This window comes from Pantherophis guttatus, chromosome 11 (assembly GCF_059756535.1).
Source record: "Pantherophis guttatus breed Tessera chromosome 11, ASM5975653v1, whole genome shotgun sequence".
NCBI lineage: Eukaryota > Metazoa > Chordata > Lepidosauria > Squamata > Colubridae > Pantherophis > Pantherophis guttatus.
In genome coordinates this window covers 11,000,999-11,071,041 of record NC_142073.1, presented here as the reverse complement: position 1 = coordinate 11,071,041, position 70,043 = coordinate 11,000,999, and the positions used below count along the sequence as shown (strand labels likewise).

The following is a 70,043-nucleotide window of genomic DNA, read 5'->3' as shown; positions in this document are numbered from 1 at the left end:
CCTGCCTGTTTTCCCCCCTCTGGTTGCCTCTGCCTTGGCAGCCCAATTCGTGCCACCTTGCCTTGAGGGAGTGAAGCCCTACCTACGTCCAACCCAATGAACAAAATAGGGTTACTCACATCTCCAGCAGCCTTCTCTGCGGCCAAAAAGTGTCATGCCACCCAAGAGAGAGAGAGAGAGAGAGAGAGAGAAGGGGAGGAAAGGAGGACCCGGTGCCAAGTACCCGACTCTGTCAGTCTCTCTCCAAGCCTTCCAGCAAGGTTGGTGGGTAGCAGTTCCCCCACCCCCTCCTTCATGGAACGAATGGATCTCCAGCCTGAATATTGTACCAGAGGAATGTACCAACTGGCATTGCGAGGGGGGGGAAGAGATGCTAGGCAGGAGTGGGGGAAGGGTCAGGCAAAGCAAACCATCTCCACATCATGGGCAGGGGAAATTTTTTTTTACAGCCTACGGTTTCCATCATGACGAGCAGCTCCTCATTATTGTGGGTGGAGGATGATTTAGGCCAGGGTGGGGGTGGGGTGGGGGGGTCTTACAAGTAGTGGATGGGTATCTGGGGAGGTAGGAGAGCCAGAGTAGAGGAGAAAGAGAGGGTGCTGCTCTCAAGCTCATTATTTTTCACCTTTTGGGGTGAGGTGGAGAGCAGATGCTCAGGAGAAATCTTGAGTTTTCTGCAGTCTGGTGCCTTCCAGGGATATGCTGGCTCTAGCTTCGGAAGTTGTTGCTTCCCAATTTTCTCCCATCTGTGTCCATCCGATGTGCTAAATTGGGAGTTGTCCAACCGTGGCCACTTGAAGATTTGTGGACCCAGCATGGCTGGCTGGAGAATTCTGGGAGTTGAAGTCCACAACTCTTAAAGCGGCCAAGTTTGGGGACCCCTGTACTAGAGGCAGTATCACCAATCCAGAGGAACATAACCCATTAGAGATCCAGGTGAGCAAAATTGGCTTACCGTTCCAGGCAGAAGGAAAGGTTTGTTAGGGTTAAGCCTAGTTAATCTGCAGAATGCCAGACCAGCAGAAGGTGGCAGTAAGTACCGGTAGATATGGAAACATTTAGAATTTAGAATAACAGAGTTGGAAGGGACCTTGGAGGTCTTCTAGTCCAACCCCCTGCTTAGGCAGCCAGGAAACCCTACACCACTTCAGACAAATGGTTATCCAACATCTTAAAAACTTCCAGTGTTGGAGCATTCACAACTTCTGGAGGCAAATTGTTCCACTGATTAATTGTTCTAACTGTCAGGAAATTTCTCCTTAGTTCTAAGTTGCTTCTCTCCTTGATGAGTTTCCATCCATTGCTTCTTGTCCTACTCTCAGGTACTTTGGAGAATAGCTTGACCCCCTCTTCTTTGTGGCAGCCCCTGAGATATTGGAACATTGCTATCATGTCTCCCCTAGTCCTTCTTTAATGAAAAGAAGAACTCGGGGAGACATGATAGCAGTGTCGATAACTAGACATACCCAGTTCCTGCAACCGTTTCTTCATGTTTTAGCCTCCAGTCCCCTAATCATCTTTGTTGCTCTTCTCTGCACTCTTTCTAGAGTCTCCATGTCTTTTTTACATCATGGTGACCAAAATTGAATGCAGTGTCCCTCTCTTCTGCCATCTCATGGCCAGTTGGATTTTGGCAGTCCGGAAATTAACCACACCTAACAAACATTCCTCCACATTGATAATGTTCTTCTCAAGGCTTCCCTACAGAAGGATTCTGCTCAGGTATCTTGGTGTACATGAGTTCCCATAGAGGAACTACTTTCTCATGAGAAACACCAACCCTGAAATCTTTATTTTCAAAGTGGACAAGCTTGAAGCCCTTTTATCTCTTGTGACTCTTAATTCTCCATTTTCTGGCTCTCCCATCTTCACAGAAGGCTGGACAGTCCTTCAGAAATGGCGAAGAAGAGAGGTCCCAATATCCCTCTTTCAGATAGAGGGACCTGTCATTCAGAGAAGGCGAGCGCCATCTTGATTTCTGAGGCAGAAAAATCTCTTGTCTTTTGCAGGAATTGTGGAAAGCAAACTTTCTTAGATTAGAACGGTGCTGAGAATCCTTTTGAGCCTTGGGGGTCTCAAATATACATAGGAGCCATAATACACATAGCCAGTGACAAAAGTCCCATTTACCAGAAAATAAATAGATAACAGATTAACAGAGTTGGAAGGGACCTTGTAGGTCATCTAGTCCAACCCCCTGCCTAAGCAGGAGACCCGACACCATTTCAGACATATGGCAGTCCAGTCTCTTCTTGAAAGCCTCCAGTGATGAAGCTCCCACAACTTCTGAAGGCAACTCCTGTTCCATGGGTTGGTTGTTCTCACTGTCAGGAAATTTCTCCTTATTTCCAGGATGAATTTCTCCTTGTTCAGTTTCCATCCACTATTCCTTGTCTGGCCTTCAGGTGCTTTGGAAAATAGCTTGACCCCTTCCTCTCTGTGGCAGCCCCTCAAATATTGGAAGACTGCTATCGTGTCAAGATAAGATTGATATGCTCTGTCACTCAAGTAGGAGCTTTGGAGGGAATTCCAAGAAATATGGTGCTTAGAAACTGATGTTTTGCTCCACATCACACAAGCTCCCTTTATTTATTTTACTAAAATTTATGTTTTTAAATGCATTAGAGGCGTGTTGGAGCTTACAGGATCCACATTTTGCTAAAGTTTTATGGTGGTTAATTCCTAAACACTCTCCCTCCCTTTCCATTCCTCACCCCTAATATTTTCACATTAGTGCCCGAAAATGACAATCATTTCCCTGTGGGTGTAAAGAGCAGGAAAAGGGGAAAACTGCAGAATTCTGGAATCTTCTATTTGTTTTTTGTTTAAAGACTAAAATAAAGAATTAAACCTATAGCACAATATATAAAAGGGCTAAAGTTTTATGTTTACCTAACTGGTAAATTAATATAATCCTATATTGGTATATGGTAGTCTATTAAGATATTAAAATAATGTAATAATTGTTTAAATGTTAGATTGTTTACAAAGGTATCCTAGATGGACCTAATAATAATCAGATTATTGTACACACAAGATCTAATAAAAATGTTACTGTACACATGACTAAGATACTGCCTAGAACAAACTACAACAGTATTTTAAAACCTGAACAATTTTTAGAAAGGTTTTGTACCATAACATTTCCCTTCTATAACCAGGAGATAGCGCTGTGTGGCCAGGGATTAATTTTCTTTTCTTCTGAGAGTTATGCAAAGGAATCCAATTGCAGATAAAAGTCTTTGAATATGTGTAGGAACTAGTTCAGGCCACCAACTGAAGTATATAGATATATATATAGAAATATATAAACCTTGAGAGGTTTCTTGAATTTAAAAACAAGGAAAAACATTAGGAAATTTACATATGAAAAACGTAGGATCTCATAGTTATTATATTGAAAAAACCCTGACTGTTCATTCACATTTTTTTTTTCCTGCTAGAAATGAAAAAGAAAGGAAAGGTCACCACTCAAAATCTCAAGAAGTTAAGAATAATAGCCAGATAACAATTTCATAAATATGTAAGCTGGCTGAGAACAAATGGGATTTTATTTTTCTATATTGAAAAAAATGCAACCATTGTGGTTTGTCTGATAGGAGAGAGAGAGAGAGATGACAGGTAGATGATAGATAGATTAGATAGGATAGATAGATAGATAGATAGATAGATAGATAGATAGATAGATAGATAGATAGATAGATAGATGATAGATAGATAGATAATAGATAGATAGATGCTAGATGGAGAGATGGAGAGAGAGAATGGAGAGAGGAGAGGAGAGGAGAGGAGAAGAGAGGAGAGGAGAGGAGAGGAGAGGAGAGGAGAGGAGAGGAGAGGAGAGGAGAGGAGAGAATATACTTTATTGGCCAAGTATACACACAAGGAACTACTGCATCTACTCTACTCTACTCTACCCTACCCTACCCTACCCTACCCTACCCTACCCTACTCTACTCTACTCTACTCTACTCTACTCTATTTTATTCCATTCCATTCTATTCCATTCCACTCTACCCTACCCTACTCTATTCTACCCTACCCTACCCTACTCCTGTTCTGTTCTGTTCTGTTCTGTTCTGTTCTGTTCCATTCCATTCCATTCCACTCTACTCTACCCTACCCTACCCTACCCTACCCTACTCCTACTTCTATTCTATTCTATTCTATTCTATTCTATTCTATTCTATTCTATTCTATTCTATTCTATTCTATTCTATTCTAATTCTATTCTATTCTATTCTATTCTATTCTATTCTATTCTATTCTATTCTACTCTACTCTACTCCACTCCACTCCACTCTACTACACACACATACACATATATATTCACATTTCTATTTAAAAAAAACATTTCAAAGGCAGGAAGGAGAAAAACAGGCCAAAGATTGCAAGGAGCCTTTAAAAAAAAAAGCGAGAGAGAGAGAGAGAGCACCTGGCTGGTCCTGCTGGCCCTTTTTTTTTTTTTCCCCTTTCCCCCTGCTCAGTTGCTACGAGGCAGCTGCTCTGCTGCGAAGCACTTCCCTTCCCTTCCTTTTCCCCCGTCTTTGGCTTCCCAACATTCCGTCACTGGTGGGAACACAGCATGTTCAGAGCTGACTGCCCAAAGGAAGTCATTACTTCTGCGAGTTGACTTTGGGGAGACGCTCGCTGGCAGGTGGGTGTCGCTTGAATGCCTCGTGTCCCCTCCCCCCGCTTCCCCCTCCCCCCACCCGAAGCAGATAATTATGTACGGTGGCGGACGAAGGATGCAACTTTGCTAAGGCAAAGCACAAAGGCCTCGCTCATCTTCATGCACACCGCAATGTCGGCAGGCACCAAGTTCTGGGGATTTTTTTTTTTTTTTACTTTGAAAAAAGAAAAAGAAAAGAAAAGAAGGGAGAGAGAAAGAGAGAGAGAGAGAGAGAGAGAGAGAGAGAGAGAATGGCCATTTCTTTGGCATTCAGGATGGCTCATCCTTCCGACCGTTTTGTTGGGTTTTTTTTAACCGCTGCCTTTTTTACAATGGGTTTTTTTTGACAATTAATGGGGGGAGGGGAGGTGAATAGCGAAGGGGGCAGGGAGCACCCACTCTGGGGCTTTGCTGCAAATTTGGGTGCGTGCAAAACCAAAGTCACAAGTTTGTTCTGAGTAAATTTGAACGATGGCAGTGGTAGTAGAGCGATGATCATAATAGCTTGCCAAGGGAGGCCCTCTCTTAGTAAATATATTTCAAGTAGGTTGATTCTCTTCTCTTCTCTTCTCTTCTCTTCTCTTCTCTTCTCTTCTCTTCTCTTCTCTTCTCTTCTCTTCTCTTCTCTTCTCTTCTCAATTCTATTCTACTCTACTCTACTCTCCTCTACTCTAATTCTACCCTACCCTACCCTACCCTACCCTACCCTACCCTACCCTACCCTACCCTACCCTACTCTATTCTATTCTATTCTATTCTATTCTATTCTATTCTATTCTATTCTATTCTATTCTATTCTATTCTATTCCATTCCATTCCACTCCACTCCACTCCACTCTTATTCTCTTCTCTTCTACTCTACTTTACTCTTATTCTATTCTACTTTCTCCTTTTCTGTCTTCTACTCTACTCTATTCTATTCTATTCTGTTCTATTCTATTCTATTCTATTCTATTCTATTCTGTTCTATTCTATTCTATTCTACTCCACTCCACTCCACTCCACTCCACTCCACTCCACTCTTATTCTCTTCTCTTCTCTTCTACTCTACTTTACTCTTATTCTATTCTACTCTCTCCTTTTCTGTCTTCTACTCTATTCTACTCTAATTCTACCCTACCCTACCCTACTCTATTCTACTCTACTCTTATTCTCTTCTACTCTACTCTTATTCTACTCTACTCCTTTCCTTTTCTGTCTTCTATTCTACTCTACTCTACCCTAATTCTACCCTACCCTATTCTATTCTACTCTGCTCTGCTCTTATTCTCTTATACTCTACTCTTATTCTACTCTACTCTTCTTTTTTGTCTTCTTTTTCTTTTACAAAAAGTTTTTCTTCTTTTCTGTCTTCTACTCTACTCTACTTTACTCTAATTCTACCCTACCCTTTCCTACCCTACTCTACTCTATTCTATTCCCACATTATATTTGTAAATTACTAGCTAATTTCTATTTTCCTCATAATAAAACCCTGTGAGGTGAATTGCGGCTCGGAACACCTCAAACTTATAAAAGTATTTATAAGTAAAAATAGTAAGAATATCCCTAACAGTGGATAGTTATAAAATTTGAGGACTTTAAGGGATTTAGATGTTGCCTTGGTTCACTTTCTCTTTAGGCACATCTGCTCTCTTGTCCCAGTGTTTACAGGTAGTCCTTGACTTCCAACCATTTGTTTAACAACTGCTTGAAATTACAACAGTGACTTACGACAGGTCCTGGCATTTACAACTGTCTCAGTATGGTCACCTGATCGTGGCAACTGGCATGATGATGGTTGCAGCGTACCAGGGTCATATGATCACCATTCATGACCTTCCCAGCTGACTTCTGACAAGCAAAGCTAACAGGGGAGGAGTCAGATTCATTTAACGACCATGCGGTACACTTAACAACTGGAATGATTCACTTAACATCCATGGCAAAATTCATAACATTGGGCGGGTTTCACTTAACAATCACCTCACTTACTAACGAAAATCCTGCTTTCAACTGTGGTAATATGTCAAGAACTACCAAGTATGCTGCGAAGAAATTTCAACCATGTCTACAGGGGAGGGCTTCAAAAATTTTAGCCTAGTCGGCCTCCTGCACCACAGCAGGGGGGGGCATTTTTGCCCTCCCCAGGCTCCAGAGGCTTCCCTTGAGCTTCCAAGAGGGCGAAAACCGCCTCCCCAGGCTCTGGAGGCCCTCCAGAGGCTATTTCCGCCCTTCCCAAACTTCCGGTAGGCCCATTTTTCACCCTCCCCGAGCCTCTGCGTGCGCCTTGCACTTACCTGCATCCAAAATAGGCTGCGTGGGGACTCCTGGGAGGGGAGGGGCAGGGTGGGCAGGGCGGGGCCATCCAGAAGTGGGATTGGGGGTTCTCTGAACTGCACAGAATCTTAGCTAGAGGTTCTGCCGAACCCCCAGCAGCCCACCCCTGCATGTCTATTTTCATCCTGTCTCTATCCTTGGATTCCAGCCTGGTTCACTGTTAGCCCAACAGATATACCCACCCTGTCTTTTCTGTGGTAAAAATAATAAAGGCAGGATACAAATAAATAAAATATTCCCTCTGAAGGTTCCCTCATAACCTTTCCCTGGGTCAATCGAACCATTATCTTTTTAACTGTTTCTCCTAGAATTTGGTCTACGACAATCTTATCATCCAGTTCATCTTTCTTTTTTTTAATTATTCTCCATTTTTTTCCATATCCTTCTCAAAAGGGAATGTCCTGGTCAGCATCAAGAAAGTGTATTTTATTTTATTATTTTAAAAGGGACTTTTTATGGCACACTTTGCTCTGCTCTTCAGAAGAAAAAATAAATAGCCGTGTCTATTTTTATACTTTTAACAAGGTTTCCAACTGATTTCAACGGGACATCCTTCAGCACAGGGGTGGGTTCTACATTTTTTTACCACTGGTTCTGTAGGCGTGGCTTATTTTGTGGGCGTGGCTTGGTGGTGGGGGAAATGTGACTGGGTAGGCGTGGCCAACTTTTTTTTTTTTTTTTTTACTTTTAAAAGTATTTTTTTCTACAGCCTTAAGAAGTTGCAGAAAACAATGCTTTGAAAAGCCTCTGCCGATCAAGCAACTCAGCTGGGATCATCAGAGTCTTCGGCTGAAGAGGTGGTAGAAAAAATGCTTTGAAAAGCCTCTGACGTTCCCAGCTGAGCTGCGGGATCGTCAGAGGCTTTCTTTTTTTTTTAACTTTTAAAAGCATTTTTTCGGCCGAAGAGGTTGTAGAAAAAATGCTTTTAAAAGTTTTTTTTAAAAAAAGCCTCTGATGAGATGGGCGGGGTAAGCGAGCGGCGACCGGGCCGGGGACCGGTTTGGGGGCGTGGCCAGCCAATATTATTACCGGTTCTCGGAACTACTATAAATTTTTACTACCGGTTCTTGCGAACCGGGAGCAACCCACCACTGCTTCAGCACCTGAGTGTACAAGACGCAGCAAAACTATTTTAACAGGAAATGAAAAAGAAATTCATTTTTAAAAACTCAACAGTCATAAAAAGCTATCTGAAGACTGCTTAAAAAAAGATTAAAGAAGCAGATTAAAATAAATCCAGCCAAGAGCAAAAACATTTAAATCCTGAACTCTGAAAAGGGGCTGAATAAATTAAATCCCTTTATCACAACCTCTTGCAAGTTCGCAGTGGAGTGCGGTTGCCTACCAACAATGCTTAATAATCAAGCTAAACTCCTTAAGAGCTTAATTTTTCTGCAAATAATGGAAGAATTGATTGCCATCCAGCGCATGTTTCTGTATTGGACAAAACAGAACAAGAGGGCAAAGAGGGGAGACTTAAAATTCCCAATCTCCTGGGCAGCGGGGCCCCCCTGAGGGAAGATGCAAATATTTGCCAAAAACACAAGAGTTGATAACTCATGGTTTAATGCAGGGGTGTCCAGCCTTGGCAACTTGAAGACTTGTGAACTTCAACTCCCAGAATCCCTCAGCCAGCCAGGCTGATTGAGAGTTATAGTCCACAAGTCTTCAAATTGCTAAGGTTGGACATCCCTGGTCGAATAGAATAGAATAGAATAGAATAGAATAGAATAGAATAGAATAGAATAGAATAGAATAGAATAGAATAGCATTAGAATAGAATAGAATAGAATAGAATAGAATAGAAAAGAAAAATAGAAGAGAAGAATAGAAGAATAGAATAGAAAAGAAAAGAAAAATAGAAGAGAAGAGAAGAGAAAAATAGAAGAGAAGAGAAGAAGAGAAGAGATGAATAGAACAATAGAATAGAATAGAATAGAAAAGAAAAGAAAAGAAAAAATAGAATAGAAGAATAGAGTAGAAGTGAAGAGAAGAATAGAATAGAATAGAATAGAATAGAATAGAATAGAATAGCATTAGAATAGAATAGAATAGAAAAGAAAAGAAAAGAAAAAATAGAAGAATAGAGTAGAAAAGAAAAGAAAAATAGAAGAGAAGAGAAGAGAAAAATAGAAGAGAAGAGAAGAAGAGAAGAGAAGAATAGAATAGAATAGAATAGAATAGAAAAGAAAAGAAAAGAAAAGAAAAGAAAAAATAGAATAGAATAGAGTAGAAGTTAAGAGAAGAGAAGAGAAGAGAAGAATAGAATAGAATAGAATAGAATAGAATAGAATAGAATAGAATAGAATAGAATAGAATAGAATAGAATAGAATAGAATAGAATAGGAATTCTTTATTGGCCAAGTGTGATCGGACACACAAGGAATTTGCCTTGGTGCATACGCTCTCAGTGTACATAAAAGAAAAGATACATTATTGTATCATAAAGTACAACACTTAATTATAGTCATAGGGAAACAGTCAATATAAATCTTAAGGATATCAGCAACAAGGTTACAAGTCATACAGTCATAAGCGGGAGGAGATGGGTGATAGGAACGATGAGAAGACTAATAGTAATAGTAACACAGCCTAATGTGAATAGTTTGACAGTGTTGAGGGAATTATTTGTTTAGCAGAGTGATGGCGTTCGGGAAAAAAACTGTCCTTGTGTCTAGTTGTTCTGGTGTGCAGAACAACTAGACAATAACAATCGTTTTGAGGTTAGGAGTTGAAACAATTTATGTCCAGGATGCGAGGGGTCTGTAAATATTCTCACAGCTCTCTTTTTGACTCATACAGTATACAGGTCCTCAATGGAAGGCAGGTTGGTCGTCATTGTTTTTTCTGCACCTGGATTGGGACCAGTGGTGTGGAATTCAAGTAATTTAAAAACCGCTTCTCTGCCCGAATGATTTCTTCCAACAACCAGTTTGCCAAACTGCTCAGAAAGTTAACAACCGGTTCTCCCGAAGTGGTGCGAACCGGCTGAATCCCACCACTGATTGGGACCTGATTTCGTTCCTCCTTTTCAAGAAATCCAAACCTCGAGACAAAAGCTCTGAACCTTCTCCAGAAAAAGAGAAAAGAGAAACAGGCGTCTCGCCTGTTTTGAACCCTGGCCCCACCCAGTGCTTCTTCAAGCCTCACCCAACCCAGAACCTCCTCAGAGCTAAAAAAAATAAATAAAGCTAAAATCTAATTGCCCATCCTGGCCTCCAGTCCTGCTTTGATTGTCTTGATAGCTGGAAAACTGGGACCAAGAATTCAGCCTCATCAGAGTTTCGCCCAGGTTCATATGCCAAGAGGGGCTCATCGCCAAGCCCTGGCATTCGTTCTCCTCTTGGCTGATTCTGCTGCTTCCAGTTCATGTTGGCCTCCTAAGCGCAGAGAGGAACGAGAAAGGGAACCGCAGATCTCTCTTCCCATCTCCCCATGCCTGAGGTTGCCTTCACCAGCCAGGAAGTCTCCATGGACAGGCTGGCCTACAAATCTCATCATCGCTTGTTGGTCCACCATGGAAGCCTTGGGTTTGGAAAGGGGGACATGGGGGGCTGATGGGCCCAGAGGAAGATACAGCAGTGGTGATGAAAGCAAGGAATTCAGCATCTTTAAAGGCCTGGAGACTAAAACACACGAAGACCGGTTGTAGGAACTGGGTATGGCTACTCTAGAGAAAAGAAGGAACGGGGTGCTGGGATAGCAGTGTTCCAGTATTTGAGGGAGCTGTCCCAAAGATGAGGAAACTTATTTTCCAAAGACCCAGAAGGCAAAACAAGAAACATTGGATGGAAGCTAATCAAGGAGAGAAGCAACGTGGAATGAAGGAGAAACTTCCTAACAGTTAGAACAATTAATGCCTCCCGAAGTTGTATATGCTCCAGCCCTGGAAGTTTTTTGTTTTTGGTTTTTTTTGAAAGAATTTTTTTTTTATTTTTAAAACAAAACATAAAACATAAATCCATCATCCATACAATTGCAAACAGTGTGTCGGTCGTTTTTTTTTTTTTTTTTTTATTTGATTTATATGCCGCCCTTCTCCGGAGACTCAGGGCGGTTTACAATGCGTTAAGCAATAGCCTTCATACTTTTGTATATTTATACAAAGTCAGCTTATTGCCCCCACAAACTGGGTCCTCATTTCACCTACCTTAGAAAGGATGGAAGGCTGAGTCAACCTTGAGCCTTGGAGAGATTCGAACCAGCAGAAATTGCAGGCAGCTGTGTTAATAACAGGGTGCACTAAACCACTGTACTATCAAGGTTGCAAGTCTTTTGTGCTTCCTCACCCTATTCGTTACTTACTAATTATCTAATTTCTCAGATTAATTACCAGTCTATTAAGTATCTTTGTAATATAATCCTCATTCGTCATTTATTTAACTCTGGCTTTCGCCTCTTTTCCTTAAAAATTATTTTCAAACCTTTATATTATAAGATTCATTTCTGGAAGTTTTTAAGAAGAGGTTGGCTAACCGTTTGTCTGAAAGGGGTTGTAGGGTCTCCTGCCTAAGCAGGGGGTCGGACTAGATGACCTCCAAGGCCCCTTCCAACTTTTGTGATTCTGTTCTATTCAAAACACCACCCGGTCGAAGTGAGGGGGGCCGGAGCTCGTCTCCTCACCCCCCCCACCCCTCACCCTCACGGCCCTTTTGGACAGGAACATCCCAACGCCAGCGCCACCCCCCTTGGCAAGGCGGGGGCAGGAGGATGCTGAGCCCGGCAGGACGGCTTCCTGAGAGGGCAAGGGGGAAAGGAGGGGTCCTGCTGGCCCTCCTCGCCCCTCTCGTCCCCGAAGCTCCCCAGAGATGGAGCCCCCCCCCTCCATTCCCTCTGCTTCCCCCCCCTGCCCCCCCCCGCACAGAACACCCGAAGTCCAGAAAAGTTTCTGGCCGGGGCGATGGGGCCAGAGCCGCGCATGCGCCTCCGCTCCCCAGCTCTCCAACGGACCCAGCGGCCAAGGCAGCAGATCCGCACCAGCGGCCGGGCAGGAGGCGATGGCTGGGGAGAACCAGCAGCGGACTCTCCGGAAAAGCATCGCGGCTCAGCAGCCGGCACCGCAATCGCCGCCGCCGCCCCCGCCGCCTCCTCCCGGCAACGGCCCCCCAAGCGCCCCCCAAGCGCCCAGCCCGGACACGGAGCGAGTGGCGCTCAAGAAGGAGATCGGCTTGGTCAGCGCCTGTGCCATCATCATAGGTGAGGAGGGGGGGGGCAGCCACCCCCACCCCCCCGCCACATCACCCTCCCCCACCCCCACCCCCCAGGCAGGGGGGTCTTTCCCCCCCTTCCCCCCCCCCCGCGTCTCCCCCGGCTCCCCCTCCTCTTTTCTCTCTTTACAGGTTAACAGAGTTGGAAGGGGGCCTGGTAGGTCATCTAGTCCAACCCCCACCCCCCAAGCAAGGGTGTCTTCCCCCCCCCTTCTCCGGTTTGGAAAAGCATCTCCCCTGACTTGGGAAGTTGCTCTTGGTGGCGCGTGGTCCTTTAAAAGAGGAGGGGGACAAGGGGGAGGGGAGGGGCTCCTCTTTTCTCTTCATACAGATTAACAGAGTTGGAAGGGACCTGGTAGGTCATCTAGTCTACTCCCCACCCCCCAAGCAGGGGTGGCTTCCGCCGCCCCCCCTTTGGAAAACGGTCTCCCCCCGGCTTGGGAAGTTGCTCTTGATGGCGCGTGGTCCTTTAAAAGAGGAGGGGGACAAGGGGGAGGGGAGGGGCTCCTCTTTTCTCTTCATACAGATTAACAGAGTTGGAAGGGACCTGGTAGGTCATCTAGTCTACTCCCCACCCCCCAAGCAGGGGTGGCTTCCGCCGCCCCCCCTTTGGAAAACGGTCTCCCCCCGGCTTGGGAAGTTGCTCTTGATGGCGCGTGGTCCTTTAAAAGAGGAGGGGGACAAGGGGGAGGGGGGAGGCTGCTTGGAGGAGGATTCTCCCCCCCTCCTCTTTTCTCTTCTTACATTTTAACAGAATTGGAAGGGACCTGGTAGGTCATCTAGTCCATCCCCCACCCCCCAAGCAAGGGTGTCTTCCCCCCCCCCTCCGGTTTGGAAAAGCATCTTCCCCCCTGGCTTGGGAAGTTGCTCTTGGTGGCTCGTGGTCCTTTAAAAGAGGAGGGGGACAAGGGGGAGGGGGGAGGCTGCTTGGAGGAGGATTCCCCCCTCCTCTTTTCTCTTTATACAGGTTAACAGAGTTGGAAGGGGTCTTGTAGGTCATCTAGTCCACCCCCCACCCCCCCAGGCAGGAGTGTCTTCCCCGCCCCGCCCCCCCCCCTTTGGAAAAGCATCCATCCCCGGCTCCCCCTCCTCTTTTCTCTCTTTACAGATTAACAGAGTTGGAAGGGGTCTTGTAGGTCATCTAGTCCATCTCCCACCCCCTAAGCAGTGGTGTCTCCCCCCCCCCTTTGGAAAAGCGTCCTCCCCCCCCCTTGGGAAGTTGCTCTTGGTGGCTCGTGGTCCTTTAAAAGAGGAGAGGGACAAGGGGGAGGGGGGAGGCTGCTTGGAGGAGGATTCTCCCCCTCCTCTTTTCTCTTCATACAGATTAACAGAGTTGGAAGGGGCCTGGAAGGTCATCTAGTCCAACCCCCGCTCCCCAAGCATAGTCTAGTGAAAAGAAGGACTGAGGTGGGGGATTTACATGTTAGCAGCGTTCCAATATTTGAGGGTCTGCCACAAAGAAGAGGGTGGGTGGCTGGGTGGGGTCAACCTATTTTCCAAAGTACCAGAAGGTAGGACAAGAAACAATGAATGGAAATTAATCAAGGTGAGAGAACCAACCTGGAACTAAGGAGAAATTTCCTGACAGTGGGAACAATTAATCAGTGGAACGACTTGCCTCCAGAAGTTCTGGATGCTCCATCACTGGAGATTTTTAAGAAGAGATTGGACAGCCATTTGTCTGAAATTACATAGGGTTTCCTGCTTAAACAGGGGGTTGGACTAGAAGACCTCCAAGATCCCTCTCAACTCTGTTATTCTGAACCTTCTAACCAGCTCAGTTGATGTCCCAGTAACTTCATTCATAAGTTTTTTTAAAAAGCTTGGTTAGTTATCATCTTGGTTGGGTTAGGTTTGACGTTGCCTTGGCAGACCGTGCCAGCCAAATCCATTGGCAAAAGAGACTACAATTCTGGGTTTGGGGCCCCCAAATTCCATTCAAACCATGGGTAACCGCATTGGTTTCTCCTGGAGCCATTTCTTGTATGGCTCAGTCCTCTGCTGGATTTTGGGGGCAACTTAACAACTTCCTGCAGTCCATTCTGCCTCCTTAAGTAGCTTTTAGAGATCCTCAAATGCCTTTTTTCCCTGTTAATATTTCCTATTTATAAATGCAGATTTATTTATTTAGCAGATCATACATGGACTTGCAATAGTCTACATTTCCCCTAGATTAATAACGCTTCCATTTGTGAAGGCAGATATTTATTTGTTTTATTTATTTATTTTATTTTATTTCTATACCGCCCTTCTCCTGCGGGACTCAGGGCAGTGTACAGCCGAGATAAAACATTGCATATAAAATTTAAAAACAGTTTAAAAAACAATTAAATAATTCTGGCCCCAGATTTAAAACAACCCAATTAAAACCGAATTCAATTAAAACTGAGAGGATGGGATCAAGCCAGCCCGGCTAGATGGAATAAGTGTGTTTTCAGGGCCCGACGAAAAGTCCGGAGGTCTGATATCGTGCATATCTCAGGGGGTAGGTCATTCCAGAGGGCAGGTGCTGCCACAGAAAAGGCTCTCCCCCTGGGGGTCGCCAGCCGGCACTGTCTGGCCGACGGCACCCTGAGGAGGCCCTCTCTGTGCGAGCGAACCAGTCGGTGGGAGGCTATTGGCGGCAGAAGGCGGTCTCGCAGATTAGGAGGGGGAGGCAAGCAAACAGAGGGTCTCAAAAGAGCCTTGATAGTACAGCGGTCTAAGCACCCTGTTATTAACACAGCTGCTTGCAATTACTGCTGGTTCGAATCTCTCCAAGGCTCAAGGTTGACTCAGCCTTCCATCCTTTCTAAGGTAGGTGAAATGAGGACCCAGTTTGTGGGGGCAATAAGCTGACTTTGTATAAAGATACAAAAGAATGAAGGCTATTGCTATAAGTGCATTGTAAGCCGCCCTGAGTCTCCGGAGAAGGGCGGCATATAAATCAAATTTAAAAAAAAAAAAAACAGTAACTGTCCATCTGAACTACAATTTGTCCACCACGTTTTAGCCGGTCTTGTTGTGCACACCAAGCCAGTGGATTTCGTTGTGGAAAGTCAGAAACTTTGATCAAGTCAGTGAGCCATGCCTCAGTTAATCCTCTCTAAAACTTTCTAAATCTAAATCCATCACGTGAGCATCACTAATGAGTGAAGATGTCACGGTGGTCTCCAAGCGGGGGGGTGGGGGTGGGTAAATTAACCCAGAATCTGAGAGTTGTTTTGCTTTTTTCTTTTCTTTTCTTTTCTTTTCTTTTCTTTTCTTTTCTTTTCTTTTCTTTTCTTTTCTTTTTTTTTGCTTTTTTAAAATCTTGGGAGCCGTCTGGAAAAGGGCAGATCCTTCAGAGGGAAGTTTTGGGAGAGAGAGAGAGCCCTGCTCTGATTGATCATTCCAATTATGTAAATGCCGCCAATAATGTCTTTGCCAGCCTGGAAGTGCTGGATTTTTGTGACAGCAGCTTTGCCGTTGACTATTTAGGGCTTTTTCCAAGGCAGCACACCAACACAGGGTGTTTTCATTGTCTTTGGGTAAGCTTCGGTAGCAAAGTAGGCTGTTATTTTAAGCCCGAGAGAGAAATAAATAGACATGTGTGCCTGTGAATTCATTGTGATGCAGTTTTTACTGAGTAAATCCAGGGGTGGGCTGCTGGGAGTTCACAGGGGTTCGGGAGAACCTCTAGCTAAGATTCTGTGCAGTTCTGAGAACCCCCAAATCCCACTCCTGACTGGCCCCGCCCACCCGGCCCGGAAGTTATGTTATTGGCCCCAAAGTGAATGATCAAATTCACCATTTTTGTTTACTTGTGTGATGACAGATTCAAAATAAAAAAAGGTGGGGCTTCGATCCCACAGTTTGCAGTCACCAGGGTAGAGTAGAGTAGAGTAGAATAGAGTAGAGTAGAGTAGAATAGAGTAGAGTAGAGTAGAGTAGGGTAGGGTAGGGTAGGGTAGGGTAGGGTAGAATAGAATTAGAGTAGGGTAGGGTAGGGTAGGGTAGAGTAGAGTAGAGTAGAGTAGAAGACAGAGTAGAGTAGAGTAGAGTAGAGTAGAGTAGGGTAGGGTAGGGTAGGGTAGGGTAGAATAGAATTAGAGTAGGGTAGGGTAGAGTAGAGTAGAGTAGAAGACAGTAGAGTAGAGTAGAGTAGAGTAGAGTAGAGTAGAGTAGAGTAGAGTAGAGTAGAATAGAATAGAATAGAATAGAATAGAATAGAATAGAATAGAATAGAATAGAATAGAATAGAATAGAATAGAATAGAATAGAATAGAATAGAATAGAATAGAACAGCAGAGTTGGAAGGGACCTTGGAGGTCTTTTAGCCCAACCCCCTGCAAACATATTAAATGTTTGATTCCTCCCATGGACCCCTGGGATGCCAGTTTTAAAGCATGGCTTTCCTATCAAAGCTTAGTGCCAGTATATATGCCTATTTAGCTCCCATTCTCCTCAATGCTCCACTACTTCATTCATTTTTTCATGAGCTGGCTGAGCATTATGGAAGTTGCCATTCCAAAATTTAGAGGGTGCTCCTTTTTGGGAAGGAGGATGCTACCTCTGGCCTTGATTGGATGTTGGTTGCAAAGTATCGCATCTATCAAAAGATCTCCATCTTCCCTCCCTATGGGATGTCCTCTAAGTTCTCTTCACTAGCTCACCTGTGTGGTTCCAAAAGGTCAAAAATAAAACTGAAGTCCATGTGAAAAATAATAATGAGGCTCTAATTAGAATTTTCTTGGCCAAAGGAAAGAGGAGAATGGATCAACATACACCACAGTGTTCCTAATTGAGCCCTTGAGGCTGCACAAAACGATTTTGTTAATCCACTCCTAGGTCTCCCTGCCATTACTAATCTTCACCTAACATTAAAAAAAATATACTGACCCTAAATACAAAACAAAAAGACTCTTGCTCCTAGGGAGGAAAGCCATGGCAAATCTAGACAGCGTACTAAAAAGCAGAGACATCACCCTGCCAACAAAAGTGTGTATAGTCAAGGCGATGGTTTTCCCAGTTGCAACGGATGGCTGTGAGAGTTGGACCATAAGGAAGGCTGAGAAGGCCAAAGAATGGAGGCCTTTGAACTCTGGTGCTGGAGAAGACTCCTGAGAGTCCCTTGGACTACAAGGTGATCAAGCCGGTCAGTCCTAGAGGAGATCAACCCTGACTGCTCTTTAGAAGTCCAGATCCTGAAGAGGAAACTCAAAGACTTTGGCCACCTAATGAGAAGGAAGGACTCACTGGAGAAGAGCCTAATGCTGGGAACGATTGAGGGCAAAAGAAGAAGGGGACGACAGAGAACGTGGTGGCTGAATGGAGTCACTGAAGCAGTTGGTGTGAGCTAAAATGGATTCCAGAGGATAGTAGAGGACAGGAAGGCCTGGAGGAACGTTGTCCATGGGGTCGCGAGGGGTTGGACACGACTTCGCAACTAACAGCAACAAATACAAAACAAGCAGACACAGAGCCCCAACGACATATTTGGGAGTTAAAACATTGCCAGTCCTGAAGGAGAAGAAATGAAAGAGGTTGTAACTAACATTCTCTAAAGTAAACACTAGTCTACATTCTAGTGTTTACTTTAGAGAATGTTACAACCTCTTTCAATCAAGTGGGGGAAAGAAGTAGCCATTTTTTTCAGATTTGGAATGGGATGCTAGTCATATCCTACCAAATGGAAGCCCAAGGCTCTCCAAGCCGATTAGGGCTTTATACAACCGTTATTAATAATTATTTTTTATTTGACTCTCTTAATTTTTTTTTGAGATGACTCTAGGCCAGGGGTCTGCAACCTTAAACACTCAAAAGAGCCATTTGGACCCGTTTCCCACAGAAAAGAAAACACCGGGAGCCACAAAACCTGGGTGGGCGTGGCCAACTCGATGTCACTCACCTCCGCCAGTCACATGACTCCCCCATAGCCACGCCTACCCAGGCAGTCATTAGGGCAGAGAACCAGTTGTTAAAAAACACCGGGAACCACAAAACCCTTTCGATATCTCTCTCCCTCCCTCCCCCCTCTCTCTTTCTCTCTCCCCCTCTCTCTCTGTATGTCTGTATCTCTCTCTCTCCCCCCATCTCTTTATTTGCCCCAGGTGAGGAGTGACTGGGAGGGGAGGGCGAGGAGTGGGGGGGCAGAGGGCCCAAAGAGCTGTATGCGGCTCTGGAGCCGCAGGTTGCTGACACCTGCGGCTGACAACATGGACAGAAAGCCATTCTAGAGGGCCTCTTCTGACAAGCAGAGTGAGGGGAAAAAACTAGTAAGAGTTTCACAGAGCTCATGTGTGCAGATAGAAGAGAATATTTGTAGCTCAGGGTTGAACTTTGGGCTCTTGGTGCTCTTTGAGCTCGGTGACTTTCTTGCAGACATTTCATTACCAAACCAGTTAACGTCATCAGTGCACTGATGCAGCACGGATGACATTCCTAGTTTGGTAATGAAACATCTGCTACCAAACCGTCAAGCTAGGAAAAGCACTAAGGACCCCACAGTTCCCTACATTGTTAGCTATTGTTACTGGATTGCCATCTTCAGTGTGTTTTGAAATACACCCATGATAAACTTATCATATGTGTCCATGACAGACTACATGTGTGTCCAAAGAGAAAACTATCATCCCCTTAATAACTAGGAAACGAGACATGAAAGAAAATGCAACCTGCACCAGGGGTGGGTTGCTGGGGGTTTGCAGGGGTTCGGGAGAATCTCTAACTAAGATTGTGTGCAGTTCGGAGAACCCCCAAATCCCACTCCTGGCTGGCCTCACCCACCTGCCCCTCCCCTCCCAGGAGTCCCCATGTGTGGCCCGTTTTGAATGCAGGTAAGTGCAGGGTGCGCACAGAGCCTCAGGGAGGGCAAAAAACAGGCCTACTAGAAGTTCAGGAAGGCTGAAAATGGGCCTGTTTCCAGCCTCCAGAGAGTCTCCCCTGGAGCCTGGGGAGGTCGTTTTCGCCCTCCCGGAGGCTTGAAAAAAGCCTCCAGAGGCTGGGGAGAGCAAAAATGCTCCCCCCTCCCACCATGGTGCAGGAGGCTGACTAGGCCACGGCCACCATGGCCACGGCCACCCAGCAACCGGGCAGAGAACCCCTTGCTAAAATTTTTGAAGCCCATCCCTGACTTGCATCCTGAATTTTCAGCCAGGTTCATGCTTCTTACTATTGTTTTTTTTTTTTTTAAACACAATTGTTACAAAAGCCACATCTGTTGAGTTGGGTGAATGTTCCACTAAGAAACAGAGAATAGCTTATTATAATTACTAATCTCTTCCTCTCTTCCACTCCTGCCTTGTTAAAAATATTCACGGAGAGTTCTAAGTTTGATCCTTGCCTTCCTTTTTTGTCACCAAATTGTTACAGACCGTGAATCATCATCTGTTGCGCAGGAGTGTTTTTAGAGATGAGAGTTTAGCGCTTCGGCTGACTTCCTTAAGCATGTCCTATTTGAGCCTTGTGGTTTTCTCAAGAACCTTCCAGATTAAATTCTGTATTAAAATCCAGATTGTGGCCGTAAATCGAGGACTACCTATACTTCCGCAGCCATGCCCAGGGATTTATTGGCAATGCCAATACTTATCAGGGTTCCAAGTAACATCCCCAACGCAGGTCCTGGAAGACATCTTTTTACTTTGGATCTTCAGGGCTGACACCACCATCATCCCAAACCAGGGCTATAAAAGAAAGTCACTGTCATGGTTCCAAGGACCCCCCCCCCACAAAATAAACCTTCAAGGCTTGAGGTTCCTCAAAGTTCCAATTTATTAGAGATGTCATGTTGGCACATCCGGGAAAACCCGAATCTGAAAGCTTCCAGGTTTTCCACACCCAGCTGACAGTTTACAGCACATCACATTGTCCACACTCAACTGGATACAATCTTCACGTAGTCTCCATCAGACGCAGGCAAATGTGTCCTTGAATACGGAATGTTGTTATCACTAACTTTCGATCGCTCCAACTACAACCCCCTCCCCAGCTAAAATATGTGGCAGTGAAGAAGCAAAAAAGAAAATGGTCTTCCAAAACTGACAGTCGCATTTCAACTCCAAATTCCTAGTCAAACGTGAAGTCTGTTCGTAAAAGAACTGCACATTTCAAGGTCTGACTTTCTTCTCGTTAGAAAAGGGTGATATGTCTTGTGTGAATGCGCAGAAGTCAACTTGCTCATCACCTGGAAGGCTTAAGCACTTTGGCTTCTTGTAAGAACAGCTTGTTTGTGCTCTAGATGAAAATACTTGGTACAAAAATTCCAGGCACACTATTGTTGTTGTTGTTGTTGTTAGTTGAGAAGTTATGTCCGACCCATCGTGACCCCATGGACAATGTTCCTCCAGGCCTTCCTGTCCTCTACCATCCTCTGGAGTCCATTGAAGCTCACGCCGACTGCTTCGGTGACTCCATCCAGCCACCTCATTCTCTGTCGTCCCCTTCTCCTTTTGCCCTCAATCTTTCCCAGCATTAGGCTCTTCTCCACTGAGTCCTTCCTTCTCATTAGGTGGTCAAAGTATTTGAGTTTCATCTTCAGGATCGGGCCTTCTAAAGAGCAGTCAGGGTTGATCTCCTCTAGGACTGACCGGTTGGATCGCCTTGCAGTCCAAGGGACTCGCGGGAGTCTTCTCCAGCACCAGAGTTCAAAGGCCTCAATTCTTTGGCGCTCAGCCTTTCTTATGGTCCAACTTTCACAGCCATCCATTGTTAGGCAAACTGTTAGGAAATGCAATTTCCCCCTGCCTCATTGCAGATCTTTCAGGCTCGATTCCCCCCTGCCTCATTACAGATCTTGGATACAGGGTTAGGTGCCCTATTAAAAAAAAAAAATTAAGAACTTGGCAAGAATTCTTTCGAGTGCCCTCAAATGCCACTGCAACTGGAAGGAATCAAAGCCAGTTGGCCCTGGGTGAAACCTTGGAGGAAATTAATAAATTTGGACTTAAGACTAATTAATCTCATGTTGCCCATGTGATTGAAAAGCACGGCAGCAGCTGGCAGTATTTTGGCTTTGTAGCTCAGTGCTTGAAGGTCGGACTTTAAATTTCAGAAATCAGACCATCAAGTGGATCTTTGTGTAAAGCCAAGGATTTTACAATTTCCTACCTGAGGTCTTTGAGAGAAGGGTGTTTCGTTGGGAGCCCATTTGAAATGAAGCAGGTACAGAAGGAGAAGTGCTGCGGACACATTTGGGGGGGATTGTTTTTGAAGGTGCTAATTTCTGGTGCTCTCTGAGCTTGATAGTTTTCTTGCAGACATTTCATTACCAAAGTAGGTAACATCATCAGGGCACTGATGTTACCTAATTAGGTAATGTAACGTCTGCAAGAAAACCACCGAGCTCAGAGACCACAGTTTAATCCTGGGCTACAAATATTCTCTTTTATCGGCACTAATTTTTTTCCCCACCTTTGCTCTTCTAATGATCAGAACTTCGCAGGCTAGAAACTGGGAGACTGTGAGTTCTAGTTCCGCTTTAGGGACGAAGCCAACTGGGTGACTTTGGGCTGTTCTCTCTCTCCATCCTAGGAAGGAGGCAGCGACAAACCACTTTTGAAATCCTGTCCAAAAAAAGTGCAGAGACATATCCAGGGAGTCGCCAGGAGTTAAGTCTCCTCTTGTATACCTTGTTAGTTTTAATAATTTTGAAACACTCTGGAAGAAGGATTCTGTTTTGTGCAGTCGTGTTTCTTTCCCCGGTATTTTACATCCTGACTCCTTTTCGTAAGGGCAGTGTTTTAAAAATAAATTGCAAAATAATTAAACAGGGAAGGATAGATTCCAAGGAGATTACCACTGATTTGATTTTTAAAAAAAAAAGGGGGGGGGGAAATGTTGACAATAGATTTATTCAGTCTCATTTGTGACTTGCTGAAAGTGATCCTATTCTGGCTTGCCAGACCTGACTTGGTGATTGAACTCAAGAAACTCCCTTGCATAACTGCCCAGACTGTATCCCGCCTTGACTAACTGTGAAACATTTTTTTTTTTTAAAAAAACCTAATAAAATGCAAGCCGCATCACCCAAATTTGGCAAGGTGTGAGCAGCAGGATGTCAGAAAGAAGAAGAAAAGGGAGAGGGTTCGGAAGAAGCTTAAAACACACATCACAGAACATACGTGTTTCTAACAGAAGAATGAACAATGACCTGTAGCAAAAGGAAGGAGTTATTTAAGAACTGTGTCGAAGCAAAATGGACAGAAGATAAGTTAAAAATTAGATCGAACTCAGGAAGATAGGTGCTTCTCCTGTCTGTAAACAAAGTGGAGACTTCGCATTGCTAAATTCAAAAGAGGTTTTGTTGTTGTTAGTTGTGAAGTTGTGTCCGACCCATCGTGACCCCATGGACAACATTCCTCCAGGCCTTCCTGTTCTCTACCATCCTCCCGAGTCCATTTAAACTCACGCCGACTGCTTCAGTAACTCCATCCAGCCACCTCATTCTCTGTCATCCCCTTCTTCTTTTGCCCTCCATCTTTCCCAGCATTAGGCTCATCTCCAGGGAGTCCTTCCTTCTCATTAGGTGCCCAAAGTATTTGAGTTTAATCTTCAGGATCTGGCCTTCTAAAGAGCAGTCAGAGTTGATCTCCTCTAGGACTGACCGGTTTGATTGCCTTGCAGTCCAAGGGACTCACAGGAGTCTTCTCCAGCACCATCATTCAAAGGCCTCAATTCTTTGGTGCTCAGCCTTCCTTATGGTCCAACCTTCACAGACATCCATTGCAACTGAGAAAACCATAGCCTTGACTATACACACTTTTGTTGGCAGGGTGATGTCTCTGCTTTTTAGTAAGCTGTCTAGGTTTGCCATATCTAGATAAAAAAGGTTTAGGGCTGTGCAAAACCTTTGAAGGGGATGCTTTTCAAAGCACGTTGGTCTGAATGAAACTTCCCTCCCTCCTCCAGACTTAAAGCAGCCATATTTTTTTGGGAAGGCTTTCATGTATGTCCAGTCCATATGGATGTATGCACACAAAATACTTCCAGTGAAGCAAAGCATGAAGCAACACACCCATGCAGAAGTTCTGGAGACAGTCTTTGAAGCAGATGTGTGTCTTCCAAAGAATATGGCTGCTCATATCAAAGAATGTGATTGAATGGTAGGTAATATTTTAAAAGCTGGACTCCTCTGTACTCAAATGCTGAGAGTCTTCTGAGTAAAGAAAAGACAAGGAATTGAGTCAAAAGCCTACCTGATTGTCAACACGAAGAGGAGGCTCATAGATAAGAATCAGACAGGGGAAGGACAGTGGTTTGTTGCAAATCAGAATGGCTTGGGAGAGTTAGCTCCTGGTGGACCTTATCTAACATGCTTCCTAAAGCAGGAGTGTCCATGCTGGCTGTTGAATTCTGGGAGTCGGAGTCCACAAGTTGCCCAGGTTGGACATCCTGCCCTAAAGCATCTATATCGTTGCTAAACTTGGTGCTATCTCAAACCTGCAGATATCGTAATCTTCATGGTCATGGATGTCATTGGTACATTAATAATAATAATAACTTTATTGTCATTGTACATGTATACACAGTATACCCATACAACGAAAATGCTTCAGAATTCACCAGGGCAAAGGCTGTCATTCCAAGCTGTAGCTGAAGGATCTCTTAATAAAAATAAAAAAAAAACATGCTTATTCATTGAAACAAAGAACACGAGCACCACTGTTGTGACCTAGGCCCAAGTAGTTATTACCAGACACAATCAGTCCTAAACAAACATATTTTATTAGAATAGCTGAGAATTACTTCATTCTCAGCTTAGTCCAAATTAATTCCAAAACTTCATAAACAGTCCTTCGGCCTTATCACCAACCTTTGTCTTCTTTGGCAACCTGCCAAAGGCTTTTCTTGGCAAAACCCCACAAAGTTCAGAAGCAAATGACGCTGACAAGAAACAAATGTAGCAACGTTGCTTTCCTACAAAGATCCCAAGAGCTGTTGCTCCTCTTTTAAGACTTCTGGGAGGGGCCAATCATCTCCTGGCCTTACTCCCGAGCCGTCCTTCTTGCTTTAGCTGCTCTTTCCTTCTGGCAGCTCTTCGCATGCGTGCAGTAGGAACAGGCTCCTCCTGTTCCTCTGCCTCTCTGCTATCTGCCTCTGGAGGCTCCGGAGTCCGCGCATCACTCCCAAATGGCCCTGGCCCCATCTCTGCCTCCGATGGGCCTTCCCCTGACTCCAGGACCGGCCCATGGTCCTCCCCAGCCTCCTCACTGTCTGTCTCCGCTGCCAGCTCCACAGGCTGCTGGCGGATCACAACAACCACTAAACTCAAGCTATTCACAGTATGTTGTCTTTTCCCCAACAAAGTATCACTCGCTGAACCATCTTGTATTTATTGTAAGTGGCTATACTGTATTGGACAATCAGGCATTCTGTGGGAGATCATCTAAGGTCTTCTTCACCTTGGCAGTGTTACAGAGAGTCATGCTGTCAGATGAATGACTGGGTCTGGAATGATTTACGGCAGAATTTCTCAAAATCGTTGGGAACAAAAAGGGCTTTCTTTAAGATCAGATGTGTCCAACTGCTGTGTTTGCCAATTCTACCCATACTCACTCATCTTGGCTTTGGAGAACATTAGCGAAGTATTTTTGAGCAAAGAAAAGATTTTTGCATTATTTTTGTTTGCTTGGTCGGTGATAATCAACAACGGAGACTGTTGGGGATACAAAATTAAATTCTGGTTAAAACGTGAGCAAATGTGTCGAAAGCTATATAGGCTTTATAATGTCTGACACATTTCTTGCCTGCTCAAAATTCTTGAATATTTAAGGTTCACCTATGGTTTGTCATGGCAAAGAGTGGCTTAGGACAAGCATAGTTTGCAAACTCCAATCATACTATGATTTTGGATGCTAGTTTAGCAGCTTATGTCAACTAAACTTTTATCAACATCAAGCCTTAACAAGCATTAGATTCCATTTTCCTAAGAATTATATTTAGGCTCATTTATGGCTGGTAATAGTTGACACCATCTTGATGGCACATAAAGAATCAATCTTATTTAGAAGATGGAAACCTAGACTCAAATATCTCTGTTTCATATGGAGTATGGGTCTCCTTGCTGTTGTTCAAAAGCTTCATTGTTCAACTTGATGTTCCTCAAGAAAATGCTAGCCTTTTCATTGTAATATAGCCATGCATCCTGCTAAGCCATAGCACCGTTTCTTTGTGGCTACCCATGATAAATGGCTTAGCATGTAAACCAAGTGTGGCTTCTTCAATAACCATGGTTAATGCAACCATGTCAACAAGCCACTACAACAGGGGTCGGCAACCTTAAACACTCAAAGAGCCACAAAGGCCCTAACCAGAACCCCCCTGTTCAATTCTGCAGCCAACCAGAAGTCCAGTTCTCCCACCATAGAGTCTTGTCCTAGTGCGGCAACCTTTTTCCTCTACCTATCCTAACCAAAAGCCCTATCAATTGTGGAGTTGACTGGTGATAGGGAGCTGCAGCAGAGGGATGAAAGAGCCACATGCGGCTCCAGAGCCACAGATTGCCAATCCCTGCACTACAAGATGGTCAAAGATGCTTTAATCCTTTGATATAGTGCAATCACTTTAGCAAGTGAGGGAATTTACATGAAAGATGGTGGAACATGTCAGGTTTTCATTGCAAAGGCAAAGAATCATGATATTTTTTCTGCTGATCTTCTTCCTATCTTTGCCATTTGACTTTCTCCTGTTGACTGACTCTCAAGTGAATTTTTTTCCCTTCAATTAGGAGTTGCTGTTCTAGGGGCAACAAACAGGTTATAACAGTGGTGAAATTCATTTTATTTTACTACTGGTTCTGTAGGCGTGGTGTGGTGGGCGTGGTGGGCGTGGCAGGGGAAGGATATTGCAAAATCTCCATTCCCACCCCACTCCAGGAGAAGGATACTGCAAAATCTTCATTCCCACCCCACTCCTGGGAGAAGGATATTGCAAAATCTCCATTCCTACCCCACTCTGGGGCCAGCCAGAAGTGGTATTTGCCAGTTCTCCGAACTACTCAAAATTTCCGCTACCGGTTCTCCAGAACCAGTCAGGACCTCCTGGATTTCACCCTTGGGTTACAAATAAAATTAGAAAAAGAGATTGCATATTTTTTTACTTTGCTTCAACAATTTTTTTTTTAATTTGATTTATATGCCGCCCTTCTCTGGAGACTCAGGGCGGCTTACAGTGCGTTAAGCAATAGCCTTCATACTTTTGTATATTTATACAAAGTCAGCTTATTGCCCCCACAAACTGGGTCCTCAATTTACCTACCTTAGAAAGGATGGAAAGCTGAGTCAACCTTGAGCCTGGCGAGATTCGATCTTACTTTAATTGCAGACAGCTGGTGTTAAATTACAGTGCTTCTGTCTGTTGAGCTAAACCAGGCACAATAATATGTTTTTACTAAAACAACCCCGTTGTTGGGTTAGCCAAGTCTTCTCATGCTTCCTTAGCATCTTCTTTACATAACCCATGACCTTGAAAAGAAACATCCGAACCGGTTGGTCCATCTCTTGTTTCTGTTTTCAGAATCCCACTTATTTCGCATTGCTGCCCTTGCCCTACGTTCTGGAAATGTCAGGTTTTCTCAGACTAGTTTAGCATTCTGACCAAGGTGACCGTCTTCCTTTGAGAAAGTTCTTCTGCATGTTAATTAGACTCTCCTTTGGCCGGGTCTGAAGTCCTTGCCAAAGAAGTCATTTAGCTACAAGATTAAAATTCTCTTTAGAACCCCTTTTTTATGGTCTCCCTGATGTATTTCTGATTATACATTGTTTTATCCTTGGGGAGAGCAGGAATAGTTTATTATGTTCAGTATTTTTCTTATTTATTGCTGACCTGGGATTGCCCTTCAAAAAGCATGAGTGGTTATCGGTCATTTGCAATGGCTATCAATTGTACTTCACAGACAACAGTAGAAAGAATCTGTACATTTAAGGGTCACCTATTTTTTGATGAGGAACATGGTGGTTCAGTGGCTAAGACACTGAGCTTGTCGATCAGAAGGTCGGCAGTTCAGCGGTTCAAATCCCTAGTGCCGCGTAATGGGGTGAGCTCCTGTTCCTTGTCCCAGCTTCTGCCAACCTAGCAGTTCGAAAGCAGGTAAAAAATGCAAGTAGAAAAATAGGGATCACCTTTGGTGGGAAAGTAACAGCGTTCCATGCGCCTTCGGCGTTGAGTCATGACCACCACATGACCAAGAGATGTCTTTGGACAGCGCTGGCTCTTCGGCTTTGAAATGGAGATGAGCACTGTCCCCTAGAGTCGGGAACGACTAGCACGCATATGCAGGGGAACGTTTACCTTATATTTTTATGAACTTGAGCTGTTGCACATCTGTTATCCAAATCTATGGGCGTTATGTACAGGGTCTTTTCCATGGTGGCCCCAAAGAGGTTTCATTGCTTAGCTCTGGCTTTTAAGCAAGACTTGGAATCCCAGCTTTCAAGAGATTGGAAGAATGAGTAACTCTCAGATTATTTCTATTCTCACCACGGCTTAAATTGTCTTTAAATAACTGTGCTCCTGGGTCTTGATGTTTTTTCCTTATTACTTTAATCATTTGGATTTCTTAAACATTTTAGTTTTACGGATTCAAGTTTTAGGGGGTGATGGCTTAGGGGTCCCCTATGGTAATTTCTTTCTTCTTCTTCAAATAGTTTAGAAAAAGTGGTTTTTGGAAAGACCGTAAAAGACGAATAGGTTGCCAACCTAATCCTATTTTCATCTCTAACACACTGAAGGGGAAATAATTCAGTCTAACAACTTGCGTATAACTGAGGGTCTTACATGGAGTATGCAAGCAAATGAGCAGAATCCTTATTGGCCTGGGATAATGTCTAAGTCTAGGACATTGGAACTTGCCAAGTTTCAGAAGGCGGCTGTTGGCACAAATGATGACCAAGAACAGACGCAGCCGTAAAATGAGAGAAACATAATAGGTTACACATTACACTAAGAGGCAGACAAGCTTTTGATAGTTATAGCCACAGTGGGTTTATTTCTTTTTGACACAGGAGGGTGGAACATGCCACTAGGGTTTTTTTTTCAACTAATCTGGCCTGCCGTTATCTGTGAATTTGGCCAACAAAATCCTATAAGGAAGTGAAATTGGAAGGCAAACCTCCCTTGTGTCAAACTCAAGTGCTGATGACAATGCAACATAGAATTAACAGAATAACAGAGTTGGAAGAGATCTTGGAGTTCTTCAAATCCAACCCCCTGCTCAAACAGGAGACCCTATACCTGTGATGGCGAAACTATGGCACACGTGCCACAGGTGGCACGCCGAGCCATGTTGCCTAGCACGCCAGCTCAGCTCCAGCGCGCATGCACGTGCTGGCCAGCTGATTTTCGGGCCTTCTGGGCCCACCAGAAGTAGGGAAATAGGCTCTCTTAGAGAGGCTCTGGAGGCTGGGGACAGCAAAAAACGTCATTTCCTGTCCAACCGGAAATTGGGAAATGAGCCATTTCGGACCTCCGGAGGGCCTCTGAGGGGGTGGGGAAGGCTGTTTTCGCCCTCCCCAGATGCATAGAGAGAATCTGGACCCAGGTGAGAAAGAAAAACGGGCCTACCGGGCCATCGTGTGCCAGAAGCAGGGGGGAGGGGGTCACATGCGTGGGGCTGGGCGCATAGAATTATGGGTGTGGGCATGCGTGCAAGTGAACCTCCCCTCCCCTTCCTGGCACGCGATGGCAAAAAGGTTAGCCATCACTGCCCTATACCATTCCAGAGAAGTGCCTGCCAAGTCTCTTTTTAAAAACCTCCAGTGGTGGAGTACTTACAGCTTACAGCTTCTGAAGTACTCCACCTTCTCACTGTTAGGAAATTTCTCCTTAGTTCTAAGTTACTTCTCTCCTTGATTAGTTTTCATCCACTCTTTCTTGCCTAGACATACCCAATTCCCGTTATTGTTTTCTCAGTTGCAACGGAGAAGTCATTGACACCTTCCAAGATGGTCTCCTGTCCAAGTATTGCCCAGATTTTTCAAGGTCAGCCAAGGTTAACCGTATCTTTTCACCTTTTTGTCTCTTTTAGGTAATATTATTGGTTCCGGCATCTTTATTTCACCCAAAGGAGTTCTTGAGCATTCTGGGTCAGTGGGACTTGCACTCATAATATGGATACTTGGAGGTGGGATCTCAGCACTTGGGTCCCTCTGTTACGCTGAATTAGGAGTTACCATCCCTAAATCAGGAGGCGACTACTCCTACGTCACTGAGATTTTCGGTGGATTAGCTGGGTAAGTGTGACTTCAGGATAAGGGTGGATAGTAATTTTGTCACGAGGGTTTAAAATCACAGCCGTCCATTTTATTTCATGAGTTCTTCCCACTGAGCAGGTCTGAGCCACAATATGCCAGTGAAGTGTAATATTTCTCATATTGAACTAGGGTATAGGCTTGAGCAATAAATTTTCCGAACTGCAATTTAACAGTCCTGATTCTTTGTGCCTGACAATATGGCAAAAAGCTGGCGCGCCTCTACTCATCTGTAAGAGGGAGCAGCAGTATTTGAACCATTCCCCCTCGTCTTTCAAACTTAAATTCCAATTTCACTGCAACTTTTTGAGGGACCCCAGGGCCAGGGCTCTCCAGCTGAGGACCCAAGCTTTAAACCCAACTTATTCTGGTTCAGTAGCATCCCCAGCCATCCGTTTTTAAAAGAAGAACATTTATTGAATTGCTATCTGATGGACTGTGCAAGATTGCTACAACAGAGTAGGTTTTGTGCAGACAAGCAGAAAACATCTGCATAAAGATTGGATTTTGGGAAGAAGGGAGGGCAGGTCTGTACTGATAGATAAGCGGCACCTAACTTGTATTTATAGGGGCACAATAAGCCAGATTGCCTTTGGGGGGGAAATTGCTTGCGAGCTCCGGGATTAAATGACAGACGCAACAAAAAAGGAAGATTTTATTCCTGCAACATCTGATAAATTCCAAAGCTCAGACCTGTCTAGAAATCAACGTTTATTGCAGCCGAGGAAGGGACCGAATCAAGAGTTTTAAATGGAGATATAAAAGCTGAAATCTGCAGCATTTGAAAATTCAGCTTTATGGAGGAATTAACTCCAGCAAAACATAATTCAAATGGGAGATCCCTTAATCTTGCCTTTCTTTAGAGGGCTGTGTTTTTATTGCAGTGCAAGACTCAAATCTATTTTCAGCGAGAGCTACAGTTGCTCTTGGGGTACGCGAGCGTTTTCTCCCAGTTAAATGGGCTTTGCAGGTTTTTAAACGCTTCAGAAATATAAATCATCTTTTCAAAACTCGAAAGAAGTGGTACCGAGAAACATGGGCCCTAATAAAAGATGGAAAAAACTTTTCCATTTGATTTGTAACTGTACTCAGAAAATGTGTAACTTGGGGGCAACTATGTTAATGTTACGAGACTCAGATCCAGGTTCAAGGAATAATAAACGAGAAAACCTGATGGTCTATTTATTATTCATGGGTAACTGCTTCTGAATAAGGACGTTCCACTAATACTGACAGATTTATCCTCTGTGAAAAAGTCTCATGTGTTTGTTGTTGTTAACAGCCTACTAAGTTACTGGCCTTCACCATCACATTTTACAGAATAACACATTTATTTATTATTTATTTATTTATTTTGTCGCATTTCTATGCTGCCCAACTCCCAAGGGACTCTGGGAGGTTTACAACAGAGAATAAAACAATGCAACAATATTCCATACAAAAGTTAAAAGAAGACATTAAAACACTAAAACATTAAAACGTTAAAACACATACACTCCAATTTGATGAATCCAATGAATGAAGGTGAATATATGTGCCCCAGGGACGTGGTGGCTAAGACGCTGAGCTTGTCGATCGAAAGGTCAGCAGTTCAGCAGTTCGAATCCCCAGTGCCGCGTAATGGGGCGAGCTCCCGTTACTTGTCCCAGCTTCTGCCAACCTAGCAGTTCAAAAGCACGTAAAAAATGCAAGTAGAAAAATAGGGACCAACTTTGGTGGGAAGGTAACAGCGTTCTGTGCGCTTTTGGCATTTAGTCATGCTGGCCACATGACCACGGAAATATCTTCGGACAGCGCTGGCTCTTCAGCTTTGAAACGGAGATGAGCACCGCCCCCTAGAGGCGGGAACGACTAGCACATAGGTGCGAGGGAACCTTTACCTTTATATGTGTCCCAGGATTGTTGCAGGATCCAATCTGGGACCAGAGATTTATCTTCCGAGCTTTCAGAATTGTTTTGGAGCCCATCCTCAGAGAACTTCTGTTAGCCGCTAGAGAGACGTTCTGTGAAGATGGGCTCCAGCACAAGTCTGAAGGGACCTTGGAAGACTTCCAGTCCAACCTCCTGCCCAAGCGAGAAACTCTATATCATTTCAAACAATCTTGCATTAGCAAAGTCCCAAAGCGAAATGCAGGATATTTTTTTTTCCTGCGATGGAGAATGGAAGGAATAGTTTAACCATGGTCCACTTTTCGGGGGTCCATTAGAGCAAATGTGGCAACAATTGGAAATGTTGGAATTTCTTATCAATAACCATAGGCATTTAACCTATCCAGAGAAAAGATCCAATTGCAACAGCGGGCAGAGAGAAAGGAGCGGAGGTGGATTTTAGCAGGTTCTGACCAGTTCTGGAGAACCAGTAGCAGAAATTTTGAGTAGTTCAGAGAACAATAAATACCACCTCTGACTGGCCCCGCCCCAACCACACCCACAGAACCGGTAGAAAATTTTGAAACCCACCACTGGAAAGGAGATCAAGAGGTCGCTGCAGACTCCACTGGAGTCGAATGGCCAACATATACAAATTAATAATAATAATAATTGCAGCTTCAAAGCCCTGCCTTACATTATCTCTCCCATTGGCCTCCCAGTCCTGTGGTCCCCAGTGGCTAACCCCTGTTACTCACTCCTTGCAAATAATCTTTTCTGATGTCTTTTGACAACATGTCCCTCACATGTTGCTCGGCCGTGTTGTTTTTCAGTAGCCTTATGGAGCATTCAAAATCCCCATTTAATCACGCCAGTGGGAAAAGCAGTCTCAGGTGTGACGAATCAGGACAATACGATGCCAAGTTGCAGTGAAGAAAATGTATTGCTCAACCCTATACATAAAAATCTAGTCGATTAAATTCAACACTGAACTGATGCTAGATAAGAGTCAGTGGAATTCGAGAGGGCTTGGACTTTGATTCTTTGTGGGAACGTAAGGACTCCAGGCTGCTGACTCGCTTAACTCTGCCTCCTGGTTTTGACTGCCCTTCTCCTTCAGACAGTGGGTTGAAATCAAATGAGAAACAGGATCCCCCTCTACTCCTTTCCTCTCAATCTCTCTCTATAATACTTGGCCCATACATGCTGTTCTGTCCAGCAGTCTAGTCTCAACGAGATATCTTGAATTGTTTCTATTGGTTGCAGATTTCTGCTGCTATGGAGCGCAGTCCTTATCATGTACCCAACCAGTCTGGCTGTTATTGCATTGACTTTTTCTAATTATGTGCTACAACCAGTCTTTCCCAATTGCATCCCACCCTACAAAGCTTCACGAGTCCTCTCCATGGTGTGTTTGTGTAAGTATGGATTTATCATTGGTTTTCTTTATCTTGTAAGACTATGATTGGGCTCAGGGCTATCAAAGAAGCCTACTTGCCTCGGAGTTGGTTTATTGTCAGGGTTCCAAGTAATACATCCATAATAAACAGAGCTCCGAGGCAAGTAGTAGGCAAGTAAGAGCCTTGATAGTACAGTGGTCTACGCACCCTGTTATTAACACAGCTGCCTGCAATTTACTGCTGGTTCGAATCTCTCCAAGGCTCAAGGCTGACTCAGCCTTCCATCCTTTCTAAGGTAGGTGAAATGAGGACCCAGTTTGTGGGGGCAATAAGCTGACTTTGTATAAATATACAAAAGGATGAAGGCTATTGCTTAGCGCATTGTAAGCCGCCCTGAGTCTCCGGAGAAGGGCGGCACATAAATCAAATTAAAAAAAAAAAAAAAGTAGGGTCCTCAAAGAATTGTTTTGCTGGACATATCATATTGGCATAAGCTGATGAAAACCGACTCTGAATATTCCAGCGGTTTTCACCTAATTAAAAGTAAACGTTTTCCCCTTTTCCAAGCAGTTAGTCACATGGCCCAATCAAAGTCCCATCCGGTTGCCAAGGCAACATCGCTCCTCCTCTCCCCGGCCACCTATGGAAATATCCTTGGATTCCAAGGAGAAAGTATTTTGTCTTGGCTACGAAACCCCTCTATCTCTATTCTCTCCTCCCTATCACTCAGCTCCAGTGTGATAACACCGAGGTCTCAAAATGGCCTCGGTCAGGTCAGCTTCAGGATTGACAAGCCCCGTCTTTCTCTGAAACGGGGAAGCAAAACACACCTCCACCTGTCGGCATACAGGTAGTCCTGGACTCACAACCACAGCTGGGACAAAAATTTCCATTGCTAAGCCACATGGTTGTTTAGTGGAGTTGCCAAAGCCCAGTTTTGCATTATTTTTTTTTTTTTTTGCCACGATTGTTAAATGAATCATTGCAATTGCTAATCGCACTGTCATTAAGCAAATCAGATTTCCTCACCTTGAAGCTTGCCTGTCAGAAGATGGCTGGAAAGGTTGCAGATGGTGGTCACGTCACCTGGGGATGTTGCAGCCACTGTAAATACATGCCAGTGGCCAAGCACCCAAATTTTGATCTTATGACCTTGGGAATGTTGCAACACTGCAACAGTCATAATGCAATTCCTGGCCATAAGTCACATTTTCAGTGCCCTGTAACTTCAAGATGGTTGCTAAAGGAATGGTTGTAAGTTGAGGACAACCTGTACAGGGGTGGGTTCTACTTACTTTTACTACCGGTTTGCAATGGGACTGTGAAAATGTCTCATGTGTTTGTTGTTGTTAACAGCCTACTAAGTTACTGGCCTTCACCATCACATTTTACAGAATAACACATGAATGAAGGTGAATATATGTGTCCCAGCGGTGGCTCAGTGGCTAAGACACTGAGCTTGTCAATCGAAAGGTCGAATCCCTAGTGCCGTGTAATGGGGTGAGCTCCCGTTATTTGTCCCAGCTTCTGCCAACCTAGCAGTTCGAAAGCACGTAAAAAAAATGCAAGTAGAAAAATAGGTACCACCTTTGGTGGGGAGGTAACAGTGTTTCAACCCTGTAGTTGTAACTGCCATCTTGACTTTTTTTAAACTCCTCCCTACAGATACCCCTGCTTTTTTACTTTCCATTTTGAAGAACTGAACTCTGCTTTCTGATCTCTAGCACTGTTGACTTGGGTGAACAGCTCCAGCGTTCGGTGGGCCACACGCATCCAGGACATCTTCACAGCAGGAAAACTCTTGGCTTTGGGTCTTATCATAACGGTTGGCTTTGTACAAATCTTCAAAGGTACTGATAGGAAAAACCCCCTGTGTTTAAATGGTCTTCTGCATAAAATCCAATACTTTTTAGAAAACTTTCGCATCCCACTGTTTTTCAAGTGAGTGATATTTGAAAACATCTGTGATAAGCTTCATGGTGGGCTCCAACACCTACCTTGTGCAGTGAGTGTCAGGTGTAATCAGGGGTGGGCTGCTGGGGGTTCGCAGGGGTTAGGGAGAACCTCTAGGTAAGATTCTGTGCAGTTCGGAGAATCCCCAAATCCCACTCCTGGCTGAGCTCCAAGGTCCCTTCCAACTCTGTTACTATTACTGGTCCTAACCGGAAGCCCCCTGTTCAATTCTGGAGTCGACCGGAAGTCCAGTTCCCCCACCATAGAGTCTCCTCCTAGTGCGGTATCCTTTTTCCTTACCTGTTCTCCTAACCAAAAGCCCCATCAATTGTGGAGCTGAAAGGAAAACCCGCCCCTTGCCATAGAGTCTCCTCCAGGCATGCCATGCTTCCCCCCTCCCCAACCAGAAGCTCCTCTCAAAATTGTGGTGCCGACCAGTGATAGGGAGCTGCAGCAGAGGGATGAAAGAGCCACATGTGGCTCCAGAGCCGCGGGTTGCTTACCCCTGGGATTGCTGAAGCTCCATCATGTGAATCCTATCCTTTTTTTTCATGTGATATACATTAAAAAGAGATGGGATTTCAATCACGCAGGACCAGCTGCCATCTTGACTTTTTTTTGACCCTACAGTACATGATGTGTTTGTGTGAACTGACGATGCCCTCACTGAAGTCTGCTCTCCTTGTAGAAAACTATGAAGCATTAATACCAAGCAATGCATTCAGCTTCTGGATGACCCCATCTGTGGGACATTTGGCGCTAGCCTTTCTCCAAGGTTCCTTTGCATTCAGTGGGTGGAATTTCCTAAATTACGTCACAGAAGAACTGGTTGATCCACGCAGGTAAGTGTTCCTATGCACTTTGATCAAGGTTTGGAGGAAGGTCAAGGTGTTGTCCTACAGTTCCATTGGATCCCAGGGATCAGTTTCCTTATTGTTTGAGGAAAGAAGATGTGGTGATACAATAGGAAAAAAAGGGAAAAGGTAGATAAGGTGGGAAGACTTAGAACAGGGGTGTCCAACCTTGGCAACATGGCTGGCTGGGGAATTCTGGGAGGAAGTCCACAGATCTTAAAGCTGGGAGTTGAAATCCACCGTCTGTCAACTCGCAAAGCATCCCTGGCCTGCTCTCGAGTTGCCATAGGCAAGGCGGGTGGGAAACCGACAAAACAGCAAGGCAGCCAAATAGAGGAGCACATTCCAGACATATCTCTCTCAAGGCTGTCTCCCAGGGTTACCCACAGCAGCCGGAGGGTAGTGATCTCTACAACCTGCAAATGTGTGATTGATGACACACCCTGAGGGGAGGGGGGAAACAGGGTCATGATTGAGGTGTAAATTACGTGGGGTCAGAGTTGGCTTCACTTGGAACATGCCGGCATGGAGCTCCTAATAAATAAATTACTGGATTTTTTTTTGAAGCTTGGCTCGAGGCTCATGATTTAATTAGCGTATCCACCGGAACCCTGGCACTGTCCACATTAAAGTCTGGGAGTTGAAGTCCACTGTTGCCAAGATTGGACATCCCTGGCTTAGAAGAATAGTTGGGTAGGGAGTTACGCTGCTCAGAACAACCCCCTGCTAACGTCTGCCAAGGCAAATGTTCAGCATCTGGGTTTTCAATCTTCATTACACTTAACCTTTTCAGTACTGAGTGCCCAAACTGCAACGTGCGTGCACATCACCACAGCGCCAGAAACTTGAAGACCAGCTGGCTGGTGCGTGCATGCCTGTATTTTGGCCGTTTTCATGCCATTTTTCATGCCACTTTCAGGCTGTTCTTTGAGCTGTTTTCAGGCCGTTTTTCTTGCTGTTTTTGGCCCAAAAAACAGCCTGAAAACGGTCTGAAAATGGCCCCAAAAACAGCCTGAAAAATCCCCTGGGTTTTTTTGGGCCGTTTTTTGGGCCGTTTTCTGGTGCTCTGGTGCCCTTGAAGACCAGCTGGCCAGTGCCGGAAACCAGAAGAGTAGCTGGTGATAGCGCGCGTGCCCACAGAGAGGGCTCTGCGTGCCACCTCAGGCACGCGTGCCATAGGTTGGCCATCATGGTTCTAGGGATTGTGATCAACCATGGTAAACCTGCTATTAGCCGTCCACTGAGCTACGATGTCAGCGTCTCATCGCTGGCATAGAGAGGAGAGAGATAAGCCCTGAACTTTTGCCTGCTAAATCCCTTTGAAGCTGGGTCGTCGTGGAAATGAAGGGAGGGGAGACATTCCTGTGAAATGACGAGACAAGAAGTCAGTAGAGTGACTTGGAAGATAGCCAATGAGAAGCAGATAATTGGGGATCGGAAAGGGAGGGATTGGGGGGCAAAAGGTCAGTCTTGTCCGCATGGAGTCATGATCCGGTTGCTGTGCTCAAATAAAGAGAAGATTTCCTTAAAGATTGGCAGTTTGGAAATTCATTTATTTTGAGATAGCATCGAAGTCTGACATACAGCAACATTAGAAAGACGAGATAGAAATTGTTCTATGAGAATGCCAATCTGTGCTCTCGCTGTTCACCCTTTTTCTGCATGTACATGCGTGGATGTGATTTGGCCTAATGTTCACACAATTTACCATTGCATACGTTTCGTTCACGTTCTACCTAATTTCCCTGTTGACCATAGTCCATGTCCATGTTGGGTTTTTGCTTTTCGGGCCTTGCTTTTCAATGCTAATCAAATTCCCCCCCACCCTTTTTTGTTTTGGAAATTAGGAATCTACCCCGCGCCATATTTATCTCCATTCCCCTGGTGACTTTTGTATACACCTTCACCAATATTGCCTATTTCACGGCCATGTCACCCCAAGAACTCCTGTCTTCCAATGCTGTGGCGGTAGTAAGTAAAACATACCCCGGAATTTGACTTTTGAGTTTGGGATTCCTTTGAAAAAAAATGATTCATTTTTTTGCTTTCTGTTTGGTGCGTTGCAATTTATGTTTCGTTTCCATCCCTCCTCCTGCCTTTTGTTGCTTTAGACATTTGGTGAGAAGTTACTGGGCTATTTTTCCTGGGTTATGCCAGTGTCTGTGGCATTGTCTACATTTGGAGGAATAAATGGATACCTTTTTACCTCCTCAAGGTTAGATGAAGTACGATTTATTTATTTGTTTGCTTATTTTTTTTCCTGAGCATCTCTTTTTATTATTATTATTATTTCTTTATTTTGGGAAGAAGGAGGAGAAACATCATTGCTTTCCTAGTGGGAATGTTCTGGTGTGTTTCATGCTGAACAAAGTTTTGGGTCATGGCGCTATTTAATAGACTTAGCTGGCCATGCACATGGCTGTTCTCCCATGAAGTTGCAAGTAGTCTCCATGGAGCTAATTCTGCAGTTAAGATGTTAGGACAATATGAACAGTGCTGGGTTGCTCCTGGTTTAGACCGGTTCGCAAGAACCGGTAGTAAAACCAGTGGGAGGCTCCGCCCACTGACCCGGACATCATCATAGGTGATCTGCGCAGAATATGAATCAGGGGTGGGTTCTACTTACCTTTACTACCGGTTCGCATCACGCCCGTGCGCGCGCTCTTCTGCACATGTGCAGATCACCTATGATGACATCCGGGTCAGTGGGCGGAGCCTCCCGCCAGTTTTACTACCAGTTCTTGTGAACCAGTCCAAATGGGGTCAACCTACCACTGATATGAATGTAAGATTGGATGTGCTCTCCTGATAGGGAGTTTTGAGCTGTTTTAGAAAGAAAATTTGACAAATTTATGGAGGATAAGATTGTCATCAGCAAGTAATCAGCACAGTGTAAGCAGGCTGAGAATAGCGATATATATATAGTATCAGAGATAATATACATTACCAGTTGGCTGTAATTGGGTTAACATGATCAGGGCAGTGGTACTGTTTGTGTGAACTGTTCGGAGCAAAATCTTGGGGGCAACTGTTGGGATGAGCACATTTGATTAGTCCCAGAGGTCCTTTTTTCAAGAGGCAACTGGTTTTTCTGGTTTTTCTTCGAAGGCATTTCACTTCTCATCCAAGAAGCTTCTTCAGCTCTGACTGATGGTGGGGAATGGCAGGATTTCTTCTTTTAGAATGCAAATGACCAGCTGTCTGCCAGGAGTATAAATCCTCCATCTTGGATGAGAAGTGAAACGCCTTAAAAGAAAAACCAGAAAGTTGTTACCTCTTGAAAGAGCACCTTTGGGACAACCATGAGCTGGATGACTGACCATCTCCATAGACATGTTTAATTAGATTTTAATTTTGTTCGGCTCCACTTCTTTTGAAAACGCTTTTTCGTTTTTTCATTTCATTTTATTAAATTTGTATACCGCCCTACTCCCGAAGGACTCAGGGCGGTGAACAGGCACAAAATAAAACACATAAATACAAAAGTTAAGACATGATTAAAACCCAATTAAATAATTTTTGCCCGAGACAATTTAAAACTCCCAATAATTTAAAACGAATTAAAATTTGAGTTTAAAAATTTAAAAGAAGGGGAAAAAATTAGGCCAGGCCGGCCTGCTGGAATAGGAGTGTCTTCAAAGCACGGTGGAAAGTGCGCAGATCCGGGATCCTCCGTATTTCCGGGGGGAGCTCGTTCCAGATAGTAGGTGCCCCCACAGAGAAGGCCCTCCCCGTAGGGGCCGCCAGTCGACATTGTTTGGCTGACGGCACCTGGAGGAGCCCCTCTCTATGAGAGCGTACCGGCCGGTGGGAGGCTGTTTGTGGTAGTAGGCTGTCCCGTAAGTAGCTTAGTGTAACAAGACAGAATATTAATCTTATGGGCCTCCAGATCAGGCCTGAGTGATGGCATGTACATCGTATCGTGTCACCCCCTTATGTGGATTTTATGTTAATCGTGTCATATGACATGCTGGTTTTTAATAGATGGTCGTGACTGAACGTTCAAATCCCATTCATTCTTGGGGAGCTTGGATTTTGGACTAACCGTTCTCAGTAGATATTGTATCAGGGAGTTTGCGAAGACAGGGGAAGGGATCCAGGAATTCAACAACTTGGGAGAAATGTCACATAATTGAGAAGCGTCTTAGAAATCATTGATTTTTCTTCTCCTCCTAACTCGAAACAGTGGAGTGGCCATCCAAAGCTGAAATCCATCACACCTGGAAAGTACCAGAATGTGGGAAGACAAATGTCCCTCTAAACAGAACCCTGAGGTGTGAAATACCTATTTTTGTCACTTGCCACTCTTAAGTAACAAACTGAATCTTTTTTTTCCCCTCTCCAAGTGTTAAATATTCCCCATTGGGTTTCTGTATCTTCCGCCATCAGAAGAAAGTTAAATGATGTATTTGTTTGAAAGGGGCTAAAATAAGACAGGCTTAGGAGAGATTTTTTTTCCTTCTCTTTCTGTTTTTTAGGCTGTGTTTCTCTGGCGCCCGAGAAGGTCATCTGCCGAGTCTCCTGGCCATGATCCATGTCAAACATTGCACCCCAATTCCGGCTCTCCTCGTCTGCGTAGGTGTTTCCATTCTTGTAGGATCGATTAACGTAGCCAATAGAAAGGCTATTGGTTTAATTGAATACCAATCAAACGCCAGTGTTGGAATTCAAATTTTTTTTTACTACTGGTTCTGTGGGCGTGGCTTGGTGGGCATGGCAGGGAAAGGATACTGCAAAATCCCCATTCCCTCCCCACTCCTGGGGAAGGATACTGCAAAATCCTCTTTCCCTCCCCACTCCTGGGGAAAGGATATTGCAAAATTTCCATTTCCTCCCCACTCCAGGGGAAGGATACTGCAAAATCCCCATTCCCTCCCCACTCCTGGGGAAAGGATATTGCAAAATCTCCATTCCCTCCCCACTCCAGGGCAAGGATACTGCAAAATCCTCTTTCCCTCCCCACTCCTGGGGAAAGGATATTGCAAAATCTCCATTCCCTCCCCACTCCTGGGGAAAGGATATTGCAAAATTTCCATTTCCTCCCCACTCCAGGGGAAGGATACTGCAAAATCTCCATTCCCTCCCCCACTCTGGGGCCAGCCAGAGGCGGTGTTTGCCGGTTCTCTGAACTACTCAAAATGTCCGCTACCGGTTCTCCAGAATCAGTCAGAACCTGCTGAATTTCACCCCTGTCAAATACATTTTGGAATATCAGCCATGCTGAGCTCAGTGGTAGCCAAAGCAGGAGTGAAATGCAGTGGAGATTAGGGCTGGTTTGCCGAACCGGTAGCAACTGCTGGCTGGCCATGCCCCCAAACCGATCTGGGGCCCGCAGTCCTGCCATGCTTCCCTGCCTTTCATATGGCTTTCTCGGCATCCCTGTGGCCAGTTTGCAAAGGCAGGCAAACAGAAGGCCTCTGTCAGGTTTCGGTGCTATCTTGAATAAACTTCATTCTCAAGCGCAAACTCTCTAATGAATCACTTTTATTTTAAGAATAGCAGAATCCGACATTCCTGATTCAAATTGCAGCCAAACTGGCCCCTCCTTCCAACCCCCTCCTCTTCCGCTCTCCAACCCCAATGTCCCATTGGCCATCATACAGATCCATCTCTACATCCCGGCACGTTCTTTTCACAGGAATGTAGCCCCCATCCTCATCTCCCAGGAAACACTATCTGTAACATACAAAAACTAAGTAAAAGTTCATCTCAGCAATAAATCAAGCTTCTGCTCTTTCTGCTTCATCTTGTTATGTCAGCGTTGGAAGAAAACCTAATTTGGAACGCTGACAGCCACGTGATAGGCAGGCAAGCATGGCAGGGCTGCGGGGAAGGGAGCTAGCAGCCTACTCCACCTCATCAGAGGCTTTTTTTTTTTTTTTTACTTTTAAAAGCATTTTTTCTACAACCTTCGGCTGAAAAAAATGCTTTTAAAAGTTAAAAAAAAAGCTTCTGATGATCACGCGGCTCAGCTAGGATCTCAGAGGCTTTTAAAAGCATTTTTTTTCTAAAGAAAAGAGGTTGTAGGGAAAAAAATGCCTTCAAAAGCCTCTGGCGATCCCAGCTGACTTGCCTAATTGTCAGAGGCTTCTAAAAGCATTTTTTTCTGCAACCTCTTAAGGTTGTAAAAAAAATGCTTTTAAAAGTTTTAAAAAAAAAAGGTTGGCCACGCCTACCCAGTCACATTAACCCCCCACAAGCCACACCCACAAAATAAGCCACGCCCACAGAAACGGTAGTAAAAAAGTTTAGAACCCACCCGCTGCACCGTTCGCTTTCTTCAGCCACAGCAGGCAACGGTGTGCGTTTAAGAGTCCTGGTGGCGCAGCATACTAAAGCACTGTTATTAACAGTGTTATTAACACCAGCTGCCTGCAATTACTGCAAGTTCAAATCCCACCAGGCTCAGGGTTGACTCAGCCTTCCATCCTTTCTAAGGTAGGTGAAATGAGGACCCAGTTTGTGGGGGCAATAAGCTGACTTTGTATAAATATACGAAAGTATGAAGGCTATTGCTTAACGCATTGTAAACCGCCCTGAGTCTCCAGAGAAGGGCGGCATATAAATCAAATTTTAAAAAAAAGAAGAAGGGGAGCCTCTTGTGCGGGCACGATGCAAACCAGAAGTAAAAGTAAGTAGAACCCACCCCTGCCCCTAATCCTTATATTGTGTGCCCACTCCTCCTTTGAAGTCTGCATTTTTGACCCGAGGAAGTTTTTGCCTTTGTTTCTTCCAGAAATTCTCAATTTAAAGAATACACTCCCTCCTTTTTCTCTTCCCCCCACTCCCACCTCCCCAGTGCCTAACTACTGTGGTCATCATGCTGGTTGGAGACACCTACACGTTGATTAACTATGTGTCTTTCATCAACTACCTCTGCTACGGAGTGACAATAATAGGCCTGCTTGTGCTACGATGGAAGAAGCCGCAGCTCTTCAGACCCATCAAGGTGAAAAATAGTGGGGCAGTCTGGTTTTAAATTCTGCTCTTTCGTCTCTACCGGTTGTCCTTGACTTACAAAGTTCCGTTTAGCGACCGTTTTGACGTTAGAATGGCATTGAAAAAAAGCAACCTGCAACCAGTTATGTTTATAATCCTCACTTGTTAAACAGCTTGGAGGCTCTGATGTCAGATTACACCACCTTCACCTGCCAGATCATTAGGTATGCCCATGAATTAAGAAAAGATAGAGATGATCTTATGTTCTTGACCCTAGTGAGCTTTAAAAGATTAGGACAGGGGTCAGCAACCTGCGGCTCTGGAGCCGCATGTGGCTCTTTCACCCCTCTGCTGCGGCTCCCTCTCACTCAAAATATGCGTCACAATCGCCAATGTGCGACACCTGCCGGCACGCAATTTATTGAGTTTTTCAGCCCCCGGTAGGCCAACCGTGGATAAATCCAAGAAAAGAAAAGTTTCAGAAGAAAATAGAACGTTTAATTCAACTACATATGCTAGTTTTGTGGCTGCTCAGGAAATAGTCAGGCACAGGAAGGGTTTTGTGGCTCCCGGTGTTTTCTTTTCTGTGGGAAACGGGTCCAAATGGCTCTTTGAGTGTTTAAAATTGCAGACCCTTGGATTAGGACTACAGCAATGGTGAAATTAAAAAATTTCCAGTTCTGTGGGCATGGCTTATTGGGGGGAGGTCATGTGACTGGGAGGGCGTGGCCAACTCGACATCACTCACATCGAGGGGCTCCTCACCGGCCCCTCCCCTCCCAGCCACTCCTTGTCGCGAATGGCAGGAAAATGGGGAGGGGAATATTTCTGCCTACCATCCTTCCCTCAGTCGGTGCTGAGATTGAGGAATGGATGACAGGCAGGAAAATCCCCTTCCCCATTTTCCTGCCTTTCACGAAAATGGCTCCAATCCAGCTGCTTCCCCACCCCCACCCCACTCCCTCCTGGAGACTACCTTAAAGGGACAGGCTCCAGCAGCTCCGTTCTGAATGGAGGGAGAAAAGTTAGCATTCTCTCTGCTGCATTTAACATTGAATTCTGTGGAATATCGAGCGGCCGGAAGAGGTGAGCGGTGACCGGCCGGGCATGGGTGGGGCTAACGAGAGGTGATTACTACCAATTCGGCGAACTGATGCCAATAATCCTTAGTGGTTCATCCGAACCGGTCCGGACCAGTAGGATTTCATCCCTGGTCTAGTCTCCACCATCTCCAGATCTACATGCCCATGGCCATCATGGATCATGGTGTGGTGTTGTCCAAGAAGTGTGGCATTTGGATTAGCCCAGGCAGAAGCTCCTGATAATCTATCGGAGTGATGGATGGTCTATCAGCACGAAGGGAATTAGGGCAGAAACGACAAGTCTCTGTACCCTTCCAATATTTTCTTTCCTCTTAGGTAAACCTCCTCGTTCCAATCACTTACCTGATCTTTTGGGCCTTTCTCTTAATCTTCAGTTTGTATTCTGAGCCAGTGGTCTGTGGCATTGGGCTGATTATCATCTTAACTGGAGTGCCAGTGTTTTTTCTTGGCGTGTACTGGAAAAACAAGCCAAAGTGTGTAAATAGAATAACAGGTAAGGAAAAAAAATTAAAAACAACCTTGGAAGCAGCCTCCAGTATATCCATTGATTACAAGATAATCTGCTCATTAACTCAAGATTGGTTGCCCAGGTGCTTCTTCAGCAGTGGTGGGTTGCCCCCGGTTCGAACCGGTTCGCAAGAACCGGTAGTAAAACCGGCGGGAGGCCCCACCCACTGCCCCAGATGTCATCATCAGTGATCTGCGCATGTGCAGAAGCAAGGGGCGCGCGATCCTGTTGTGAACCGATAGTAAAGGTAAGTAGAACCCACCCCTGTTCCTCAGGTGACTCGCACTATTATAGAAGTGCAGAAATCTGCCTTAGAAAAGGTCAGGAAGGAAAAAATCATCTCATTACCTGGTTAACCTAATCAGAGAAGTTTCTAAACTGATGAAAGATCTCCTTATTAAGACTTAGGGTCTTTCAAAGTTCACATTCACATTGTGGCAACATCTGTCCAAAAGCTAGTTTTGAGGAGAATGGTGGAAGAGAGAGAGAGAGAGAGAGGGAAAGAGGGAGGGAGGTCTCCATTTCTTGCATAATCCAGAATAATCTGGAAAAAAACCAAAATGCTGGATTAAAATTTGGGCCAGGCCCAAATGTCTAACATTACGTTCTAGGCCAGGCCAACCTGCAGCTCTGGAGCCGGATGTGGCTCTTTCACCCCTCTGCTGCGGCTCCCTGTCACTCAAAATATGCGTCACAATTGCCAATGTGCGACACCAGCCGGCACGCAATTTATTGAGCTTTTCAACCCCCGGTAGGCCAACCGTGGATAAATCCAAGAATAGAAATGTTTTGGAAGAAAACAGAATGTTTAATTCAACTACATATGCTAGTTTTGTGGCCACTCAAGAAATAGGCAGGGACGGGAAGGATTTTGTGGCTCCCGGTGTTTTCTTTTCTGTGGGAAATGTTCCAAATGGCTCTTTGAGTGTTTAAGGTTGCAGACACCTGTTCTAGGCACAGGACTGAACTCTTGGGTCTTCTGTATGCAAAGCAGATGTTGAAAAGAAGGACTAGGGGAGGCATGATAACAGTGTTCCGATATTTCAGGGGCTGCCACAAAGAAGAGGGGGTCAAGCTATTCTCCAAAGCACCTGAGGGTAGAACAAGAAGCAATGGAAGGAAACTAATCAAGGAGAGAAGCAACTTGGAACTAAGGAGAAATTTCCCGACAGTTAGAACAATTAATCAGCGGAACAACTTGCCTCCAGAAGTTGTGAATGCTCCAACACTGGAAGTTTTTAAGAAGATGTTGGATAACCATTTGTCTGAAGTGGTGTAGGGTTTCCTGCCTAAGAAGGCGGTTGGACTAGAAGACCTCCAAGTGTCATGCTTTTATTCTTCTGTTGAGTTCAAATGCCTTCCCAGTGAATAATGCCCACTTTAGTCTCAAAACTAGGATGATAACCTAGCTCTTTGATCTTTTTTTTTTCAGAATCTTTAACCCACTGGGGCCAGAAGATCTGTTTCGTTGTCTACCCTCAGAAGGAATCTCCTGAAGACGATCTACCTTTCACCGATTATCCCTCTCAAGAAGTCAAAAGACCTTAAAAAAAAAAACAATGATACTTTTTACAGAATAAGTAGATTTTGTTTACATTATGGCATATATATTTTTTGGCTGGGGAGAGGAAAGAACCCTGATTTGGGAGGGTGTTTTTTGGGGATTTCTTTTTTTAAGAAACGAGGACCGTCATTTGGGACAACTCTAGGAGGCGCCTAAAAGTGTTTAGCTCTTTATCCTGAAAAGGAAGAAAATAAAAGTAAAATGAGCTCAGTGGGTTGTTTTTTTTCGTGATGCGTTTTACGTGCAAGTTTGAAATGACCAAGTATAAAAAAATATCGCTATCAACCAACTGTTATGAAAGCCATAAAAGTTTTTTGTAAAGTTTCTGCAAATTTCCAAAAGGAGGGCCTGTCTCTCCTCTTGCTCTGTCTCTTCTCGGAAAATTGAACACATCTTTAAGGGAACTGGTTACTACTGTCCTTTATACCAGGGGTCTCCAACCTTGGCAACTTTAAGACTTGTGGACTTCAACTCCAGCTTTGCTGGCTGAGGAATTCTGGAAGTTGAAGTTCAGAAGTCTTAAAGTTGCCAAGGTTGGAGAATCCTTCAGGGGTTCTCAACCTTTCTTTCACTATGGGCTCCCTTTAAATACCTTTTGTGGCCACCGACTATTTTTTAATTAATTAATTAATTAATTAATTAATTAATTAATTAATTAATTAATTAATTAATTAATTTATTTATTTATTTATTTATTTAATTTTTATACCGCTCTTCTCCCGAAGGACTCAGGGCGGTGAACAGCCAGGATTAAAATACATACAATATGAAAATTAAAATAATTGAAAAAATAATTAAATCAAATTTGGCTTCCCCAATTTAAAACCCCTTACCCATAAAATTAACCAATTAAAAATTTTAAGCCAGCCCGGCTTGATGAAATAAGAAAGTCTTCAGCGCCCGGCGGAAAGTATGGAGGTCCGGGATCAGTCGTATCCCTGGGGGGTAGCTCGTTCCAAAGGGCGGGTGCCCCCACAGAGAAGGCTCTCCCCCTGGGGGTCGGCAGTCGACATTGCTTGACCGACGGCACCCTGAGGAGACCCTCTCTGTGGGAGCGGATTGGCCAATGGGAGGTTATTGATGACAGACTATGGCGCCAAACCACCAAGACGTAACTCAAGATTTAAATCGTAACATTTCTTCAAGCCTTCAGTGGACACCCCCACCCGTGATGACATCGTGCCCCCACCCAGGGTCTGCAGACCTCAGGTTGAGAACCATTGCAGTAGCAATAGCAATAGCGCTTAGACTTATATACTGCTTTACAGTGCTTTATAGCCCTCTCTAAGCAGTTTTACAGTATCATCATATCACCCCCAACAATCTGGGTCCTCCATTTTACCCACCTCGGAAGGATGGAAGGCTGAGTCAACCTTGAACTCGTTAGGATTGAACTCTTGGCAGTGGGCAGAGTTAGCCTGTAATACTGCATTCTAACTATTGCACCACCAAGGGAGGGAGGGAGGGAGGGAGGGAGGGAGGGAGGGAGGGAAGGAAGGAAGGAAGGAAGGAAGGAAGGAAGGAAGGAAGGAAGGAAGGAAGGAAGGAAGGTGGAATAGCAATAGCACTTACTGCTTCACAGTACTTTACAGCCCTCTCAAAATGGTTTACGGAGTCAGCCTCTTGCCCCCAACAATCTGGGTCCTCGTTTTACCCACCTCGGAAGGATGGAAGGCTGAGTCAACCTTGAGCCTGGTGAGATTCGATCTATCAAACTGCTGGCAGCTGGTGATCAGCAGTAACCTGCAGTACTGCACTCTAACCACTGCGCCACCGTGGCTCATACTTCACACCACAGTACAAAGTACCACTTTACACTTCAGTGGTGAGACCACACTTGTAGAGAGACTGGACTGCCGTCTGTCATTAATGGTGTAGCGTCTCCTGTTTGGGGGTGGGGGGGTTGGACTAGATAGCCTAAAAGGTCCCTTCTAACTCTGTTAATCTGTTAATATTGTGTCCAATTCTGATCACCATGATTAAAAAAAGAAGTAGAGGCTTTAGAAAGAGCGCAGAGAAGAGCCATTAAGATGATGATGATGATGATGATGATGATGATGATGAGAGAGCTGGAGGCTAAATCATATGATGAATGGTTGCAGGAACTGGGTATGCCTAGTCTAGCGAAGAGAAGGATTAAACCGTTTGTCCTCTTGCCAACTTCTGGCAATTTTTAAATTACCATCATCAATCATCATCATTACATAATAGGCCCCATATCATCATGCAAAATTGTACAATATATCCAGTACCTGAAAAACATTGCTAAACCATTTCTCCTTTAGTTAAGTAATTTCTCCATCTCCTACATTCAAAATTACTTTTGAAGATTTTTGCATCCAAGCATTTTACATACAGTATATTCTACTGATTCAGCAGTTCGAATCCTTAGCGCCGCGTAATGGGGTGAGCTCCCGTGACTTGTCCCAGCTTCTGCCAACCTAACAGTTCAAAAGCAGGTAAAAAATGCAAGTAGAAAAATAGGGACCACTTTTGGTGGGAAGGTAACAGCGTTCCGTGCGCCTTTGGCGTTTAGTCATGCCGACCACATGACCACGGAGACGTCTTCGGACAGCGCTGGCTCTTTAGCTTTGAAACGGAGATGAGCACTGCCCCCTAAAATCAGGAACGACTAGCACATATGTGCGAGGAAAACCTTTACCTTTACCTTTATACTCTACTGAAGCCTCCAATTTTGTATCTTGGGTGGGAAGGTAGAAGTGACAGTTTGGTCCATTAATGCAAGTCAGAGAGAGAGAGAGAGAGAGCACACATTTACCGGATTAACCGAACCCAATTTATAGAACCAAGAGTTTGGCCATTCTCTAAAGCCCACTATCCTTGCATTTGCTGAGTTTTTCTCCAATGAACACCAGAAAAACCTCCTAAAACAGTTGACAGAACTCAAATGCAGAACCAGAAATGATCAAACCTTCTCAACGTTTTAAACTGGCTTCTTGTCAAAAAAAACCAGGGATCAAAGGGGATGCAAGGTACAAGATTAAGATTAAAGATTAAAATGGCGAAATTAAAAAATCAAAGTGCCATACCCAACATTACAATTGTTACTGAATGTGACTTTTGATCCAACCCACAATCTCAAAAAGGTTGGCTTGTTATTACAGTGGCTTAGAAGCTAATAAAAAAAACAATATTTTTCTGTTTATGTACCAGACAGACCCACTGAGAGTCCTGGGCATTTCTTGACTTTTATCACGAAAGGAACAAACAAGCGAGTGGGTGAAGCTTTATTATTATTATTATTATTTTTAAGAAATAAAAGAAGTGCAGCTCCAAGGGCTCGGTTTCCCCATCACATAGTTTACCCAGTGTAGACCAATATTATAAACTGGCAATCATTGGATTTTTTTCATTTAAACAGTCCCGGTAATCCCTGTGCTAGCTGTTGTCAGCCAGCCACGCCTCGTAACAGGTTCTGACTGGGTCGTAGAAAAACTCACATTTCTAGAAGCAGAAGGAACCAATTTTACAGGCGGGTACAAACAAAAGAGAGGGTTAATTCATAGCAGTGGTTTCAACTGGCATCCATGTATCCTGGGGGGGGGGTGGTCAAAGCAGTGGTGAAATCCAATTTTTTTTACTACTGGTTTTGTGGGCGTGGCTTGGTGGGCGTGGTGTGGCTTGGTGGGCTTGGCTTGGTGGGCATGGTAGGGGAAGGATATAGCAAAATCTCCATTCCCACCCCACTCTGGGGCCAGTCAGAAGTGGTATTTGCCGGTTCTCTGAACTGCTCAAAATTTCCTTACCGGTTCTCCGAACTGCTCAAAATTTCCGCTACCGGTTCTCTCAAACCTGTCAGAACCTGCTAGATTTCACCCATGTGTCAAAGGCAGATGGAACTGTGTTGGGTTGGGATGACTTCTGTGAACCTGCAGGAGGAATCACTCTTGAGCTACCCTTTTCCCTGGGGAACAGGTGCAGATTGGGAAATCGAGGGACAAGAAAAGTCCTCCCCCCACCTCCCGCGGTAATAATGAAAACAATGGAAGAATTGCAGCAACTGTCAGAAGCAGTGATGCTCGCGTGGCTTCCAAAAAGGGATGGACCCATTCATGGAAGTGTTGGGGGGGGATCAACAGCTATTAGCCTTGAGGGCAGTGGGGCAACCTCTGAAGGCCATCTCCTAGGAGGTTAGTGGACTTCCCCAGGCAGTCGGCTGGTCAATGTGAAAACAGATTAGTGAACTAAATGGACCAGAGGTCCAAGCCAACAAGGCACTGCTTATGTTCTGATGATGGCAGAACAGGGGTGTCAGACTCAATTTCATTAAGGGCCGCATCAGGGTTGTGTTTGACTTTGGGGGACTGAGTGGGTGGGGTGGGCGTGGCCATCTCGATGTCCTGCAGCCCTTCCGAGCTCCGTTTTCACTGGCAGAGGGCTGCACGAGGCCGTTGCAGCAGAAAACAGAGCTCGGGAGGGCTGCACATGGCCCTCACAAGCTCCTTTTTGGCTGGCGGAGGCACCTCGGTCCTTTGCTGTTTCTAGGGCAGCCCCACGGGCCAGATCTAAGCACCCCACGGGGCAGATCTGGCCCGCGGGCCTCGAGTTTCACAACCCTGACCTAGAAAGAAGACTTTACTACTACCGTAAATGACCTCTTTCTTGACACACGTCAACGTGGGTCATGTATGGTTCCTCTTTACCCATGGACGGAGTTACTTATTTGAGGGCATCAAACCCAGCCTTACATTCAAGTAACCAAGGTCCCCAAGGACCTCGGTAAACTTTGAACATGTCCACTCTTTAGCCACAAATATGCCGTAAAATGAACAAGAGGAGCTACAGGTGGTATCGTCAAGCTTCTAGCTCTTAATACCTAAAGCTGACCTTCGGCCATGGCTTAAGCGCGGTCTATTGAATAAACCACAACTGACCAGGTTCATCCAGGATACTCCATCCAAGCCATGGCCTCAATAGCTTTCGCACAGCACGTGAAGCCACGCCAGGCAGAGTTAAATCCATCAGGGAGTCCAGACCAGGAATCAATTCCATGGCAACACTAAAACTATTTTTTTTTATTGAGATTGGCTATAATAATGGAATTTTGTAAGTCTGGTTGTGCTGGACTTACCCCCCACCTCCTTCTTATACTCAGGAGAATTAGGGAAGTGTCTGAGCCGGTTCGGCATTCTTCCTGCTTGTTTTGGACTTAATCCATGCTTTCTCCTCCCGTTGCTTTGGTAACAGATCTAGTCTACCTCTCTCAAGGTCATCCTCCTCACTTTTTAGAGCCAGACAACCATTGTATCTCTCCTCTATCCATCTCGGCACATTTATAACTGAAAGACGGGAAGAGAGAAAAGAGGCTGTGAAGACTCTTTCTCCCCGCCTGTCTATAAGCTATTCTTCGCGAAGACAGACATGCTGTAAAGAAAGAGACAAACGAGACATGGGGGTGTAAGCCAGTGAAGGTATTCAGCCGGTTCTAGAGAACCGGTAGTGGCAACAGCGGGAGGCTCCGCCCACCTGCCCAGACGTCATCATGTCCCATTTTTTGACACTCTGCGCATGTGTGGAGTCGCACACGCTCACATTTGCGAACCGGTAGTGAAGGCAAGTGAAATCACCCCTGGTGTAGGCAGAGAGTGGGGTATCCTACCGTGGCATGCGCACCGGGGGGAGCTAGCGAGGTGACGTGCCCCCTGGTGTCATTGTACCTAGGATGTGGATTATGGGACCTGTGCCGTTTGCCCGGTCATGGCACACAGGGTGGACGTGACCCTTCAGCACACCAACAAAGACTCGTCATCACTGGGGCTCCTTTCAGGGAGAGGGGGGGCGGGTATTGGCACTTCCATGGAATGGCAACAAGGAGGGTGAATGCCAAAAGGTTCTTCGTGACATGAGTGCGGGTCACCATTGGGCCGATGTTCCCCCCGAAGAGGGAGGGCTCCATGGCTTTCGGGGTACCCAGACTCCCAGTTTTTTAAGGGCATTGAGTGACGCAGTTCTTCCCTCAGCAGCTGAGAATGCCTGCCATCTCCAGCTGTCCTGCCATGTGACCTCCTGCTCCGTTGGTGAATTTCTGTCACTCTTTCCAGCAAAGGGTCCCTAAATGTTCTTCCTGAATCTGCCTTGCCGGCTTGTGGGAGTCTGCCCTCAGGGGCATCTTCGGCCATACAGCTGTGCTGGCTCTCAGCGTCCGGCAGAGCAGCTGGGCAAGGGCTTGGCACACTCTCAGTGGACGGGACCTCTGTTGCTTCTGCCTGCAAGGCCAAGGGGCTGTTGCCAGGTTCGGAAACCCCTCCAGGTGGGCCACAAGCCTCCTCAGGAGAGGCCGGGAGACTCTCCGCAGGCACCTCGTCTGTGCAGTTCAGGATCCCGTCCCCCAGAACCGTCTGGGAGGTGCGCGCAGGGTGTAAGAGCGGGACCTGGCCCCTCGCTCGCGGCCTGTGAAAGAATCTGTTCCAGAGTCTGCCCAAACGTTGGCGGGAAGAGCCGCGCCTCGAGGAATGGCGCCTCATTTGCCGCCTCATGGCCGTTCGGATGTTCTGCAGCACGGAAGCCTGCAAAGATTTAAAAATTAAAAAAAAAAAATCAAATATTTCCCCTAGTGAGTTTCGTCAAAACTCTAATTTTGATTCAACCTAGAAATAAGGAGAAATTTTCTGACAGGGAGAACAACCAACCAGTGGAACAGACGTTGCCTCCGGAAGTTGTGGGAGCTCCATCCCTGGAGGCTTTCAAGAAGAGACTGGGCTGCCATTTTGTCAGAAATGGCGTGCACACGCTTTGGGCACCAAAAAGGTTAACAATCACTGGTATAGGTTCTCCTGCTTAAGCAGGGGGCTGGACTAGAAGACCTCCAAGGTCCCTTCCAGCTTCTTTCTTATTCTTCCTATACCTATACCTATTCCTATTCTATTCTAAGGCCTTACCTGGGATGCATTATAAACAGGGAAGTCTTCCACAGGTGGAATGAGGCCTTGCGCGATCAGCTGCCCGTAAGAAGGAGGAGCCTCGCGCCTTACGAACTCCGCCTCCAGGCGAGTCATCTGGGTTTCAAATGCCCTGGAAATGGGATCAGAGGAAAAATGAGGGAGAGGAGAGAAACTGACCAGGTAACATCAAGTATGGACGGGTGGATCGCTTCTACAGGACAACCATTTGCTTAGTAAGCATTCAAAGTTACAAGGTCACTTAAAAAAAAGCTTATGGATGGTCCTCACACTTACGACGGTCATCGCTTTCCCAACAGTCACACGATAAAAATTCAGGCAACTGGCAAGTATTTGCAATGCTTGCAGCATCCCGGGGTCACATGATCACATGGCCTGGGTCCAGGGACCTTCTCACCCCACTGGGATTGGCCTGCCCCACTTGTACCGGCAGAGAGGGCATGCTGTGGATCCCGTCAGCCCGATTATTCCGGTTGGCGGGATCCAGGAGGAGGGCCTTCTCTGCTGTGGCTCCTGCCACCTGGAAATATCTTGCCCACCTATGTGAGGTTGGCCCCAACCCTCCCTATCTTTTCATAAAGGCCTAAAGACATGGCAGTCACCTTGGAGCCCCTGTGGGGGAACAGCACAATGGAGGTGGTTGATTGTTCCCTCCTTCTGAAACATCATTCCTCCTGTCAAGGTGATGGAGAGTCAACAGCCCCCAGGTCTGGGGGTGGCTGATGAGGAAGAGGAGGAACAGCTGGGTCCTGTGCCAGACACACAAATGCGCAGAAGGCAGAGGAGAGGAGAGCAATGGAAATCTATGGGCCGATCCTTTGGACGGAAGAGCCACTGTTGCTAGCAAAGCTCCTCCCTAGCTTGGGGGATAAAAGGCAGGAGATGAACAGATGTGGCAGACAAATATTCATCTTCTGGCCAGATGGACTTGTTAGCTTGCGATCAGTGAGAAACTTTTTGCATGGGCTGCTGGCACTCCTAATGAAAGGAATCTTTGAGTTAACTTCTGCGCATCCACACATCAGGCACTGGACCCAGCTGTTCCTCCTCTTCCTCATCAGCCACCTCTAGACCTGGGGGCTGTTGACTTGCCATGTGAGGGCTGGCGGATGGCCCAGGCTCTGCCTCTGCCTCTCTCTCTTTGCCATCTCCATTCACTCTTCCCCCTCGGAGCCCTCTGGGTTTGTCGTGTTTGCGGAATTGGATCAGAACAAAGACCCAACAGCATCCTCTTCTCCTCACCGGTATTCCCTGCTCCTCAGAGAGTACAGCTTGAAGGCACAACCCAAGGCGATCACCAGCAGCAGCCCACAAACCAGGCTCCCGATGAGAGCAGCCGTGATGACCTTCCGGGGCACGATCACCAAACAGTTGTGCTCATCGCTGCCGTCCTGACAATCTTCCTGGCCGTCACAACGCCAGGTCTCAAAAATGCAGAGGTTGGTGCCGCAATGGAAGTTCCCCGGCTGGCACACAAAACAGTTCTTCTCATCCGACCCGTTGGGGCAATTCTTCTGGTTGTTGCATCGGTCGAGCAAGGAGTAGCACAACCCGCTGTTCCCCTCGCAGGGGTACTCGTTCTTCTGACAGGCGGGACAGTTCTCCTCGTCCTTACCGTTGGCGCAATGCCACCACCCGTCACAGTGCTGCTTATCGGAGTAACACTCCTCGTCGTCCCCGCACGGGTGCTCCCATGGAAGGCAATAGCCTTTGACTTGATACGTTGCGTTGAACCCGTGGCCGGTGCTTTTCGACCAGGCGTAGTACAAGATGGTCATCTGGCCCTTGGAGGACTCCAGGCTGACCGAGTGCTTATTATTCCGATACGAGAGCATCTCTATCAGCTTGTCGGCTTTCTCCTCTAAGCCGTCGTACACCTTCACGTAATCCTTGTAGCCCAGCTGCAAGCTGAGCTGCAGAAGGACGTGGCGGTTATCTTGGGTGTCCACCTGCCACGTGCAACAGAGGTCGGCCCGATTCCGATCCAGGCGGAACAAATCCGGCGAGGCAAAGGACCCGTAGAAATTGCTCAGTTTCTTGCCGCAGGAGAGATCGGGGCAATTTTCTTCATCGGAGCCGTCGCTGCAGTCTTTCACAGTGTTGCATTTCAGCTCGTTCAACAAGCACTTGGTGGAATGGGCAATGTTGCACTGGAACGTCCCCGAAGGACAGATGTTGGACTGGGGCTCCGTCGGGGGGAGGCTGCAGTTTTTCTCGTCAGAATTGTCCCCACATTCGTCCATGGAATTGCACTTCCAAGTGATGGGGATGCATTTGCCATTGAGACAGTGGAATTCGTCCGATTGGCAGCTGGCTTGGCCAACCTTTCCTGCGAAGTAAGGGAGAAAAGTTAGAAACGTCTGCTGCAAGCATTAGTGATTTATCTAAGGATTAGATTTTTTTTTTTATCCTGCCTTTCTTACTTTGTAAGCCCAAAGTCACCCAGATGGCTTTCATGCGTAAAGTGGGACTAGAACTCCCAGTCTCCTGGTGATTGGCCCGAAGTCACCCAGCTAGCTTTCATGCCTAAAGTGGGACTAGAACTCCCAGTCTCCTGGTGATTGGCCCAAAGTCACCCAGATGGCTTTCATGCCTAAAGTGGGACTAGAATTCCCAGTCTCCTGGTGATTGGCCCAAAGTCACCCAGATGGCTTTCATGCCTAAAGTGGGACTAGAATTCCCAGTCTCCTGGTGATTGGCCCAAAGTCACCCAGATGGCTTTCATGCCTAAAGTGGGACTAGAACTCCCAGTCTCCTGGTGACTGGCCCAAAGTCACCCAGATGGCTTTCATGCCTAAAGTGGGACTAGAACTCCCAGTCTCCTGGTGACTGGCCCAAAGTCACCCAGCTAGCTTTCATGTCTAAACTGGGACTAGAGCTCCCAGTCTCCTGGTGATTGACCCAAAGTCACCCAGCTGGCTTTCATGCCTAAAACGGGACTAGAGCTATAGAGTGTATGAACTGTATGGAGTGTAAGTATGGAATGACCTCTGGTTGCTATCCTGATGTTAAAAATTAAGCTTCACTGAACTAAGTCCTACTTGACAGACCCATCTTGGCAGGTTTCTTGCCAACAAAAGAAGTTTACTGTTGCCTTCTTCCCTTTTTTAAAAAACTTCTACAACTGAACTATAGCCCAATATTGTCCTCTGGTCTCACCACTAGCAGTATCCTTGTGAAGAGGCAAACGAGGGTCAAACTCACTAAAACAGCACCCTAACACTTTACTTTACTTTACTTTGATTTGATTTATATACCGCCTTACTCCCGAAGGACTCAGGGCGGTGAACAGCCAACAATAAAATACATACATACAAAATTTAAAAAGCAGAAATAAAATCGAATTAAATAGTTTGGCCCAGACAGATTAAAAAAAACCCAATCAATTTAAAACAAATTAAACTTTGAATATTAAAAATATTAAAAAATTATTTAAAAAGAGGGAGAAAGTTAGGCCAGGCCGGCCTGGTGGAATAAAAAGGTCTTAAGAGCGCGGCGGAAGGTGCGCAGATCCGGGACGCTCCGTATCTCCGGGGGGAGCTTGTTCCAGATAGTAGGTGCCCCCACAGAGAAAGCTCTCCCCCTGGGGGCTGCCAGTCGACATTGTTTGGCCAACGGCACCCGGAGGAGCCCCTCTCTATGAGAGCGTACCAGCCGGTGGGAGGCTATTGGTGGTAGTAGGCGTCCTAAGCCATGGAGCGCTTTAAAGGTGGTGACGAAAACCTTGAAGCGCACCCGGAAGACCACCGGGAGCCAGTGCAGCTCGCGCAGGAGGGGTGTTACACGGGAACGCCATGTCGCTCCCATTACCACCCGCGCGGCCGCACTCTGCGCCAGTTGCAGCCTCATGTAGAAAGCGTTACAATAGTCCTGAAATTCTGAACACTGAAATTCTATCTTGGAAAGCACAACCTTCTGCTCTCAACTTGCTCCAAGCAAAATATTCTCCCCAAGGTTCTATCTCTTAACCTACGCAACGTCCTACTCATAAATCACTTTATAGTTTTGTTATACAGGAACATCACCCGCAGGACTTGACAAAAGGCACTAGAGAAGACAAGAGTATGGCTGGGTTCACACATCACATTAAGCCATGGTCGGTCGATATTGTTTGTTGCACAAAAATGATGGGTTGAGTTTATATAATGGAGCAAACCATAAACGTAATCGGCAAACCTTCTGTTGTGGCCCACCAGCGGCCAGCGGCGCTGGTGGCAGACTCAGACAGTGAGGAGGTTGGGGAGGAACATGGGCCAGTCCTGGAGTCTGGGGAAGGCTCTGATGAGGGCTCTGCGTCCAAGGCAGAGAGGGGGCCAGAGCTGTCTGACACTTATCAGCTGCCTTCGAAGTCGGATATCAGTGGGGCAGAAGAACAGCTGGAGCCTGTTCCCAATGTGCGCATGCGCAGAGCTGCCAGGAGAAGGGAACAGAGAAGGAACAAGGGCCGACTCGGGAGTAAAGGCACAGGTGGAAGGTGAATGGCCCTCCCAGAGGGAATAAAAGAGGAGTGGAGTTTGCAGGAGACAATTAGTTCATTCCTGAATTCTTGCCAAGTATGGCAGCGTCTGAAAGATATCTGCCTGGCTATTCTCCAAGCCTGATAAAGGTCGGTAATTGTGAAGTATTTTGAAAGACTGTGGGAGAGGAAAGACTTTGCTGGAGAGGAATTCACTGTAAATTAAATAAAAGGGGTTTATCGGGACGAGGGCTCAGCATCGTGCTGCTGGGGAAGCCTAAGTCAGAACAGATATCCAGAAATGGAATGAACCAACAGAACAGATTTTTACCTCGAATGTAAGAAAGGCGAAATCCCTGGGCCTGCGCTGAACTTGATGGATCTGAGTGGAAAAAGATCCAGATATGGTCCCTGGCAGAGATGAACGAAGGAGGGATAAAAGATCCACAGACTTTGTACTCCTCCCCTTTGGAAGAAGGACCCATCATCAACCAGTCTATGGAACATTTGGGAGAGTCCTCCACGTCAAAGTTCTTAAAACTATCGAGACAAAAAGATGGAGAAGAAAAAAAAAAGAAGAAGAAGACATACAAATGAAGGAAAAGCAACCTGGTTCACATCTTGCATTTCATCAGAGATTGGTGACCTTTGGAAGGGATGGCACTTGGCCTCCTGACCTTCTCAAGAACTTCAGAGACGGGTGTTTTGTTGGGTTTTGTTTTGTTTTGTTGGGCACAGGAAGGAGGATCCTGCCGGGATCTTGTCATAAGTGTGAGGAGCAGTCTTAAGGCACTTTTTTCAGCATCATTGCAATTTTGAATGGTGATTAAGCAAATGGTCATAAGTCAAGGACTACCTGTATTTTATAGATTAGATAAATAGGTAGATAGATGGATGGCTGGATGGCTGGATGGATGGATGGATGGATGGGAGATGATAATAGATAGATAGATAGATAGATAGATAGATAGATAGATAGATAGATAGATAGATAGATAGATAGATAGATAGAGAGATAGAGAGATAGAGAGATAGAGAGATAGAGAGATAGATAGATAGAAGATAGATAGATAGATAAATAGATAGATAGGAGAGAGATGATAGTAGATAGATAGATAATAGAGAGAGAGAGAAAGATATAGAAGTAGATTAGATAAATAGACAGACAGACAGACAGATAGACGATATATAGAAAGATAGATAATAGATAGATAGATAGATAGATAGATAGATAGATAGATAGATAGATAGATAATTTGTTAATATTTAAAGAATTTTGTTATTATTATTTTTACGTGATTCAGGCAGAATGGTTTTGCCAGCTTGTAACAAAGAAAGCCACAACAACTAATCGGCAAAGGCATTCTTATAAGCCGTAGCTTGAGAGCTACAAACAAGATTCCTTTTGTTCGTGTAACTGAAAGTAGAGTGAAATGTTAATTCATTAGACCAGGTGGAGGGGAAGGGTCTCCATTACTCTTGAACGTGCATTACATCACCTATGACATCATTCCCATCAATTATGTCGATGGCAGCAATAGCCAAATGGCACAAACAGCTCCGAGTGATGTATATCATTTGCATAATGACATATTACTCAGTGGTGTAAATTGCTGACATAATTGCACTTCCAGTTTATTTTGGATGCTCATTCATTATTTTGGTGGGACGTCTGTGAAATCTGCCCTAAACTGGAGTCTGTTGAATTGAGGTGTCACCACTGTGGAACAATGTCTGTAGTTCTATCAGCAAAAGACATTTTGTTTAATCAAATACATTTTTATTTGTATACATTCTGATATAAAATATCTAATCCTGCGTTACTGTTTTGGCCATCTCAGGTCAAACTATTTACTGGCTAGGTTGTCCCAACACAAAAAGACTGTGTACTTTATGGCTCAGGCTGCCGTGTGAACTCAGCCTCCATCTTAAGTCAAAATTTTGTTGACTTCTTTAAAGGTAAAGGTAAAGGTTCCCCTTGCACATATGTGCTAGTCATTCCCGACTCTAGGGGGCGGTGCTTATCTCCGTTTCAAAGCCGAAGAGCCAGCGCTGTCCGAAGACGTCTCCGTGGTCATGTGACCGGCATGACTCAACGCCAAAGGCGCACGGAACGCTGTTACCTTCCCACCAAAGGTGGTCCCTATTTTTCTACTTGCATTTTTTACGTGCCTTCGAACTGCTAGGTTGGCAGAAGCTGGGACAAGTAATGGGAGCTCATCCCCGTTACGCGGCACTAGGGATTCGAACCGCTGAACTGCCGACCTTTCGATCGACAAGCTCAGCGTCTTAGCCGCTGAGCCATTGGGTCCCTTGGAATATATATATATATGTATACATATTTTAAAAAATCATACATCCCACCTAATAGTGATGACATCGCCACGGTCTCCTTGGATGTACCAGCTGCAGTTCATGGCCGGGAGATAGTTGAGTGGCCAGGAAGGACTATAGATGACCCCTCGCCGTTCCATATGCTGCTCTGGTTTTCCACTACAAGCAGCTGTCGGAGGTAGCATCAAGAAACAGAAGGTTAAAACTCCACAGTGTTTGCCCTTTCGGAGAAAAATACCATCAGGTTGATCTTTGCCTTATCAATTCCTGTTCCTTCTACTTTACTAAACTCTTTGCTTGCCTGGCTGAAATGCGCCGGGACAGGATTTTTTTTCCTAGGAGTGGATCAATAGCCTAAATAGGTCTGCCAAAAGGAAAGGATTTTATTTTATTTTTTGTACAAAGCGAGCCAAAGAAATAAACATGATGTGCAAAACCGGTTAAGAAATCTCCTCAGCGTCAGGCAGAATTCAGAAGCAAAGCTAAGTACTATTTTTAAAAAAAAGATCAGCTGATCCTGAGAAGCGATTGATTTATTTTTTTTCCCTCATAAACCGACACACATTTTTCTTTCCAAAATTAGTTTTAGAAGCAGGGGATGTTCTAAATTTGTTACCCTGCTGTTGTTTTTGGGCCCCAAAAGAGTAAGAAGATGCTATGACCATATAACGAGTGAATTGTTAAGGAAGTCATTCAGGGAACATCTCAGCATTTTCACTTAATTTGAAAGGGACCATCTTTTTCTTAATATGATACTTATCTGGGTTTATGAGTCACCAAGAAGACCATGAAACTTAAATTATAATTAAAAAGAAATGTATCTTACCTAAGGAAGGGACTGCACTCTCAATTTTCCCAGTCAAGAAGAGATTCACTGTTTTGAAAATCCAAAAACATGAATTAGACGCTACGATAGTGGCATTTACCGTAAGATATTGATCAAAAACATACCTATATCGGACAAGTTTTGAAAGTGTTGCTACAAGCCAGCTTTGGCTTAACGTTTCATGATGTCTGAAGTAAGAGGACGATGAGTAAAAGAATGAGGCATATACCTGCAAAATTTTGTAAAGTGGGAAGTCTGGTGGGGGGAAAAAAATAGCATTTTGGCTGGCTGAAGAATTCTGGGGATTGAAGTCCACAAGTCTTAAAGTTGCCAAATTTAGACAGCCCTGACCAAGGAGGTGTTAACCATGATTAAGTATGATTTGCTTAATTGTGGTCTGTATAAGCTAGAGTTGGCTCCCTAACATGTTATACCAGTATTTTCAAACTTGGCAACTTTAAGATGGGTGGATATTCTCTCCCACCAGTAGTGGGTTCCTCTTACCTTTGCTCATGTGCATCTTATTGCGCATGTGCACAGCGTCCGTGATGACGTCCAGGCGGGTAGGCGGAGCCTCCCACTGCCACCACTACCGGTTTGGGCGAACCGGTAGAAATCCACCACTGTCTGCCACCCTGGTGCCTGCTGCGTCTCCATCCCCACATTGCAAACGTTGTGACTTTTAAACCCTGCTTTTCTCTCTCTGACTTCCTCAACCGTTTTAGACACTTCCCAGCATCTCCCAGATTTGATCTTCACCAAGCGCCTTCTGGTCCTTTCCTGCTAACACTTTAGCTCATTGGTGGCACAGCGGTCATTGTCATGCAATGTGTAAACTGAGATTTCAGCACGTTATGCAAACCAGTTTAATGCAACTTATTCAGAAACCCCTGCCTATGCAAACGGCAGCTTAGCGGGAGGCACAGGCAGTATCGCCAACACAGCTCCAGAAGACAAAGATTTAGGTGTCAGTACAAGCTACGATGACAAGATGTCATCATGTTGTCCTTTGATTTCATTTATTGACTTGATGGGTCCTGACTCCAAACGACTCTAGGGGGCTCAGGATACATCAGAGAATATAATGACACCATGAGAGGAAATAACCACCAACCAAAATAAAGAAAAAGAAGGTAGGGAACCTGGAAGTTGGGAGATGTTTTAAGTGCAGAGAAGAGCAACAAAAATGATCACAGGCCTGGAAGCTAAAACATATGACGAACGGTGCAAGAATTGGGTATGTCTTTTTTTTAAAAAATAGTTTTTATTAGGCATTTTACATTTTTAAAATCAAAAACACAATAACAAAAGAAATACAAAAAGAAAAAAAAGAACATACACATACATCAAACGCTAAAATACAAAACTAACAACATTTATATACAATTTTACAACTTTCTGAATCAACATTTGTCTTTACGTTTAAATTCCATCTTCCTAATCCTTCTCTTATTTTTGTATGCCCATAATTAACATTTTTTTAAGCAGGATTGTTACATATATTTATATCCAGTGTATTAATACCGAATTTCAGTTTATATTCTTATTTCTTAATTTGATTTCTATTTTCTAGCCAGGTATAAAACCTGTTCCACACTTTTGTAATAGTCCGGGTCATCTCTTTCTTTGATCTCCATTGTTAATTTATCCATTTCGGCGCATTGGAAGATCTTTTTAATTATTATTTCTTCAGATGGTGTATTGGTCAGCTTCCATATTTGCGCTAAAGTAATTCTAGCTGCTGTTAGAATATGCAATGTAATATAGTACAAACTTTTTTCCATTTTTTTTTCAATCATTCCTAGGAGGAACATTTCCGGTTTTAAATCCATCTTTTGGAGTGAAATTGGGTATGTCTAGTCTAGTGAAAAAAGGGGTGACATAATAGCAGCATTCCAGTATCTGGGGGGGCTGCCAGAAAGGAGAGGAGATCCACCTATTTTCCAAAGCACCGAAAGGCAAGACAAGAAACCATGAATGGAAACTAATCAAGGAGAGAAGCAACCTAGAACTAAGCAGAAATTTCCTGGCAGTGAGAACAATTAACCAGTGGAAGAGGTTGCCTTCAGAAGTTGTGGAGGTTTTTAAGAAGAAACTGGACAGCCACTTGTCTGAAACAGTATAGGATCTCCAGATAGAGCAGGTGTCAGACTTCGATGCTATCTCAGAATAAATGAATTTCCAAACTGCCAATCTTTAAGGAAATCTTCTCTTTATTTGAGCACAGCAACCGGATCATGACTCGATGCGGACAAGACTGACCTTTTGCCCCCCAATCCCTCCCTTTCCGATCCCCAATTATCTGCTTCTCATTGGCTATCTTCCAAGTCACTCCACTGACTTCTTGTCTCGTCATTTCACAGGAATGTCCCCCCCCTTTCATTTCCACGACGACCCAGCTTCAAAGGGATTTAGCAGGCAAAGGTTCAGGGCTTATCTCTCTCCTCTCTATGCCAGCGGTGAGACGCTGACAGCAGGGGGTTCGACTACAAGACCTCCAAGGTCCCTTCCGACTCTGTTATTCTGTTATTGTTCTGTTATTGTTATCTCACATCCAGAGGAGCGGATGTGAGATAACACATCCTCCAACCAGGTTAGCCCAAGTAGTCCATGACTTGGGAGAAAAAAAACTTTGCAATGACAACAGTCTGGGAGCCTCCAGATCTCAGCAAGAGCCTTATTCCCCTGAGCGCTTTCTTAAAACACCCCACTCTAAGTCCCAAAGGTGCTTTTTCAAGAGGCAACTGGACTTTCTGGTTTTTCTTTGAAGACATTTCGCTTCTCATTCAAGCAGCTTCCAGAATGAGAAGCGAAATGCCTTCAAAGAAAAACCAGAAAATCCAGTTGCCTCTTGAAAAAGCATTTTTGGGACAACCTTGACCTGGATGACTGGGAATCTCCATAGAACACCCTACTCTAAGCGCAATGACCTCACATGCCCTCCTCTGGACTCTCGTGACCTAGAACAGGCTGTTTAACCAGGTCTTCCTGAAGAAGCTACAACTTGCTTGCTCTACTGAATAGGCCAGCAAAAGCCAAACAGACCCCTTTAAGCTCTGCAGAATGTTTGATGTGACCTGAAAGGGCCTTTAAAATTCAGCCATGGTGCAATAGCCTACAGCACTGGCACCTTTCATTAAAACTACATCACAGTAAGACTCTGGCTTTTTATGTTATTTCTATTTATAGAATAACATTCCTTTTGACGGCAGGAAGGAGAAAATAAACCTGGGGAGGGGAAGAGGGGGAGGCAGCTGCTTACATCCCTGTTTTTTTTTTTTCACCCAATGTTTATCCACCAAGATTAGAAATGTGTAAATCTGTGCATTTATACATCCTCACCCGACCTCACTTTCAATTTCCTCCAGCTCCAGGCTCCTGGCTACAAACTGTATCCAGTATCAATGACTTCCATGGGGAACTTATCCTAGATCAGTGATGGCAAACCTTTTAGAGACCGAGAGCCCAAACTGCAACCCAAAACCCACTTATTTATCGCAAAGTGCCAACACAGCAATTTAACCTGAATAATGAGGTTTTACTACCTAAGCAGAGTTCAGCTAAATGTTCTAAGAAAAATGTGATAAATTTATTTATTTATTTATTTATTTATTTATTTATTAGATTTCTATACCGCCCTACTCCCGAAGGACTCAGGGCGGTGCACAGCCAATGCACTTTTATGCCCCTTCGTTTTTTTTCCTGCTTTTGAAATATTATGTTTAGCAACAATAAAAAAGAAAAACTTTAGTAATATCATTTCTCTTCCCCCTCTCTCTCTTTCCCCCTCTGTCTCCCTCTCTCTCTTTCCCTCCCTCTCTCTTTCAATCCCTCCCTCTCTCTTTCCCTCCTTCCCTCTCTCTCTTTCCCTCCCTCCCTCCCTCCCTCTCTCCCCTGTAGGAGAAACAAGGCAGAGTTCAGCTAAATGTTCTAAGAAAAATGTGATAAATGCACTTTTATGCCCCTTCGTTTTTTTTCCTGCTTTTGAAATATTATGTTTAGCAACAATAAAAAAGAAAAACTTTAGTAATATCATTTCTCTTCCCCCTCTCTCTCTTTCCCCCTCTTTGTCTCCCTCTCTCTCTTTCCCTCCCCTCTCTCTTTCAATCCCTCCCTCTCTCTTGCCCTCCTTCCCACTCTCACTCCCCCTCCCTCTCTCCCTCCCTCCCTCTCTCTCTCCCCTGTAGGAGAAACAAGGCAGAGTTCAGCTAAATGTTCTAAGAAAAATGTGATAAATGCACTTTTATGCCTCTTCATTTTTTTTTAAATATTCATTTTTGAAATATTATGTTTAGCAACAATAAAAAAGAAAAACTTTAGTAATATCATTTATCTTCCCCCCCTCTCTCTTTCTCCCTCTTTGTCTCCCTCTCTCTCTTTCCCTCCCTCTCTCTTTCAATCCCTCCCTCTCTCTTTCCCTCCTTCCCCCTCTCTCTCCCCCTCCCTCCCTCCCTCTCTCTCTCTCCCCTGTAGGAGAAACACGATGGAGCTGGGCTGGGGCGTGCCCATAGAGAGCACTCTGAGTGCCACCTCTGGCATGCATGCCATAGATTCGCCACCACTGTCCTAGATCAGTGGTTTTCAAAGTATGAACTAGTATCGGGTGCAAAGAATCGGGACCACACGTTAAGTTCCAGGTAAGCTGCTTTATTACTCATGCCCATACGCAAGAATCTAGTCAACTAATGGGCAGCACTAAATTGGGGCTAGATAAGAGTCAATGGAATTCAAGAGAGCTGGACTTCGATTGTTTGTGAGAGCTTAAAGACTCTAGGCCTGGGATCTGCAACCTTAAACACTCAAAGAGTTTGGACCCGTTTCCCTAGGAAAAGAAAACACCAGGAGCCACAAAAACCTTCCCATGCCTGAATATTTCTTGAGCAGTCACAAAACTAGCATATGTAGTTGAATTAAACGTTCTGTTTTCTTCTCAACTTTTCTTTTCTTGGATTTATCCATGGTTGAAAAGCTCAATAAATCGCGTGCTGGCGGGTGTCACACATTGGCGGTTGTGGCGCATATTTTGAGTGCCAGGGAGCCACAGCAGAGGGGTGAAAGAGCCACATGCGGCTCCAGAGCCGCAGGTTGCTGACCCCTGCTCTAGGCTGATTACTCACTTGACTCCGCCCTCCAGGCTCAGCCTGATCTTCTACTATAACTGTGGACCTCTCGGGATCCACAAAGCCAAATCAACAAATATTTTTAAATGACTCCGTTTTAATTTCTAATACAGCAAATGCTGATACAATTCCTATCCACCAAAAGCTCTTTGTGGTCCTCAATTATTTTTAAGAACGTAAAAGGGTCCTGAAAACAAAATATTTGTGGACCACTGACCTATATTAAACATAAACGGCAAGGCTCATTTCTGAAAAAAAAATTAAATTTTCCATTTGTCTGCCCGCAAGGTAATCAGCACTGATGATATTACCTAGTTTGGTAATGAAATGTCTGAAAGAAAACCACTAAGCTCAGACAGCTTCAAGGACCTGATTATCAACACTGTATTTGGGAGGTGTTCGCCCACAGAGAAACTTACAAAGCAGTCTGTCAAATTAACTCTTCTTACTCACACTTACAAGAAGTAAATCTACAGATTTTATCCACATTAATGCATCTTCGTCTTAGAGGAATTATTTAGCTAAAAAATAAAGCCTTCTCTTTACAATAAGTGCATCGTTGATAACCAATATGTAATAAATCAAAACCTGAGGCTGCTAACGCTAGGCAAACCGTCTCTCTATTTCTCTACTATAATGTCTCTCTATCAAAACTTCTGGAAAAATAAAGATCCTGCAATTGGCAGGATAGAAGACAGGAAGTGGAGCACCCAGGAAACAATGCAAAGAATAAAACAACAAATATAGCAAAGGACATCATATCCTGATATTTCTCAACTGCTATCCACCCTTGATATTGCTAAAATAGTGAGCATCCATAGTGCATCTCTTACATCCTCTAAAGACGAGCAGCTACAAATTAAAAAAGTGGGACCACTCTCCTAGCTTAGGTAAACGTTCGGACAACCTTGCCATAAAGCCTGTGAAAATAACATTGCAGTTTTTCTTGAAATCAGTATCAAACCAAATAGGCTACTATACATAATAAATATACCTCGACAGCAAAATGCGGTCCTTTCGTTATTACGGGTTCCAGAATTTTTTAATTGAGCGGAAACATTAAAGGGATGCCAAAAGAATAGGTTTGCGTGAAGAGTCATAATTATAAGGACCGGAAAGTTATTGCTATGTTCTGGCTTACGTCGTGAAATTTTGCAGACTATTTGACTTCCTGGCCCAGGAAATCATTCAATTAAATTCCTATTCTATCCTGCGACAGAGTCACCAATTTAAAAAATGAGCCTGGTGGCGCAGCAGACTAATAGCCTGTTATTAACATTCAGCTGCCTGCAATTACTGCAAGTTCGAATCTCCCCAGGCTCAAGGTTGACTCAGCCTTCCATCCTTTCTAAGGTAGGTGAAATGAGGACCCAGATTGTGGGGGCAATAAGCTGACTTTGTATAAATATACAAAAGGATGAAGGCTATTGCTTAACGCATTGTAAGCCGCCCTGAGTCTCCGGAGAAGGACGGCATATAAATCAAAATTAAAAAAAAAATGTTTGCCTTACAGTCCAGAATTGATACAGCTGTTTCGAAATAAGCCCCAGTGAACTAAACGGGCTTCCCAGGTAAGCTTCTAACTGACTTTATAGTTGCATTACTATCCTCATAATGGCTTTATAAGTGCATTTCCTGCCTTTGAGCTAACTAAAAATCTATTCTAAAATGTGGTGGTTCTTAAAAAAAAAAAAAAAAGATTGCCTTCTCTATGCATTATTCATATCTGGAAATTTTTCAATGGATTACATTAATAAAAGTTGTGTGTTTTTTTTTTAAAAATATCCCGGACGCAGGGATAGAATTTCTATGATGTCATCAGCAAACAAATCAAGCCACAAACTGCCCAAACTTGTTGCAAAAATGGAACCGGGGCTTCTGCCTTCCTGAACGGTGCCTAACCAACTTAGCCAAAGCTGCTCCAGAGAGAGAGAAAGGGAGAGAGAGAGAGAGAGAGAGAGAGAGAGAGAGAGAGAGAGAGAGAGAAAGGGAGAGAGAGAGAGAGAGAGAGAAAGGGAGAGAGAGAAAGGGGGAGAGAGAGAGAGAGAGAGAGAGAGAGAAAGAGGGAGAGAGAGAGAAAGGGAGGGAGGGAGGAAGAGAGAGGGAGGGAGAGAGAGAGAGAGAAAGAGAAAGAGAGAGAGAGAGAGAAAGAGAGACAGAGACAGAGAGAGAGAGAAAGAGAAAGAGAGACAGAGAGAAAGAGAGACAGAGACAGAGAGAGAGAGAGAGAGAGAGAGAGAGACAGAGACAGAGAGAGAGAGAGAGAGAGAAAGAGAAAGAGAGACAGAGAGAAAGAGAGACAGAGACAGACAGAGAGAGAGAGAGAAAGAGAGAGAGAGAGAGAGAGGGAGGGAGGGAGAAACTCACCCACCCACCCACCCCACCTTAAAACCCACAGATCTCACACGGAACGCAACCTCTGGTGTGGCAGCTGGGATCTCACCACCCGCCTTCGCTCCAGCCAACAAAGCTGATGTCACTTCATCCATCCCGCAGTGCCCTTGCACGAGGAAAAAAAAAACACGCGTGCTTGCCGAAGCTGCAGCCATGCACAACCCACCGGCGCTTCTCCCACTCGGGGAGACCTGCCAACAGCGCAAAAAAAAAAAAAAAAAATCCCATCCAGGTTGGTTCACCTGCACAAAAAGCAAGTTCGAATCTCTCCAAGGCTCAAGGTTGACTCAGCCTTCCATCCTTTCAAAGGTAGGTGAAATGAGGACCCAGATTGTGGAGGGCAATAAACTGACTTTGTATAAATATATACAAAAGTATGAAGGCTATTGGCTTAACGCCTTGTAAGCCGCCCTGAGTCTCCGGAGATGGGCGGCATATAAATTAAAAGCAAAAAAAAAGGAAAAAAAGCGCCCTCCTTCCCCAAACAAAAGCGCTCCCCCCCACCCTTTCCAAGCTGGATCCTGGACTCCTGATGTGTGTGGGTGTGGATTTGGGTGGGTGGATGGGCAGAGGGGTGGATTGCATGACCTTAAGGAGTCCCCTAGGATGTCCCACGGGGCGAAAAGCGGCTCTACCCCGCGCAGAAAGCGCTAGCTCGAGCGGACACGGGTGGGAAAGTGCGCGCAAAGGACCTGGATAGCCTCCGGCTTCCTCCTTTTTGCGCGTCCCATAACCAGATCGCCCCCTACCCGGCTTGCCCAACCCGGAGGATGGGGGGGGTGCTGATCTCCCCCTGCCCCACACACACCTGGGGGTGCCTCTATCTCCCTTAACACCCCCCCATTCCCCACTCCCCCGGTGGAAGACCCCCTTCCTTCCCCCCAAAAAGGTCCGGGATCCGGCCTCGACTTACCCAAGCAGAGCGCAGCCAGCGGTGCCAGCGCGCCCTGGGGCCGGGGCTCTGCAGACGCCGCTTCCATGGCCAGCCGCTCTCCTCGCTGCGCCTCGGCCCGCCGGGGCGGCCGAGGATCACAGCGGTGCAGGTAAGAAGGGAGCATCCCGTCCGGGTTCCATGGCCCTCTCGCCTCGCTTGGCGCCGCTGGCGACGGCTGGAGCTGGGAGGCCGCCGCCGCCGCCGCCACCGCGATCTGTGGAGACCCAGCCCCGCGTGACGCGACGGGCTCGGAGGGGCAGGTCGACAGCAGGCAATCCGCCCGGCGGGCCTCCTCCTCTTCCTCCACCTCCTTCTCCTTGCCCGGCTCCGCCCCGCGCTTCCCCAGCCCGGCCGCCGCGTCTCCGCTCACCCCGGGGCGCAGGAGGAGGATGCTTGCAAATCTTGCAAAGAGGCGCAGCGTTGCAAACAAACAAACAAACAAAAAAGGCAGGCAGGGAGGCGCGCGTGCCCCGGAGGATGGTGGTTTTTTTTTTTTTCTCCAAGGACAAGGGTGTCTCTGAGCATGCACAGACTTTTTTTTTTTAATTTGATTTATATGCCGCCCTTCTCCGGAGACTCAGGGCGGCTTACAATGTGCTCAGCAATAGCCTTCATCCTTTTGTATATATTTATACAAAGTCAGCTTATTGCCCCCACAAACTGGGTCCTCAATTTACCTACCTTAGAAAGGATGGAAGGCTGAGTCAACTTTTAATTAGGCTGAGTCATTTTTAATTAGGTGAAAACCGCTGGAATATTCAGAGTCGGTTTTCATCAGCTTATGCCAATGTGATATGTCCAGCAAAACAATTCTTTGAGGACCTTACTTTTTTTTTTTTTTTTTAATTTGATTTATATGCCGCCCTTCTCCGAAGACTCAGGGCGGCTTACAATATGCTCAGCAATAGCCTTCATCCTTTTGTATATATTTATACAAAGTCAGCTTATTGCCCCCACAACTGGGTCCTCAATTTACCTACCTTAGAAAAGGATGGAAGGCTGAGTCAACCTTGAGCCTGGGGAGATTCGAATTTACAGTAATTGCGGACAGCTGGGGTTAATCACAAGGCTATCAGTCTCCTGAGCCACCAGGCCTGCGCCCCACTGGAGGGAAAGGAGTGAGAGGAGGTTGGCACAGTCGCCTGGGTAGGAGTTAGCTGGCTGAAGAAGATTGTGGGGGATGCGCTTTCCGGCGTGTGACTGGGCTGGGGTCATGGATTCCTGTCGGCTTCTAGTCTTCTTTGGTGAAGTGTGAAAGTTCATCTGGGCGTGGACAGAGTTCTCCCAAAGTGAGAGTAGGGCAAAAACATTTGGAGGGGGGAGGGGGTGGGCTGGCAAGGAAGCGGTGGGGTTTGCCTGACCCCGTTTGGAAATGAGGCTAATGGAGAATAGAATAGAATAGAATAGAATAGAATAGAATAGAATAGAATAGAATAGAATAGAATAGAATAGAAAACAGAAGAATAG

At 45.2% G+C, this 70,043-nt stretch overlaps 3 protein-coding genes across 10 annotated transcripts in view; 1 reads left to right on the top strand and 2 right to left on the bottom strand.

The window, feature by feature from the left end:
- Positions 1 to 771, bottom strand: part of LOC117670536 (heterogeneous nuclear ribonucleoprotein C-like 3) — an 18,982-nt gene extending 18,211 nt beyond the window's left edge. The window contains exon 1 of one of the 5 annotated variants that reach the window (XM_087877317.1): positions 626 to 771. Coding sequence is in view for 3 of the 5 variants with exons in the window: in XM_034425777.3 (XP_034281668.1) it covers positions 120 to 156 (37 nt within the window). In the remaining 2 variants the exon portion in view is untranslated. Of the gene's footprint in view, positions 1 to 119; positions 352 to 625 lie in introns of those variants that run through there. The other 4 variants (XM_060681601.2, XM_034425777.3, XM_087877316.1 and 1 more) reach the window with 4 other exon arrangements.
- A 10,906-nt stretch (positions 772 to 11,677) lies between these two features.
- On the top strand, positions 11,678 to 45,802 carry SLC7A10 (solute carrier family 7 member 10). Of its 4 annotated transcripts, none has more exons than XM_060681603.2 (11): positions 11,678 to 12,187; positions 29,180 to 29,384; positions 32,538 to 32,689; positions 34,396 to 34,521; positions 35,313 to 35,466; positions 37,326 to 37,449; positions 37,590 to 37,693; positions 39,957 to 40,053; positions 42,278 to 42,427; positions 43,836 to 44,013; positions 45,461 to 45,802. In XM_060681603.2, exons 1-11 carry the CDS (start codon positions 11,800 to 11,802, stop codon positions 45,574 to 45,576), a joined length of 1,794 nt encoding a protein of 597 aa, XP_060537586.2. In that variant the 5' UTR covers positions 11,678 to 11,799; the 3' UTR covers positions 45,577 to 45,802. The 4 variants fall into 4 exon arrangements, 1 of the variants encoding a protein (XP_060537586.2); XR_015729636.1 differs by having other exon boundaries at positions 11,922 to 12,187; positions 37,590 to 37,703; positions 43,895 to 44,013; XR_015729635.1 differs by having other exon boundaries at positions 11,923 to 12,187; positions 37,590 to 37,703.
- Positions 45,803 to 48,825: 3,023 nt separating this feature from the next.
- On the bottom strand, positions 48,826 to 68,919 carry LRP3 (LDL receptor related protein 3). The gene is made up of 7 exons (XM_060681602.2): positions 68,556 to 68,919; positions 60,129 to 60,176; positions 59,333 to 59,471; positions 57,300 to 57,508; positions 53,755 to 54,841; positions 52,492 to 52,624; positions 48,826 to 52,119 (listed from the first exon to the last, which is right to left on the bottom strand). The coding sequence occupies exons 1-7, from the start codon at positions 68,698 to 68,700 to the stop codon at positions 51,337 to 51,339; spliced, it is 2,544 nt and encodes an 847-aa protein (XP_060537585.2). The 5' UTR covers positions 68,701 to 68,919; the 3' UTR covers positions 48,826 to 51,336.
- Positions 68,920 to 70,043: the final 1,124 nt, after the last annotated feature.

Coding starts and splice junctions, on each gene's coding strand:
- SLC7A10 (XM_060681603.2), top strand. CDS start 11,800: ATGGAGCCCCCCCCCTCCATTCCCTCTGCTTCCCCCCCCTGCCCCCCC. Junction 12,188..29,179: donor CGCCTGTGCCATCATCATAG/GTGAGGAGGGGG, acceptor TGTCTCTTTTAG/GTAATATTATTGGTTCCGGC. Junction 44,014..45,460: donor GTGTGTAAATAGAATAACAG/GTAAGGAAAAAA, acceptor TTTTTTTTTCAG/AATCTTTAACCCACTGGGGC.
- LRP3 (XM_060681602.2), bottom strand. CDS start 68,700: ATGCTCCCTTCTTACCTGCACCGCTGTGATCCTCGGCCGCCCCGGCGG. Junction 60,177..68,555: donor GCTGGCTGCGCTCTGCTTGG/GTAAGTCGAGGC, acceptor TTTTCAAAACAG/TGAATCTCTTCTTGACTGGG. Junction 54,842..57,299: donor TCGCCTTTCTTACATTCGAG/GTAAAAATCTGT, acceptor CTTACTTCGCAG/GAAAGGTTGGCCAAGCCAGC.